Source organism: Camellia sinensis, chromosome 1 (assembly GCF_055761805.1).
Source record: "Camellia sinensis isolate YWXY chromosome 1, ASM5576180v1, whole genome shotgun sequence".
Classification (NCBI taxonomy): Eukaryota; Viridiplantae; Streptophyta; class Magnoliopsida; order Ericales; family Theaceae; genus Camellia; species Camellia sinensis.
The window spans coordinates 21,200,701-21,266,448 of record NC_138961.1 but is presented as its reverse complement, the minus strand read 5'-3'; the positions used below and the strand labels follow the sequence as shown (position 1 = coordinate 21,266,448).

Below are 65,748 nucleotides of genomic sequence, written 5' to 3'. Positions count from 1 at the left end.
TCACAGGACTTTTCACAGTTTTCAAAGGTGCAAAACAGTACAAACAGAGGCAACATGAGGCATGGCAACGGATTTCCGAGCGAAGCCGATCGAGCATGCATTTGTCCCTCTTATCGAGGCCACTTTACTATTTTTGCAGCTTAATTAATTTGTTTAATTAGTTAAGAGTTGTGTAATAATTAATTAGCTTGTTAGTCGATTAATTAGTTGGTTTGTATTATTCTTTCGGACCCTCCGTCGAGAGGGCATAATTTTGTAATAAGCGTGCGTGTGTGTGCTGCATGTTTTCCAACCCCACGTCTTTCTCCTTTTTTCTTAACCACTTACGATGGTTAGTTTTAGGGCATATTTCATTTAGCATCCTTATGCTATGCATGTTTGCATCATTCATCTGTATTGCATGCACCGGGCTCGGTGCATTATACTAACTGCATTGTATTTTAATTCCTACTTGAATACATGTATCGAATTGTTGCATCTCATATGCCATCTTAGAATATCTGAGCCAATTTCTAGTTACATTTTGCATGTGTTGCATTAGTCATTTTAAACATAGCTAGGATCATACATGATTACTAACTAACTATTGTTTTGGCTCGGAGTACTAGATAAGCTTTTATGCTTTAGCATCTTGCATGTGTGTGAGTGTTCCCATGATAGCATGCTTGCCATGAGGCTATTTGCTTATGTGATATAACTGCCTGAATGCCTGTGGGTGAAGGTTGGATTGCTTGAATTGGAACAATTCATTGAATTCTCGATTTAGCCTGCTTGCGAGTAGCACCTTCAAACTGTTTTTTTTTTAAACAACAAATATGTAATGCTTTGTTCCAAATTAGGCGATCTAGTCTATACTTGTGTGTTGTGCGCATCACATAGTAATTCCAGCTAATAATAGGAATAAGAGCGCATGTGTTTTCAAAAACAAGATATCGTGTTTAGTACAGGCCGACCTTTGATCAGGCGAGCGGGGGTGCTCATTGCATGACCTTCCCCTCTCGTACCCAAGTTCCCGAGTCGAGGCAACCTTGGTGATGACGGACACGTGGCCTTAGGCACGAGTCAGGGTTTCCTAAATTTTCCCAAAATAAATATTTAGGTGGCGACTCTGCATCTGGCAAAACAGTCCATGTTTGGCACTTCTTTACAAAAATCAGTTTTCCAAAATGATTTGCCGGATTTGGACTCTTTGGTGATTTATCAGTCTTGCATCGCACATTGTGAGATTAGATTTAGAACCGTGACATTGAGTCCGAACTGTAGTAGCTAGAGAACAAACGAGATTTCGCGCCTTCGTAAGCGCGGAGCTTCGGGAGTCCTCGGGGCACGTCTACAGACCCATGGATATCTCTATGTCCGAGTGAATGAGGTCCAGACGGAAGTATATATTCCATAAGAAAAGGGGAGCCAAAGGGATCTGACTGCGGCTGCAAAGTTTGACGACAAGAGAGAACACCAAGGGATTGATGCTCTCGGCAGGATTGCTGGGGAGAACAAAAAAAGAGATGAAGCAACTGACGAAGGCAGCCAGATACAAGTTGCCACAGTAACCCGGGCCAACTATGGAGTTACGACTGTCCTTGGTAATTGCACTCACAACTGGTTACATGTCCTTGAAAAAGTGTTTCAGCCAGGAAAGGCAGGTGGTTTTGTCTCTTTTGGACCTCTCTTGAAGGAATTCCCCAGTCCTGAGATCGTACCAAGAGTCATACTTCCGTGCCTCCCGAAAGGCACCTTGGAGAGTAGTAACGGTAATCAGTTCCGCAGCAGTTAGGGATACGGGATCAAAAGGGTAGTCCCATAGGTGCTCAGGCGAAGGAGAACAACAACATTTTCAAGAGTTGGGGTTATCTCCTCCCAAGCCAGAACGAAGGTGTGAGTGTCGCAGCTCCAGCCGGAAACAATTGTATTAGTATTGGTCTATACCTTACGCATGGACAACTCCCTGGAAATCAAAATGGTGTTGAAGATACGGACATCCCTCAAGCGCTGCTCGAAACCGTCATCTGCAATGATGTCATCAACCAAAAGGGACCAATCTGCTAAAGGGCCTGAGTAAGTGCGGTAATAGATGTATAAATGGGGAAAATCATCGCGCTCCACACGAAACCACAACACAGAGACTGGGTTCACCATGACAGCATCATCCAAAAATGCCTCACCGAAAGAGAGTAGGGGCTCTTTTAGAGAAAGGGGCATCAGGAATAAAAGAGTCAGCTGCCTTCCAAAATGGGTTAGTGAGCCCCCTAAAGTATGGGGCCCTTTTCCACTGAATGCTGGGTGGGACAGCCCTATTGGGTAAGAACCTGGTGGTGACCATGAAGAAGAAGAAAGAAAAGAAAAGAAAATTTTGGGAGGTAGGGTCAGAGAGAGAAGAAGATAAGGAAGCAAGAAAGTAAGTTTTGGTAGAAATGGGGGACCAGTGGGCCATGGGGCGCTATTTATAAAAAAAAGCAGCAAAAGGGCCCCAACATGCTTCCCTAGGCCCATTATGACCATCAGTCGAAAGACACCTTTTCAGAGTCATTATGACCCTGTAGAAAATCGACGCAACTTTTGACCCAATCGACGCAACTACTGGGTTACTTGCTGACGTCATGCACTCGTGGGAAATAAGGAGCGTATCCCTCACGTGCGTAGGGGGCAAATGTAGAGGGTTAGAAATTGAATCCCAAATTAAGTGTGGACCCAAGCACTGAGGTCGCCCCATCAAGGCGACTAGGAATGACTAAGAGAGTATGGGCTAAAGCCCAAGAGAAGTGGGCCAACAGTGAGTCGAAGCAGGTCCGACTCGCCTAGGGTTAGAACAGACTCCATAAAGGAAAATGCTTAAGTGAAGTTTTAGAGGGAACACATGCAACGGTCAAGTTGCTGAGGCAACACATGCAACGGTCAAGTTGCAAAGGCGACACATGCAACGGTTAAGTTGTTGAGGCAACACTTGCAACGGCCAAGTTACAGAGACACTTTGATTCAGCACCGCCATTCCAAGTATTGTCGGTACCGCCGCTATTCCCAGTATTGTCGATATCACAGCCATCTGGAGTTGCTGAGGGAAGGAGAAAACCAAAGCAACTAAGTTACAGATACAGTACTTGCAGCGCCTAAGTTGCAGAGGTATTTTGTTGGTGCCGCTATTTCTAATATTGTCGGTTCTGCCATTTGAACTTACTGCAGAAAATGACTGTCGCAGCAACTACAGCCGCTGCAACTAATATGCGAAGGGAAACCTCTTGCCAAGGTGATAGTAGCCTCTGGGAGAAGCTCCCTCTTTGCAAGTTAGTTGGCTAATACTTGGCGTCGATAGCAGGTCCCAAGGCATTACTAGCCTAAGGCTGATAGCAGGCCCCAAAGTTCATTAACTTGGCACTAATAGCAGACCCCAAAGTTCATTAACTTGGCACTAATAGCAAGCCCTAAGACTTACTGGTTGGAGTTAATAGTAGGCCTAGAGATATTAGTTTACTGCGGCGATCCTGCGAAGATGGGAATAGGGTAGCCAGAGTGTAAGGGACTCCCTTTCCATTACCCAGGTCATATACCTGCCGTAGTCGCATATGCAGGAGTAAGAAAGCCCCATTGGGCTTGGTACTAAGGCACAACATGGCTGATAGCAAGCTTGGTTGTGGCCTTCGTCCTAAGAAGTTGGCGAGTTTGTGGTTAGGTAACTAAGGGTAGAGATTTCGCTGAGGTGAACACAAGCATAGCCGATAGCAGGCTAATGGAGCCTTGAGAATGCATGTACTGGCTAAATAGAACTGAGAAGGCAAGTGCAGTAGCAAGGTTTATCGCTACAAATGCACTTACTGAGGTTCGCCCTGAGAAGGCAAGTGCAGCGACAAACACTCTCGCTGCAACTGCACTTGCTGAGGCTCAAAAGGGAGTTGCAGCGCCAAACACTCTCGTCGCAACTGCACTTGTTGAGACTCAAAAAAGGTAGTTGCGGAGGCAAACAGATAGTACACAGTACATGCATAGGGACACGTGACACCTTCAACCTGGTGGCTCAAGACAGAATATTCTAAGTGATATTTAGGGACACCTGTCTTCTCTTTATTTGGCTATTTGGTGTCCTCTTGGTACCAAAGAAAAACTTATAAATTGGACCCATTTCCCAAGATCTAAGGAGAGGAATTTTTGGGATTTGGGGGAGATGCTGACCATTTGTGCATTGCCATTGTCTTCTTCTTGAGCTACTTGCTTCACCCTCACCCAGCTGCTCACTCTTCAACCTCCCAGACAGTTGCTGCTGCTCATTCTCCAGTCATTCCATCATTCTTGGACTATTAACATAGTTTTGCCTCTCTAATCACCTTCCTAACCTCGACCCCCCCTACAATATGTATACAAAAAAATGTATTTTTTTAATACATGCCAAACAAGTACAAGTTAGCCAAACGAAAGCTAATTGACTAGCCTTTTCTTTAAAAAGTTTGATTGACCTACTACAAAAGAAAACACAATGAGGGAAATGCTAGTAAATATTCTAAAATAATTATTATTTAATATTAAAAAGTATATAAAAAAATATCATGAAAATATATAAAAATATTAAAAAGTGTATTACTTTTGGTAAAAATATATTAAATTTAGTAAAAAACATATCTTATGTTTTTTAATTTTTTTACCTTAAGTACATTTGTTAGCAAAACTCATAAAAGAAAATTAATAGTAAATAATACGCTTCACTATTGAAAAGTATTTGCATTTATTTTTAAGGTCTTTTGCATATATTATTTATAATAAAAAAATTAAATCAATTCTATAACCATAACTTTTTAATTTTAAAAATAAATGGTAAATATGTTTTCAAAATAGATTTTTTTTTTTAAAGTCAAGATGAAATGAAGAAGTTGCTATTATGGAATCAATTTAATTTTTTTTAATAAATAATATACATAAAAAAAAACTTACAAAATAAACTATTTAAATCATAAAAACAATACCTGTGACTCGTAAGCCCAAACAACACCTCTTGAGCTCATATCAAGATTAAAGAGAAGTCCATCTCAATAGTAAAGAGATGTTTGGTAAAATAAAAATTTTAAAAATAAAAAATGAAAAGTATTAGTGTGTTTGGTTTTAGTTTTTTGAATTCAACTTTTTAAAATTTGAGTTTTTTATTTTTTATATTTTTTATTTTTAGTGAATATTTTTTAAATTTTAAGAAATTTTTACTTTTTTATATGTACCTTACATAAATGTATCTAAATAATAAATTATTTGTGAAAAATATTTTTAAAAATTAATAAATACACAAAAATATAAAAAATATACTGAATTTTTACATTTTTAAAATATATTTTTGGTATTTAGTGAATTTTTTTTTAAAAAAAATTCAATGACAAAAAAAAATTTAACAAATAAATTCTGAAAACTAAATTGTAGACCTATGAATAGGAACTTCTGAGGTTGGATTTAAACCAGAGAAACAACAAACCATTCATCGTAGATAGATATAGATCATCAGCCGGGGGAGGGGAACATTAAGAAGCATAAATAAAAAATTCAACATCTAGTCAACATAACCATTCATCGAGGGAAAAAACATGAAAAGAAAAAGTCTCTTAAACCAAACCAAACCAAACCAAGACTTAAGTCCCATAAAATGGGATTGGCTAGAAAAAGTCTCTTAACTGTTGAAACATTAAACTATAAAAATAAAAAAAATCAGCTCAAATTCTCAATAATTTGAGAGAGAGCTGAATAGGTTCCAACGACTGCCGATACAGCACCAACAACAATAATCAATATACAAAGCAATCCCTGCCAAGATTACATGAAAAAAACACATCATGAGAAAATGTGCAAGAAAAGCAGCAAAGAAAAAATACAAGCAAATTATTTTCTATTAATCATGGTTAAGGTGGCAAACCTATAGGACTTCTAAATGAGTTAATGGTCATAATAAGAACATACAATAGATCCTATGTTTGAATCTTATAGTCTGTCAGATAATTCCAATACTCAATACTTGTTTAGTCTACTTAGCATGGGAGGGGTTCTATTGAGTTTATAAATAATGAAGTTGTCTTTCCCTAATAGCACTGTGCAAAGCTATCACAAGGAGATTGCATGCATATCTGTTATGTTTAACACACCATTGGTTCTAATATCTGATATTGTTAGAACACAATGTTCATTATACATAGATGAAATGAAGGGTATGTCATGGGTGTACCTGAAGCAGAGTTACTTTCCCCCTCAGGATGCGTAGAAAACAGGCACAAGGAAGTATCAAGGTCTGTAATAGAAAACTTAGTCAGTAAAATGCGACTGCACCAACCCAAAAATTTCTGAATTTGATTAGTTGGAAAAAGGTAAAAGCAATAGGAGAAACTAATCAGTAAAGAAAGCGCACAAAAACTTACCACTAGCATTGTAAGTAAAGATCCAATCAATGCCATAACCAGACCTGTCAAACAAGAAAGAGAGATGCTAATGCAATCATTTAAACATACTAAAAGATGAATAAATCGTACGGGACCAGATATATCTGTCTTTTTACCACTCAATACTAGAACTCACCGAAGAATGGGACAGAGAGAGCCACAACCAGGGTAGAAATCACCAGTGCTGTTCTGATGAGGATACAATACATGTAAGATTTGAGATGGCTTGATGGTATCAATTCCTCCAGACACAATGCTACTGGAGTCATGGTTAATGCATACGTGCTTGTAATTAAAGAAAACAAGGGAACATTCGTGAATATTGAAGCATATAGAAGACTATGAAAATTAACTCCATAACTTCGTTCCTGCAGCTTATGAAACCCACAAAAGAAACAAAGAAAAGAAAATATATGGCTTTCCTTGCTAATGAGAGGGCATATGTAGGGCCTTGGCTTCATAATCAGGGGCATAATATTAGGACCAGAAGGAATATAGCTGCTATAATTACATGTCCTTCAAAATTTACCGTCTCTTATTAATATTTTTTTCATAGCAGTTTCCCCCATTAACTTGTTATTCCTTTCTATCCTACATATATCAACCTAAATCATGGAAAATAATTTTAATTTTAAGTTCTGAAGATCACTATACTAAAAGCAAATTAAACTTCCTCCTCAAAAACAATTTGGGATTTTCAATTAGAAAAGGATATTTGGTAAATGGATTAACTACCTGCAAAAGAACAAACAGAAGATAGAAGTTACCATCACAATTTGCATATTAATGTCCAAAAACACTGCATTCATAAACCTGGAGAAAACCTAGCCGAATGATACTTTGAAGTGAACAAGAGAAAAAGATTTAGAGCCCAACTAGGCTGCCTAGATCTACAGGTTAAATGGGACTTTCTTCCCTAGATACTTTCTTGAACTTGAAACAACAAATTTAGCTTAGACCTGGATTGCAAATGGCAATTGAACATGAACGAAATATTATATATAAATTGGTTAATTTATATCTTAATTAAATATGTTTATATATGCAGATATGTTTAATTTGTAGGTAAAGGAATAGTATGAGCTATGAAGCACGGGTGCGGGTACGGATACTGGTACGGGTGCGATATGGGTATGCCGATACGACAAAACCTAAAAAAAATAGGATACGGATACAAATACGGTTGGGATACATTAATAAATTTTTATTTTTTATAATTTATAGTTTGAGATCCAATCTACAAATCAAAGTTCAATACCAAAACTAAAAGGAAAAATTACAAAACTAAAAGAGAAATTATAATTCAATAATACCAATACCAAAGCAAAGTCTGTAAGCTATTTTAATGCCATCAAATACGAGAAATTACAAAATAAAATTTCATTCCAAAAGCAAGCTAAGCAAAATTTAAAAATTTAAAACTTCCATCAATTTCATCATTGAATAATATATCTTTCATCTCTGGCATATCAAGTAAAGGATTTGTAATTTCAAGTAAATAAGAACTCTCTAATAAATTAAATGTATCCCCACTAATGTCTCATAGCTTAGTGTACTCCCGATGTACCCATGGAGTACTAATTGCCAAAGAATATATAAAAAGTATCCGGTATGTATTTCGAGTACCCAGTATGCATGCAGCCCTATCGGTATAAGTACAACAACATTTATCAGTACGACTACAACAACATTTTCGGAGTACCCATACTTCATAGGCTATGAGTATAATAGCGGCATAGTACACATGTCACTGCCCAGATCTTTGAAGATGTTTATGATGTTAAAGAGGGTGCAACGCCCATTTGGCAGGCTTTGCTTGTGGGAATAAAGTAGTAACGGACTGAAGACCATCTATTGGATTAGCACACAACTCACTGAGTTAGAAGTTTTGTCATGCAATTTTGATTTCCAAAACAACCACAGCAATACTAGATTTTCTGTAATACAATATTGCCTACCAGTTACTGTGAGGACTAAAAAGTAAATCAACCAATGAAAAATCAGTTGCTCACTACTCTCTCTACCCACTCTCACCCATGATCTCCAAGAGCAGTTTCAATAGGTCTTCTAGTTGTAAATATACAAACTTGAGAAAACAAAACACCAAAACTTAGACCAGCCTACCGTAGTCCAGACAGCAATTTTGGAGGCAAGCAAATCTTGGGGCATGTTAAGAGTGAATTGAGACTCTGTTAATTCTCCAAACATCATGTATCCCATCACACCAACTCCAGCATACATGAAAGTACAGATAACAAAACTGCATTCAGAAAGATTTCATAAAATCAATTAAAAGAAGAAAGATATAAAGGAATTATAACAACTGAGACACTCTTGTTCGGAATATTGCAGTCTTTGGATACTATATTCAACAGTCATTGTTTCCCCTGTGGTTGGTAGCATTTCAAAGCTACAAATGCTTCTTAATTAACCAGTGGCCTAAGGGCATTGGTTAACAAAAGTCCAAACCATGTGTAATACCAAGGCAAGGCCCACTGACCAATGAAATGCAGTTTTGGGTTATAGTTTTGACTGCGAGTTTAGATGACCTGGCATTATTGGTTTACCTAGTCAAGAGGACCGCAGGATATTGGCTTGGTTTCGCCATTGATGTATAGATATTTGGAAAGACAGCATGTCCTGAGTAGCAGAAACCATAGAGACCAATAGCAACAGGAAGGGTTGTGAGGTTCAGCGTTGTCCCTTTGCTCTGAAAGTCAACTTTATCCACCAAGCCAGCCCAGAACAAGCAAATGACTACCAATATTGAGGCAACAACTCCACCAGCTGGAAACAAACGAGGCACAAACTAAAAATTCCTCATGATGCATAGAGATATGACCCCCAAGATTGAGGGTGCAACTAAAAAACCCCAGAATTTAAAAAGGAGTTACAAAATCTACAAGCTAAATCACTGTAATTACCAGAGATGTAACTAAGGACACTGAGGTCTCGCAGCCAAACCGTAGGAAGAACAGCGAGGGTGGTCAACAATGCGAACAAATGGTGAGAATTCAATTCATATGCTCCCAAATTTAAATGTGCATTTGGAAATAGTGCTGATAAGTTATCACTTTCCAAAATAATATGTTCAACGGTACAAGCCTGCAGAGGAGACCTTCGATGTCAAATCAGTACACTACAGAAACATATATGATACCTCAACAAGTAGGAACTGTCAGCATTTGGCAAGGTGTATACTTATATAGGACCTTGTATATCCCTGTATGGAAATTTTTATCCTAAAACCTGGTGGTCCTGTTATATAGAAGCATACAGATTGTCTCCAGTCCACAGTATTCCCCACCATAGGTCCAATTTTGATGAACCGAACCATTCAATGTGTAGTTTCATCCCTATAATGATCACGTTAATCGGATATCGATAGCGCCTTGATCAGAATATATTTTTGTCAACAATTTATTTTTAAAATCATATTTACCATTGATAAAAATATGATCTGATCAAGTGGCTATCGATAGCTGATCAATGTGATTTTTTTTACTAATTATTGGCGGTTGGATCCAACAGATACTGATTTTGTAATATGTTAGTAGCAATTGATTGATCAAGTGGATTCTGTAATTGGCGGGTCCAACAGATTCTTGCCACATTGACAAGAGTAGGGATTTTACCTCAACGGTGCCCCGCCCCACTATTATAAGGCCAGTTTTCTGCCAATTTTTTGCCCCTATGGGGCCAATGGATGGCTGATATGGTGGAATTCTTGTTTCATGAGGCATTTCTCATTACATAGATATCTCAAACAAATGAGAACTATAGTGAAAAATATAGGCCCCGAAACAGCAAACCACCGAAACTTGGACCTTTAATCACTTTACTATTAGACAGATGAGTCACTGGTCACAGACACAATTACCAATAGGCATTACCTTCCAAATTGTAAGACCTATCAAGGCATGGATGGTCCCCCTATCAACCCACATTCAGAATTTTTTTCCTTTATGTCATACAACTTTAGCTGATCAATGTCAAATTGCTCTAGTAGTAGTATAGGTCCAATGATATGAATAAAAGAAACTACAAAAACACAGAAGAACCAGCTGTACTTACATATAATTCTGCATATAAAATTATCTGCATCCACAAAAAAACAAAAGAAATTACAAGGTCAACAACCAAACATGCATATTATAAACTTGTGCTTTATTTAATTCAATATTTTTTAAAAAAATTCACAAGGTGGTTTTAAATATCAGTTTTGTGTGTGTATGTGTTAATTATAGAGACCTAACTAATGAAACTGATATTTTGGTCTAAAAGGCATTTTCCTTAGCAATTTTATTAATATCTATAGGAAAAAGCAAAAAAGTTAGGAGAAGTAAAACATTTTTAGAAACCAACAAGACTTACTGATATTGCAAAACGTCCCATGTTACCAAACGCAGCCTGGCCAATGTCTGGGTAAGTCTCAAGACCAGGTTGGCTGTCCAAGCACTCTCGCAAGAGAATCCCAGTGTAGAAAGAAAGGACTGCAAAAATAAACAATATCGAGAGGCCAACCCATCCACCTTCTTTGACAGCATAAGGAGTAGAAAGGATTCCCACCCCACATAGAACATTCATGCCTGCAAGAAACCAAAATAGGATAACAATTTATCTTACTGGAACCTGGATATGTTTTTAACTTATGAATCAAAGTCTAAGGGTTGATGTATTGAAATTACCAAAATTTTGTAATTGTGACAACTCAAATGAAAATTGACATATAATAAACCACCTAATGCCGCTTAAAGTAACTTCCAGGACAAAATGCTACCCATTAAATCACAAGCATTGGTTCAATTTGATCAAAGAGCTTGCAATAGCTTTGGTAGCTTGCTATCATCCGTTAAGGAATGGCAACAGGACTCCACACTGGGAAGACAAATAATCTAATAATCTAAAAATGTTGACACAATGCACTTAGCTATTTTCTATATTATGATAGTATTGCTCTCTAATCTTTGGAAGATACAATTAAGGAGCAAACTTGGGTGCTGTAAATTAAATTCCTCCATTATGTTGACGAGACTTTTGAAGCCAGAAACCAATCTTTCATTAAAAAAAAAGTCATAATTTTTTTTTTTTTTTACAAGAATGCTCATCTGATAAGCAAGTGGCTAACAGATCTATAGACACCCTAGCTAAGATAGGAGTGGAGCAGGATGATGACTTGTTTGTGATGGAAGACCCACCCGATGCAATCAGGCCACTACTTGTAGCGGACATGGTGGGCACAGTGTATGAGATTATATAGTCTCTCCATTTGTTGTTTTTCTTTTCTTTGTTAAAAATCTGTTACTTTTCATTACCAAAAAAAAAAAAGCTAACAGATATGCAAACCTCATACTTTAATAATTACGAGAATGCTCAAATCTAACTAGCTACAACTATTTGCAGTCAAATGATTAATATCCATGCACAGTATCTAGACATTAATATTGCAGGACTGTCTATCAGATGACTTATGTAGAACCTTTCTTATATGATCCTAACGACATATAATCCAGTAGATATAGGTAATGAAAGTGAGCTCATGTAACATACCGTTTAACACAGCTTGGCCAAATGAACTCTGGCGAGGAACTGGAACTTCATGTGATACCTTGGCGAATTTCTTTGTGGAAGCCTTCCTCGACGGAATAGGAGGAAGCAGAGAATGGGAACTACGTCTTTGTTGCGGTTGTTGCTCATTATCTACTGTTGGCAAAAGAGGTTTAGCCACAGAAGGTAATATCTCAGGAGTGTGTCTCCTCGTCAATGACGAGGAAAGAAGTGAACTGCTTAATCTTGATAACGTGGGAGTGCCAAGAAATGTAAGACTCGGGGATGATACACTACTATACAGATCAATTGATTGCCTGAAATTTTAGTTTTGAGAAAAATATAAGTGTTTGGAACTAGATATAGAAGCAATGCATCATATGGAGAAAAAAAACAACTAATATTTGATGATTTCATCAAGTGGAACACATAATGCACATGTGGAAGAATTAAAACATTTTGGAACTATATTCAACTACTATAATTTTTGTTTGTGGGCACATAATTTGCAAATTAAGAAATATCCCGTGAAAATGATTGATCTACAATTATTAGAATGAGAACAATTAGAATTTAGCACTAATGTTGTAGAACTTTCCTGAGCTGATGGCCATCCGGAGAGTATTTGCTGAATTGGTGTTTTCACTCCTTAAACTCTACCACAGATGCAATATATCCCATTTGAATATTTTTAGATGCAACCATGTTAGTGATACTACAAGCATGGGATGAAGGTATTTTGGTGGTTGAAGAAAATATGAATATTATGGAATGAAAGTATTTTGGTGAATGAAGAAAATATGAATATGAAGGCTTAGCAGACAAAATGAAGAGAAAAAACATCAAGAGGAAGAATGTGCTGTTGAAGACAATTTATTTTCTGGTATTCACAATGAATTAATTTATAATTTAGCTCTCAATGGTTACGAATCAGCTCTTATCTACCACGAAGAAGAAAGAATCTAGCCTCTTCTTGCTTTACTACTACTACTACTACAACAACTACAACTGATGAGTCTGGGACAAATTATAAATTAAAACATTTCACCATTCATGTTTTTCAGAAGAAACAAAGCTTTCAGATCACATTTTAATTTTTTTTTTTTAAATACACAGAATAGACAACAAAGATCTTCATCACCAAGTAAGTTATACATAAACAGAGCAGAGCAAAACAGAGGAAAACAGAACATAGAGGGGGAGAGAGAGACCTGTAACTTTGAGGCCATGTTGTATTGAGAGAATTGGGTTTGCTCTGCTGCCGATTTTCATTCGAATGATTCGAAGATTCCGAATTGTTTCCATCATCTTCCGCCTTGTTAAATTCCTTCTCCTCATCTTCCTCTTCGCTCTCAATGTAAAAACTCTGTTCTGAAGCCGAACTCATTTTCCCAAAATCTCTCTCCTCAAAACCCTTCTCTCCTTCTGGGTATCCCAAGCCTTAAATCAAAAAAAAATAAATAGTACTACTAAAAACATATTAAATCAAAAAATTCTTTCTACATAGCAGATCAAAGATTTAAATCTTTCTCAGTCAACAATTAAGGACAAAATTAAGGGAAGCATATATATATATATATATATATATCCTTTTTATAGTTGATTAAGTCTGTTTGCTACTGCCTTACTTTTAGAAGCATTTTTTTGAAAGGAATAACCTTTCATAATCATGTAAGTAAACCATCAAAGAAACAAACAGAGAGAGAAAGCAAATTTACATACATTAATAACCACATGAAAACACAAATTTGTATCACATGCATGGAATTAGGTAGATGATTGAATCAAATTATCAACTAAGTAATGAAATGCACTGTTATCAACTAAGCAATGAATTAGTAGTGGAATTCACCAAATTATAGAAAGGAAATACGAATCGTAATCAGAAAATTTTAACTAATTCAGAAAAGACAAAAATCGAGAAAATCTTGACATCATAACAATAGAGAGTTGAGCGAGTATACACATATTGACATGAATATTATTTCAAATAAAAGCTTCAATTTAAACCATGAACAGTGACCAACCTCAAAAGAAAAATTAGCGCAAAAGGTCCCAAAAGGTCTAGACCTTTCACTCACTCACACACACACACACACACACACACACAGAGTATTGATGGTTTTCTCTCTCTAGAAGTTGAACCAACCAACCAACTCTTGGCAGAGAGAGAGAGAGAGGTTTTTTTTTTGTCTAGCTTGGTTCACAGCTTTTGCTGCTTTATATATACAGAGACTCTGTCAAGAAATGTGAAGCTCTTCTCACTTGAAATTTCTTTCTCTAATTTTTACCAGAAGGTTCAGTTGACGATTACGGAAGAACATACCGAACCGGGAAGTGTTTGGGTGTGTACATATCATATATATTCGTATGAGTTATTATAAATATACATAATTTACTATAAATTTTTACAAATATACATAAATTATAAATTTATAAATTTTTACACACATTTAAGAATTACTTATATAACTAATAAAATTATAAAAATATATCACGTCTAATATACAACGAATCTATGTAATAATTTTTTTCTTCTATTTCGCAGCCGTTGAAGTGCTAATGCCAAAAATTAATTTTAATATTTTGTTTTTCAGATCAGTGGTCAAATTTATGAATTGTAATAATTAAAATATAAAAAAATTTCATCAATCAGTAATTATTTTTAAGAAGAATAATGCTTGGGACCCCCTTTTGGGGGTCACCCCCTCACCCCCCCTTTGCCACGTGGCAGGGGGTGATTGGAGGAGTAAGGAAAAAAAGAAAAAGAAAAAGAAAAGGTAACCAATGAGAGAGAGAGGGGGTCAAAGGGGGTGGGAAAAAAAGGGGGATGAATCATTACTCCATAAATTATCAGATGTGTTCCTCTTTCTATTTTCATCTATCTATATCTATTCTTATTTCTTTTGTGAATTCCAATTTAAACCTATCTTATAGGTCCTGTAATAAATGTTATCTATATAAAAATTATGAAGACACATTGACGCTAGGGTGTTTGCTGTTCGGCTGTAGTTGAAAAGCCTTCAATCTGTCATTCGTCCGCCGATTTGACGGATTGAAAAAAATCAATCCGCATCAATCCGACGAATTGACGAATGTAGATTGGCAAATTGGAGCATGGTTGCGAATTAGTTTGGCAGTTTAAATTTTTACAAATTTTGAACATAATGCAACAACTTGTCAACATTTTTTATTTATTTATAACAATCCAACTTGACATAATCAAAATATTATTAAGTAAATTGTCAAATATCAATAATAAATATGTATATAAAAAATATATTATCAAAACTATTTCATTACTTTTTTTTATTTAAAAACTATTTAATTTGATTTTTTTTTTAAATGACAAAATTAAGCTTTATATTTTCTATACAAAAATATAGAAAAAATCAAAGAAATCTCAAATCCGACATCCATCCAAAACTAGGCGGATTAGAAAAAATCAATCTACAACCGTCCGTTCATCATCACACATCCGTCCAAAATGTGGCGGAGCAATTCAGTTCGGTCGATGTGGCCGGATCAGAATATCCGTTGTTCACTCCTAATTGACGCACCCCAAACATGCTGGAATTGTTTAATAAAATAAATGACAAATATGATTATAAACTCAAAGCATCTATTTATAAAATAAAATATAATTTATTTTTATATTTATAGTTATCTGATAAAATTATTTTCTTGTATGAATAATATTTATTGCAAGGCCAATTTAGGAGGAGAGCGTAAACAAATATGACAGGATGAAATATGGACGAAAGTTTATCCCTCAATCACACATACTGGCATAACAGTTGCCCTATACAGTGTGCAGCCCCGATAATAATGTAGGTGTTGTCATTTATTTATTTATTTTAAAATAATTTTGAATAAAATAAATTTTTGAGTAAATTATACTAATCGTCCTTTTAATTTGAAATTTGTATCACTTTAGTTTATGATCTTTCAATTGTGATATATTTAATTCTAAATTTTGAATCTCATTTTAAATAAGGACAATTAAAAACATTGTTGCTCTATTTCAAGAATAAAGTCGTCAATTTGATAAATTAGTTTGATAAAAATAATAATTAAATTTTTTTAAAAAATTTTTAAAAATTATTTTTACCCTACAAAGATAAAATTATATAAAAATAATAAATCTTTAACATTTTTATGTTTTTATTTTTCTACTAAATTAATTTTTAGTATGTGTTTAGATGATAATCATGTAATGGATGGTTGTTTTTATTGATGTTTTTGGATGATTATTCTATAATAAATAGTTGTATTTGTTATTAACAGATATTTTTGGATGGTTATCATGCAATAGAGGGTTATTAGTCTTTTAATGTGTAACCGATATGTTTATTATATGAAATATTTTTAGTTTTAGATTTTTTGATCTAATTAATTAATTTAATAATGATATCAAAATTATTGTCATGTTTGATTTTTTTTTTAAAATAGAAACTAATTTAACGAAAATAAATATAAAAAAATATTTTTAAAAAAATTATTTATACCCTCTCAAAAAATGAAATTATATAAAAATAATGTATTTTAAATTTTTTCAGTAATTTAATTTTCAATTTCTTAGAGAAAATTTCTAAAAACCAAAGCAAGCAAAACTTTATAATTAAAAAGTTCTAATCAGTTTGTTTGGTTTGAGTTTTTTGGATTAAGTTTTTTGAAAATTGACTTTTTTGGTTTTCGTATTTTTTTGTTTTTAGTGAATATTTTTTAAATTTTAAACATTTTTTTTTACTTTTTTAAATGCATCTTACTTAGATGTATCTAAAAAGTAAAAAATTTGTGAAAAAATATTTTAAAAAATTAATAAATACATAAAAATACAAAAAATGTACTGAATATTTTTTTTTTGTATTTTTGATATTTAGTGAATTTTAAAAAGTTTTTTTTTTTTACTTTTTAGGTGTATTTATGTTAGGTCTGTCTAAAAAGTAAAAAAAATTGCTTAAAATATTAAAAAAAATCAATAAAAACAAAAAAAATGGAAAATAAGAAAGTAAAATTTTTTGAAAAGTGTTTTTTGAAAAGTGGAAACAAGCAAGGTGAATATTATTCATTAAAAAAAATAACATTACATTTCAAACAACATACAAGTTAAACCAACACAAAATAAATTGTATGACAATTTTACCTTTGAAATGGACCATCTGCAAAGTAAATATTTGATTGTGCTTATTTTGAACACGATTCAAAATTTATAACCAAATATATTACAATTAAAAAAATCATGGATCAAAATAACATAAGTACCAAATTACAAAAACTATTAATGTAATTGGTTCTAAAATTTTTTATTGTATTAATTGACTTATAACCAAGCCAAATGATTAGGGTATTGTGTTAAACTATTAGAATTTTATAATTTTTTAGAGTAAATTATATGGATAGTCCCTGCATTTGTCTCTTATATTAATTTGGTCTCTATAATTTCAATTAGTTTGATTTCGTCTCTTAATTTAGATTTTGTATCAATTTGGTCCAATTGATAATGCCGATTAAGATTTTTTAAAGAAAAACAGTTATTGAGTTGATTGGGATTAACTTACTGAGTTAAACAAGTTTATAATCTTGTCTACAAAAATATAATAGATGCTACTCATGTGCGTATTTTCAATAAATAAAAAAGCGCTAGCAATTATAATAATTGGACCAAATTGCGACAAAATTATAAATTCATGGTCAAAATTGAGCAAATTAAAATTATAAGGACTACAATGACACAATAGTTAAAATATGGGGACTACCAATATAATTTATCATTTTATCTAGTATATAAGTATTTATTTTTATGTTTCATGCAAAATATTAAATAAAAATATTATTTATGTATTCCATCATGAGAAATAGAGAGTGTTTTTTGACCATGGCCAAATGTTATTTTACTAAATTGTCAAATTTCATATTAAATTTGATATATTATTTTGACAATGTTATAATTTAATTACAATTTTTATAATGTCATGACTCAATTTTTTTTTTCTTTTTAAATACTATCATGACCTTGCTGGTTGCACACTAAAACAAGGTATAATAATTTTGTATTTTAAAAAGTAAAAAAAAAATTATATAAAAATACATTGTAAAAAAATAGATTTTAAAGCTTCGTTTGGGAAAAGTGGGTTGGGTGGGCTTAGGGTTATTTTAGTTACAAAAAGACAAAATAAATTTTTTAACTCAATAAAACAAAACATTACTTCAAATCCATAATTATTACATTATTTCTTTTACAAAAAATTAAAAAAATTAAAAAAAAATTTCAAATGAAACTTTTTAACCTTAAGTTTAAATAATTAAAAAATCAAAAAAAAATTAAAAAGTGAACTTACTTTTCAAACGAATCTTAAATAAGCCGCTGCTTTTTAAGCCGCTGCTCCTTTGAAAAGGTGCAATCAATAAGTTATTTAAGTTGAGAATATCAAATTGGTCTAAATAAATTAAATAATGGTGGGTATTGCATGGAGTGAAAGTGTGATTGGATGGGTCGTGTAGTAATAGCCCAAGTTTGAGATTATACTATTGCAACTTGCAAACTATAAACAATTTGGTCTTTTTCAGTCCTACATGGCCATGGCCTACCACTCATTCACAAACTTATACTGTAGCTATTTTTGATTGAGACAGACGTATAGCTATTGGGGTTCTCATTAGATCTCAACTTTTTACCCGCGAGGGATGTTACAGCAGCCTGCTGTGAGGGTTTTGAGACTTTATTTCGGTTTTATTTTGGTGATTTAAATTATTTATATTATAATATTTGTTGAATTGATTATTTATAAAAAAAAATTAAGATTAATTAGATATATGTAGTCGTACAACAAAAACAAATTTGGTTTTTAAAAAATAAATGGTTAATCTGGTTTTAATAATTTTTTTTTTAAAAAAATTAAGACTTAATCATGGGGTTACGAATGTCTGATTAACTTAATTTTTTATAAAGATAATATACTTGACAAACCTTACAATATGAACCGTTCGGATTATCAAAATAGACTTGAGATAAACTCCACAAGCCCTCACAGTAGGGCTATTGTGCCTTTGGGCACAACAACAATCCCGTTCCCCTTCGACTGTGGGTGTCACGACCCAAACTCACCCCTATGGGTTTAGCACCGTAATCGGCCAGTAATTCGAGATTATCGAAGGCCTGCTTAACAGTAAGACAGTAATACAGAGTACATGGGTATGGCAGAAGCCAAAACAGTAAGGCCAAGTTTGGCATCTTCCAAAAAATTCAAAAAGTCAAAAAGTCACTATCCTATTTAAGTCACATCATCTCTCTAATACATCACTTCAAACCCAACCCAAATCCAACGCATATTTCATAAAAAGTCAAAAAGTGCACTTATTTAGTCTTCCCAAACTTGGCTTAAATAAACAATGTCTAATGAGTTGTGAGTCTGTATGCAAAAAGATTTTTCATACATATATACATGAACAGTACCAAACAGTATGTACAACATTTACAGTCGATCAAAACATGGACCTAATCCCTGTTAAACAGTACAGTACAGTGCTATCAGTCTATACAGTTATTACAAAACAAATAAAGAGACAGACGGGGGAAATTAAAACACCCCCTAAGCCATAGCTTGACAGGCTCAGAATCTCGCAGTGAGGCACAGTGGTTGGCTTGGCAAAAAAGGAGTCTAACCCACGCTTCTAGCTCCGGTCTGGTGCCTGTACGCCTACATATATATATAAACAGTGAGATAAAACCTAGTGAATAACACAATGCGTAAAGAGGTTAAGAATAAGTGTCCTTACAATAATGAAAACAGTTCATTGATTCAGTATATCAGTCATTCAGTCATAACAGTCATATGTGGTACATCCATCAGCATAACAGTACAGTAAACAGTAGGTCTTAAAAGACCGAACAATCAATGATGGCCATCATATTAGTAAACAGTGATGGTTCCAACATGGGAACCGACAGAGATCTCTGTAACAGTAGAAGTAACAGTAACAGTAACAGTAGTTGCTATGGATGCCACAATACAATACAGGATAAAGGACATACATTCATTCAGTTAACAGTATCAATTCAGAAACATTACAGTTTAACCATTCAGAAGGTATTCATATTTGAACATATCTTTACACAGTTGTTACTCGCAGAGTTCTGGGCTATAAGCAGCTAGAGCGCGTCTCCGGAAGCCAACCCTATATAGTGACAGGACGAACACACACTAAGTTTCACATTCGGGAATCAAAGACTTAGTCCTTACTTATACTCGGTGTGGTTCTACATCTATATCCTCATTAAGATGCCTTAAACTAGGCCTAAGAATGCCTAGGATGGAATGAGGATGCAAAGATGCACTTCAAAAGAATTTTCAGAAAACATGGGTCACGCTCGAGCATCGATTACTCCGCTCAAGCAGACATGCAGACAAAGGTTTCCACTCGAGCATATACTTACCCGCTCGAGCGTACTGCAAAACAATCAAAAGTGCTGGATAGGTGAAATTCACGCTCGATTGGGCGCTCGACACCCGCTCGAGCGTAAGACACAATTTTCCACTCGAGCGTCAATTCTTTCGCTCGAGCAGACATCAAAACAGTGTAAAGTGCTGGGAGCACGAATTTCATGCTCGAGCGCTAGTCGCCTCGCTCGAGCGTGAGTTCAAAATCTAGAATTTCCAGATTTGAACCTCAAACTCAAATTCAACTTCAAATGTATCAAATTCGATTCCTTTGGGCCCATTTCCTGGAAAACACTTCAAAACTCATAGTTTAACATGATTTAAAGCTCAATTGTAAAAATCAAAGTCCAAAGGTAGTTCAAATAAATCCAATTTCAAACCAAAACTCAAGAACATAACTCAAACATGATATGCATGAGTATAAACCAATTCAAAGCTTCAATTACTTGCTCAAATGAGCCAATTTCTTCAAAACCAAGATGAGTTCATGGTCCAATGCAAAAATATGAACATGTATGTGGCAAATTTATGAAGAACAACCTCAAAAATGCAAGAGTATGCCATGCATGCAAAGATTAAGCTTCAATTCAACAACTTAAACTAGTTCTAGACTCAATCCCCTAATTTAGACATGAATCATGCAAGAACAAGCTCAAATCATAAACAAGAGGGTAATTATACTACCTTAGGTCTTGAATTAGAGGTAAGGAGGCTCAATTATGAAATCTCTCTTCCAAATCTTTAAGTCACCAAACTAAAACTCATGAACTCAAGACTTCTCCTATTTCTCTCACTCTAGTCGGCTGTAGTTCACAAAATTGGCTGATGAAAATGTGTTGTGTCTAATGGAGTGAGCTGAAAAATGTCTAGATAGTGGGCCACTTAAGTGGCAAAATTGTGAATAAGGCCAACTTTGCAATTCAACATTATTTATCCTAATTTAATCGTATCAAATCACATTTCAGATAATTATGCCATAAAATCATATAAATTTTAATGATCATAAAACATCAATCGATTTCGGATTTGGCCGCCGATAAGGCCTTCAATTTGCAATTTAAAACATAAACATGGACAGATAAGTTTAACAGTCAACAGATAGACATACAATTAAACAGATATACTTAATCAATTCAGTTCCAGATTTCAGTCAGTCAGTTCAGTATTTCAAACAATTCAATTACCAATCATAATCAGTCTTAGTTTAGTAGTAATCAGTAATTTTTCGGTAAACAGTGGCGAGGGTTGTTACAGTGGGGTTATGTGTGTTTATTGAATTAAGTTGGATATAAAAATGACTTTATTGTTTTTATAAAGTGAGGATAAAATAGTTATTTCTGTAACTAATTACAAATATAAAATGATTATATTAAATTGAACAATGAATGTGGTGGGAGTTGAAATATGACCTCACAATTAGATTATATCAATTTCCTGAGATACTGAGAACTAAGCCGTAAAGCACGTGCAGGAATAGAGAAATCCAACACTTGCATACAGAAAAACAACAAGATCAGTAGCTTGTCCACTCAGGGACACTCCGACGATCAAGTCTCTCAAAGATATCACATAAGTAAATAACTCTCAAGTAAAAGTGTACCATAAACTCACGAGGGTGCCCTCTTTATATAAATAACAGTGTCCAACTTCCCATTTTAAGGATTTCACTTATCTTGAACTCATCTAATTTGAAATAGGATTAACTCTCTCAAGAGTCATCACCCATCCAAATAGCGAGTCTATCATCATTTAGGATTCTCAATTCTCATTTGATTATTTAAGATACAATTGCGATTTGACCACACCTCGACAAATCAGGATTACCAATGTGGCACATCGACTAACAACTTAGGTCACGTAAACAATTCAAAATTATATCACAACAAATGTAATAGGATTAATATAATGGCCTATTTTGACAATTAGAAAAAAAGTCAACTTATTGGTTTATTAACTTATGTGAGTCACATCACCTCTATGCTTTTTTATATATTTTTTCCAAAAAAATAAAAAAAAAACTAATAAACTAACTTTTTTCCAACTTTCTAAAGTAAGTCAATATCACTGAACTACATAAGTATCGACACAAGTATTATTGATCTTAACAATCGTATGCAGTAAGAATTTCTTTCAATCAGCAGGAGACTATTTATAAATATGATTGGAAAATTATATTTCTAATTGAATTATTATAATCCAACAACAACCAACACACAAGAAAGTAAAATAAAATAAAATAAAATAAACCGAGCAAAGTGTGAGAGAAAATTTACTTTGCTTGGTTCCATTTTTTCAAAAACACATTTCAAAAAATTTTACTTTCTTGTTTTCCATTTTTTTTGTTTTTACTGAATTTTTTTAATATTTTAAGCAATTTTTTTACTTTTTAGACATACGTAACATAAATATACCTAAAAAATAAAAAAAAATGTGAAAAAACCTTTTAAAAATTCACTAAATACCAAAAATATAAAAAAAATACGATAATTCAATACATTTTTTATATTTTTATGTATTTATTAAAATTTTAAAATATTTTTTCACAAATTTTTTACTTTTTAGATACATCTAAGTAAGGTGCATTTAAAAAAATAAAAAAAAAATGTTTAAAAATTTAAAAATATTCACTAAAAACAAAAAAACACAAAAATAAAAAAACTCAATTTTTAAAAAACTTAATCAAAAAAACTCAAACCAAACTAATATTCACTTAGAGAACTCCTTATTAATTCTTTATCTTTTTATTATGATTGGCAACAATGATTTTGAACCCTCATTTGTCATGCTTACATAAGTGAAATTCCTTCAAAATGATACAAAATAAAAAAATAAATAATGGGTGCAATTTGGCTTTAGCTTTTGATAATGTTGGCCTTGCAAGAACAATTATTTTCATTATATATCCATTTTTCAGTGGTGGATGCGTGTTTTTTTATTTTATTTTTATTTTTTATCAGAAAAAAAAATTTATTAATAAATTTCAAATTACAAGTTAAGAGAAAAATATCAATAAAAGAGATGAGTGTAAAAAAATATTATTATTAGATTTAACGATCCTAACTAGATTGGTACTGTAAAAAAAAAAGTCAAATTATATGCTATCACATCACCAAGTTAGTGAGAAACCAACCAATAACGTACTAACAAAACATAATAGAAAACAAAAAAGAATATAGAGCATAATCCCCAAATTATCAACACTTCATCAATCACCAAGATTCAAACCGTAAAGCAGAGCAATAGCGGAGGTGGATGCGTGCTGTGTGCACATATCTTTGAGACATAGAGGCATGTTACCCTAGTTTTGATAGGGTATATTTTAAAGCTACTTTGATTGGGAGAAGACAAATTTTTATTTATAATTAATTCTTGTTTTTGTATTATTCAGATTTGAATAAACAAATTAAGTATATCAAATTTGGATTTGATCAAAGTTATAGTTGTTGGAAAGCTCTCTATTGAATTTTTGTGTTGTATTATTGGGATTTGACTATACAAATTAAAGTTACACGTATCAATCGGATTAGCACGTTGAGCCAAACCCATCACTTAAAATTAAAAAAAAAACATTATTATATTTAATTGTCAAGTACAATAAAATTGAGTGATGAAATTAATCAGCTGTGATCTCTAATTTTTGAAGTTGCAAATAAATTTTTTTATTGAAAAAGTTTCAAATTTGGGTACAATCTTGGATGGATAGTCTTTGATATACCCAAAGACTGCTGCTATCTAATTCATAGGTCCCGTTTGGTGTAGCTGTTAAAACAGCTTATAGATTATACCTTAACAGATTATAGATTATAATTTTAATCAGAAGTTGTTAATCTGTTTGGTGTAGCTGTTGGATTATAGATTTAAGTTGCTGAGTAGTATTTGTTAAATAAGCTGTGAAATAGCTTTTTCAATTAATTTTTATTTTTTGTTTGTCTATATTTCTCATAAAAAATAATAATAATAATCTATAGTCCATTTAGGTCTTTTTCTATTTTTAAAAAAATAAAAAATAAAAAAATTTAAGAGTAGAACCAAAAATTAACATGTCCACAGCAGAAGCTGATAATCAGAAGCAAGGAGTGAGCAGCTTCTCAGAATCAACTTTTTTGAGTTAAAATAAACTATTAGAATCAGAAGCTATTTGAAGTAAGTTTAACCAAACAGTCCAAAATAACTTTTTCAAAGCTAAAAGCCATAAGTTAGCTCTGAAAAGATGAAACAAACACCCCATAGTTGATGATTGTTGCTATCCGATTAGTTTGATCTTTCACATGGATTATTTGGATCCAAGTTGGATTCATAATGCACCCAAAAATAAAATATCCAGTAAAGTATTCAATTGTTTGGTTTTGAATTTCTCAAAAATAGTTTTTGAGTTTTTAATTTGTATTTTTTTTATTTTAATAATTTTTTTTAACATTTTAATCATTGTGTATTTTTTAAATTCACTTAATCTAGGTACACTTAAAAAGTATAAAATTTATAATTTTTTTTAAAAGTTTACTAAATATAAAAATTATTTAGTGTATCTAATTTTTTTTTAAAAAATAATTACAATATTAAAAAATCACCAAAAATAATAAAACATAAAAAAATATTTTTAAAAATTCAAAATCCATGTATGTCTTGCTCTTTGAGTGCAAATGGTGTGGCTGTCTCAATCACTTATTTTATTAGGCAGCTATCATTTAATTTATGGACAAAGCCAATAACATTATTTATTGTTATTTATTATTATTATTATTATTATAATATATCAGGGTAGGATGGCTGGCTCTCCATCAGAACAATGCTATAATACACGGGTTGCTAACAGTGTTTTTCAATGATTTAAATTATTTTTTTAAAAAAGATATCGACCAAAATATATTTATAAAAATTTAAGTTAATTGGACATTAGTATTCCTTTCATCAAGATATATTTGTATTTAAAAAATTGAATGGTAAATTTAATTCTAAATATAAATTTGAATACAAATATGATTTGATGAAAGGCATACCGATATCCGATTAATTTAAATGTTTACAGACTTATTCTATTCGATGTCTTCTAAAAAGTGAATGGTTCAAATCGCCAGAATGAGATCCGAAAAATGTCCCATTGGCCATGCACCCTCATATGTAAGTTATGATATTTGTAGAGTTAATTACTACAAATATTATAATTCCATCTTATAAAAATCATGATTATATATATATATATATATATACACATAAGTTATAACTAAAAATCATATAAGGTACATTAAAAAATTTGTTTTGATTATAATTAAAATAATATTATAATCAAATCATAATTAACACACCTAATAAATTATAATAAAAGACCACTGAGTAAGGGTGCACATTGAGAAAATAGCTAAAAAGCAAAAAAAAAAACTTTACCAAAAAGTAACTTTTGTCTCTAATTGTTTTTCTCCACATTTTTAAATAAAAGAATTAAAAAATTAGCCAAAATAATCAATTCCTCATACCAACTCTAAGAACATCTCCAACGGTTGAGCAAATTTGTCACCAAATCTGAGTAAAAAAAAGTCAATTTTTTCAATCTGATATGAGCCGCTCCAATGGTTCCACTGTAGCTTTCATCAAAAGGCAAGGGGTGTCCAGCGGGACGACTGGCCGGTCGATTGGACAAGGTACAGACACCCCATTTTTTACCACCCTTAAGACTTGGGCGTCACTGATTGCTTACTTGATGGTGAAAGTTGTGCAGTGCAAATGTTCGATTTCTTCGGCAAGAGGAGCTCCGAATCCTAACCTCACACCTCCTTTTTGGACCAAAGCCTTTTGACCAAAATAATTTTTAGACCTTAAAACTCTCTCTTTTAAAATATTTTGGAAAAAAGTTCCTATAATGTTCCGAGGCTCGCATTTCCTTAAATGATGCACTTTTTGGTAAACCGAGCAAGGACAAAGTGAAAATAAATGAAAGAGATGTGAAATCTTTGAAAAAATCTTTAAAACATCTTGTTTACAGGTTTGGAGTTGAAGAAAAGAGGAGAGAAGAGAAGAAAACTAGCTGAGAAGATGTTAGGCATAAATTCGGGTGGGATCGAAACTGAGCAGTCTTCACTAAAATGAGGATATCTTCTTGGACACTTGGAATTTTGATGTGAGGCTACCACCATTGAAAAGAAGACTTCCAGGGCTTCAGTTTAGACTCAAGAATGACCTGCAAAGGAGTTCAGATGAAGGAGATATGCCCATTTGAAGTTGGGCCCAAAAAGTAAATTTTCTATCTAGCCACTGAATGAGGCTTGCCGGCCATGAATGGCCATGTGCTGGCTAGGAGTGTTGCTGCCATCCAAAAATGGACCTTTGCCATCCATCAATGATGGCTTGCCGGCCATTGGTGCAAAAATGCAGTTTTCTGCAGATATTTGTCCTCCAACTGTTCTAGCTGTCTATTTTGAGATATTTTTGACCTGAGCTCTCATTTTTCTAAATATAGAGGACTTTCTCTATTGTTTTCAAGGTTGGAAAAATCTTGGAAGCCTCTCTCTACAATCCTCTCTCTACACAATTCTCTCCCTCTAGATTTCTCTCTCTCTTGAACTTTTGTGCATACAAGTAGAGATATACTTCTCCTTCGCCTATACATCCTTGACCAAAGTTGGTTATCTTTAAGCTGAGGTTCTAGAAGGTCTTCTTGGAGCTTTTGAAAGTGATTTTTCTTGATTTTGTTGCCTAAAATTGTGTTGTGCTTCAAGAGGTATAAGACTCACATTTAAAACTTGTTTTGCATAACTTGTTTTACCACCTTTTTGTACTGTTTTTGGCTTGGTTTTCAACTACAAAAACCTTTGTTTTTGTAGCCTAATGGCATGTTTGATTGGAAGGATTAGATCATGGATTGGAATTATTAATCTGCGGGCCCAATTATCCTATGTTTGTTTTGATATTTTGTTTTAGGATTATCAATCCAATGGATAACTAATCCAATAAATTTGTAGGATTATTAGTAATGGGGTAGGGGTGGGATTGTAAATACCACACTAATTTGATTGGATTATTAATACCTCACTATTAGTCTTGTGGAATCAAACATGGCCTACAAGTGTTGGTTTGAGGCCATTTTCAGTTAAGGAGCGGTCCACCCTTCTTGTCTCTTTGTTTTTTAAACTTTTGTGCCATTTCTTATCATTTTTTAAACCAACTTTTTTTGGGCATTTTACCACTGATTTTCAGAGGTTTTCAGAGACTAAAAATATTGTTTTGAGGCCTCAAAAATAGAGGTGTCACGCCCCAAAATTCGGACAATTAAATATTAAATTAGGACTAAACCCCAATTAATATTCCATCATCCAAATCCTAGGGGTGAAACAAAAAAAAACTAAAACGCCAACCCAAACCATCCACCATAAATTCATAACTAACAAATACCTCAACATTAAGGTAGCAACAACCAGTCAAAACAACTTAAATAAAGTACGGTTACAAATCATGCCAAATTATTCTAATACTAAAGTCATAAAATAATAATAATAATAATAATAATAAATACATAAACTACTAACAAGCCTAAGATAAAAAAAAAACAAAAAGAAATCCAAGAGATATGCCCAAAAACTTTAGTTACTTCTCGTCACCACCGTAGCCTCAACTAATCCTGCAAAAGAAGCTCAGCTGCGTTCAAACAGAACGCACTCGAGTTGCCAAGAGACAAAACGGGTCAGTATACAGGTATACTGGTATGAGTACAAGATTCAACACCCACGTGTCCACCAGACACAAACAAAAATTCGTTAAATTCTTATTACAGGACAAGACAAGTAGTTCCAACCGCACTGAGACGAATGGGTAGTTTCTCGAGATACGGTGGCATTTAGTTTCTTGTCCGTACACAACAAAATATAAATTGATTATAAAATAAACAAAATTAAAAAAAAATATGGTGGGTCAGCCCTGCATAAAAAGTTAGTAAGACCCACCATCCTGCAAAACAAATAAAGTTAGTATAATTTAATCATAAGTAACTTGTTGAAAAAAATATAAAATTACACCGTTTCATAATTCGAATTGATCAAAACTCAAAGAACGAAAGTTGTACAGAATCAAATTTCCTAAAAGACAACGTGAACGAATTTAACAGAAACTAAACAGGTTAAGAGAAAGGCTTGATCTAAAAATCTAGACGGAATTCAATCGAAAAATATGAAGCTGAAAACGAACAAAAACTGCCATAAGATGATTTTTTTCCGAAAAAGTTCAAAACATGAAAAGTGTGCAGAATAATATTTTACTTCAGTTTACGCGAAACCAATAAAAATGAACTCGTTTCGTGGTTAAAACAGCCTATAAAAATCTGCATTACCAGAGTGAATCAAACCGACAATAGCCAAGGTCATCCGATTATAAGTTCTAATCGATCTTTTTAATAAAAAGCTACAACACAAAAGTTGTCCAAAATCACGAATACATGCTTCTGCTCAAATTTCATAATTTATCAAGATCGTTTACTATTTTTTTATCATGTACATAACAATACCATACACACTATACTAATAACTTCATAATTAAATTCTTTGTTCCTTAACTCCACCACTTCGGCTCTCTCCTTCCGGCCTACACATATATCCCATGTGCCTCCCGTATACCTAACACCGCTCCGAAGCCAAACTTGCACGGGGATATCGTCCCGAGTTTGACTCACACTCCCCGGATGGTTAGCATATACGTACGCGCGCAAATCAAAGCACTCGTCTACTCATGAGAACGAGGCAACAATATATATATACACAACATCTCACACATGAGAATAAACATAACAATGCCGAGCCTAAGGCATTCAAATAAATCTCATAATTCTCACTTTTTTTTTATACACTCTTTCTCCCCATCACTCAAATAAAACAACAATCTATGGAGTCATGGTGGAGTATAAGGAATTTATCTATAGGTTCATAATTAATTTTAATTTCATATGACCATGAGTGTAATTACAACCATGAAATAAATCTATATAAAAATCATAAACATGACATACACAACTAATCCAAGTAAGTAAAATCAATCCTTAATTTACATGCAAATACAAAATCAATCCAACATCAAATAAAAATAAATAAATAAAAACAACGAATCAATCCATCCTCTAACCAATATCAATGGATTCTAAGTTTATTTTAATTTTATATAATCATGAGTGTGATTACAATCATAAAATCAATCCATATAAAAAAAAAACCTAAACCTTGCATGCAACTAATCAAAATAATTAAAATCAAACAATCATCTAAAAACCCTAAACCTTACATAACAACCAATCAAAATAATTAAAATCAATCAATCATCTATAAACCCTAAACCTCACTTACACAACTAAACAAAATAATTAAAATTAATCAATCATCCAAAAACCCTAAACTTTATCTACACAACTAATCAAAGTAATTAAAATCAATCAATTATCTAAAAATCCTAAACCTTACATATACATCTAATCAACATAATTAAAATTAATCAATCATCTAAAAAAAATCCCAAACCTTACCTACCCAACTAATTAAAATTATTATAATCAATTAATCATCTAAAAATCATAAATCTTACATATACGTCTAATCAACATAATTAAAATTAATCAATCATCTAAAAAAAAATCCCAAACCTTACCTACCCAACTAATTAAAATTATTACAATCAATTAATCATTTAAAAATCCTAAACCTTACATATACGTCTAATCAACATAATTAAAATTAATCAATCATCTAAAAAAAAATCCCAAATCTTACATACCCAACTAATTAAAATTGTTACAATCAATTAATCATCTAAAAATCCTAAACCTTACATATACGTCTAATCAACATAATTAAAATTAATCAATCATCTAAAAAAATCCCAAACCTTACATACCCAACTAATTAAAATTATTACAATCAATTAATCATCTAAAAATCTTAAACCTTACATATACATCTAATCAACATAATTAAAATTAATCAATCATCTAAAAATCCTAAACTTTACATATACATCTAATTAATATAATTAAAATTAATCAATCATCTAAAAAATCATAAACCTTACATACCCAATTAATCAAACAATTAAAATCAAACTGTCATCTTCATATCAATACACAAATCAAATCAATATTAAATAAATACAAATAAATAAATATAATGAATCAAATATAAACAAAGAAAAGTGGATTTTGTACTCACAATATTTTATTGAAGATTAAAGAATATTTGAAAACTAATAGAGCCACCAAAACAAAACCCTAATATTTCTTTTTCTTTCCTCTCCTCTTTCTTCCTCTCTTTCCCGTCAATCCCCTCTCTCTCGGCAGCATCTCTATTGTAACGCCCTCAAAATAATAACATTAAACTCATCAAATAAAACATTCATTGACATATGAAATATCCACAATCTTCTATTCATCAGAGTTTCATTACAAAAGTATTACATGTTAACAACAAAAGCAAAATGCCCTACGGGCTTACAGCTTTCCAAGTTAACACTTGGTTACAACAAAAGAGTATTAACTCATCTACACATTAAGCCCTCGGCTTGAGTATACATGTAATACATCAAAAAAGAACTTAAACAACAAAAATCTGTCCGCCTCTAGCCTCCCAAGCTATGACCTTGGAGGTGGCATGCTACCTGTACCTGAAAATGATATTCCCATAAAGGGTGAGCCACAGCGTAGTAGAAACACACTAAACCAAATATGAACAATGACTAAAAGATTAGCAGCTGATAGATGGCCAATACAGATATTTTTCCTTATCACGTTCTACGGTTTCATGACATACAAGTCCATATTACAGTCCATTTTCCAATTCCTTTCAATTCTCAATTTACAATCATGGCTTAGAACCTGGCCAAACAACTCATATGAGACAGTAACTCATATCAAACACTTCCCATTTCATAATAGATAAGCATACTAGCTATATCACACAACAACAGATAAGCATACAAGCTATATCATTACTTCCACAGACATGCATATGAGCACTATCACACTTCCAATGACAAGCATATGAGTTCTGTCAACACAGTACTAGATAAGCATATGAGCTCTATCTACGGAGTCCATTCCCTATCTCCTCCCAACAACATCCGGTTTAGAGGTCCATCCTCTATCTTCTCCTAAACTGTGGAGTACATCCCCTATCTCCTCCAACACAACACAATGCATATAAACAATAATTATACACATCATCACGCAACGCATAAATTTAACGTGTCCTTTCAATCAATCATAATCAATGACTCATTCCAGTGATTAGTTTCCGTTTGCCTAATCGTCATGCATTGTCTACAACAAGCACGACTATCCTCCACCGATAGCCTAAAACAGTTATTTCTATACAGTAAATAAATGCAACAAATAGATATAAAATCGACATTTCCAACTAGGTGAGTGGCATGAGATCCAACTACACCCTTTAATCCCATGTATTCCCAATCTCAACATTTCTATTTCATAACCTCATTTCTCACGATTAATTAACCCAATTAATCAAACAATGTAATTAGGGTATTCTCCATAATTAACATTACAACCCTTAAGGTCCCATTTTCATCAATGATTCAACATTTATTCCATTTCTCTATGCCAAACATGCATCTAGGTTTATTATAAATAAAACCCCAACTTTTGTAAAATCACACAAAAGTCCCAAATTTTCACAAAACTACCAAACCAACCCCAACATCTCAAAATACTAAAATCTAAAGACAAAATCCATAGAGAGGAGTAGGATATCCCTACCTCAAATCCGGAGCCCCAAGGGAGAAGATGACAAAACCCAACGTGCTCCAAATCCCGAAATTTTCAAATTAAAATGTAGCCCTCGACGATCAACAACCTTTTTGTAAAAGCCAAAGATGAGCAAATTACTCCTACTAGATCAAAACCTAGAGAGAAGGTAGAGTTCTAGAGTGAGAGGCTCAACAATGGTGTTTTTGGAAAAGTAGGAGAGAGAAGAGAAAGTGAAAAAGTGATTTGAAAAGTCAAAACACGGAGCTTTAACCCAGTCACCCCGCTCGAGCGTCCAACGCCCCGCTCGAGTGTCACTCACAGACTCCCGCTCGAGCGGTCAATCCCCCGCTCGAGCTCCGGATACACACTCCCAGAACTTTTGCAGACAGGTCTCCCACTCGAGCTTCCAACTCCCCGCTCGAGCGTCACTCACACAAACCCGCTCGAGCGGCCAATCCCACGCTCGAGCGTCAAACACTGCACAGGAAATACTGGATGGGTGAAACCCCCGCTCGAGCGCCAAAACCCCCGCTCGAGCGGACAGGTCAAAAATCTGGGCAACTAGTTTTAGTTTCTAATCTCAACCAACCTGTAACAAACCTGCCCTACACATCCTATAACTCAAATACAAGGTAAGAAAGGATGTACACAAGGTAATGATCAACTACTAACATTCACGGACACATGTCCGGATCACTGTACAACAAGGGTAAACCCGGGATCGCTATAACCTCTCCCCCTTAAAGAATTTCGTCCCCGAAATTAAGCACAAGTTTCAAAAACAGGTTTTCCTCCATTTTTAACAATGTTACATTTTAACATTCAAAAACTCGACCCATTACCGGTCATCCCATTCCTTTAACAAGAGGCATTTCACAATATGTAAACAACATATGTACTTTCAACATGCATCAACATTACGCATTTCCTTTCCAATTTCAACAATATATTCAACATATATAATGTTACATTCAACTTCCATATGAGGCAAGTTCCAAAACATACTTCCAATAAACCAAAACATTTTCAATGTTTCACAACTTAAGATATATACAAAAGCTCTTAAGTTCAACAATAGTTCAAAATCTAAATACAAGATTACATATCAACAAACAGGTCCGGGTATTTTTCGCGGACTTCCAACTCGCGTTCCCAAGTGGCTTCCTCCACTCCGTGATGTTTCCACAAGACTTTCACCAAAGGAATGGTCTTGCCACGCAGGACCTGATCCCGCCTATCCAAGACCCGAATCGGTCTCTCCTCATACGAGGCCTCCTCATCTACTTCTAAATCAGTCCAATCCAACACATGTGATGGATCTGGCTCATACTTCCTAAGCATACTCACGTGAAACACGTCATGAACTTCGGACAACTGCGGCGGTAAAGCCAACCGATAAGCAACCTCGCCAATCCTCTCAAGGATCTCGAAAGGACCAATAAACCGAGGGGATAACTTTCCACTCTTCCCAAATCTCATCAAACCTCGCCTAGGTGATATCTTTAGAAAGACATGATCACCTACCTCGAACGCCAAAGGCCTCCTCCTACGGTCGGCATAACTCTTTTGACGACTCTGGGCTGTAACAAGCCTCCTACGGATAAGCTCGACCTTCTCCGTCGTCTCCCTAACCAACTCTGGACCCAACAAAGGTGCATCACCCACCTCAGCCCAACAAACTGGAGACTTACACGGTCGGCCATACAAGGCCTCAAATGGTGCCATACCGATGCTAGACTGAAAACTGTTATTGTAGGCAAACTCTACCAAGGGTAAGTGCCTCTCCCACGTCCCACTGAAGTCCAGGACACAACCCCGAAGCATATCCTCGAGGATCTGAATAGTACACTCGGACTGCCCGTCAGTCTGAGGATGATAAGCCGTACTAAAGGTCAACTTAGTGCCCAAGGCACTCTGCAAACTCTGCCACAACCTGGAGGTAAAACGAGGATCTCTATCTGAGACGATCGTCACTGGGACCCCGTGCAATCTCACTATGTCCCGAATATACAAGTCGGCAAGATGATCTACAGAATCTCTCACGCGCATGGGAATGAGATGCGCCGACTTAATCAACCGGTCTACAACCACCCAAATAGCATCACTACCCCGTTGAGTCCTCGGAAGACCTACAACGAAGTCCATAGTGACATGCTCCCACTTCCACTCGGCAATAGGCAAGGGTTACAATAAACCCGTTGGCCTCTGATGCTCGGCCTTCACTTGCTGGCAAGTAAGGTACTTCAATACGAAAACAGCCACATCTCTCTTCATACCCCGCCACCAAAACTAGCGACCCAAATCCCGATACATCTTAGTACCCCCCGGATGCACCGCAAGACGTGAATGGTGAAACTCTCGAAGTACTTCCTCTCGGCAAGACTCCGGCACAAACAAACGGTCTCGGTATCTCACACTCAGGTCGGGATACACCGTCAAACCCTTCTCAACTTTCCCACTAGAGATCTTCTCTCGGAGGGATTCCACCCCAAGGTCACCTCTCTGTGCCTCTAACACTCTAGTCACAAGTGTAGGCTACACAACAACGGAAAACAAGGCCGCAGCCTCAACGGATTCGCCCAGTAGCAAATCAAACTCGCCAAGTGCTCCCAACATCTCCCATTCTCGGATGGCAATACAAGCTACATCACTAATGGATTTCCTACTAAGGGCATCGGCCACAACATTGGCCTTTCCTGGGTGATAATGCAACTCAAAATCATAGTCCTCGATGAACTCCATCCACCTCCTCTACCTCAAATTCAAGTCTCTCTGTGTAAACAGATACTTTAAACTCTTGTGGTCCGAGAACACCTCGAACCTCTCACCATAAAGGTAGTGTCTCCAAATCTTCAAGGCAAAGATCACAGCCGCTAATTCTAGGTCGTGTGTAGGGTAATTCTTCTCATGTATTTTCAACTGACGTGAGCCATAAGCTACCACTTTCCCCTCTTGCATCAACACACAACCCAAACCCTCTCGCGAGGCATCACAATAAACTGTGTAACCCAACCCTCTCTCCGGAATAATCAAAACCGGGGCGGTGGTCAATCTAACCTTCAGTTCTTGGAATGACTTTTCACAAGTCTCACTCCACACAAACTTGACTCCCTTCCGAGTCAGCCTAGTCAACGGTGACGCTAACCTGGAGAAATCTTTCACAAACAGGCGATAATACCCAGCTAATCCCAGAAAACTACAGATCTCAAACACACTCTTAGGCTGTGCCCAATCTTGCACTGCCTCAATCTTGGATGTATCTACAGACACCCCTTCCCCGGAAACCACATGGCCTAAGAACTTGACTTCTCCTAGCCAGAACTCACACTTCCCAAACCTGGCATGCAGCCTATGGGCTCTAAGCAACTCAAGCACCACTCTCAAGTGTTCCTCGTGCTCCTCCTCTGAAGGCGAATAGATAAGGATGTCATCCACGAAAACGACTACAAATCGATCTAAGAATTCCCGAAAGATCTGGTTCATCAAGTCCATAAAGACTGCCGGTGCGTTGGTGAGCCCAAATGGCATCACCAGGAACTCATAATGGCCATACCGTGTACGGAAAGCCGTCTTAGGAATATCTTCCTCCCTGACCCTCAACTGGTGGTAACCCGATCTCAAGTCTATCTTAGAGAAACAACGGGAACCCTTCAACTGGTCAAACAAATCATCTATACGGGGCATAGGGTACTTATTCTTGATCGTAGCCCGATTCAACTTCCGGTAGTCTATACACAATCTCAAGGCACCATATTTCTTCTTAGCAAAGAGGGCCGGTGCTCCCCACGGCGAAACACTAGGGCGGACAAATCCCTTATCTAGCAATTCCTAGAGCTGAACTTTCAACTCAACCAACTCTGCTGGAGCAAAATGGTAAGGTGCCATAGAAATCGGCGCCGTGCCGGGCACTAGATCAATAGAGAACTCTATCTCCCGGTGAGGTGGCAAACTAACAAGGTCTTCGGGAAAGATATCCGAATACTCACAAACCACCCTCGGCAATACAAGCTGGGTCTCACCACTCTCACCACTCTCCAAGCTAGCAAGTAGACCACTAAGCTCACTTCGCCCTCGCGAATCATACCCCGGTGGCAAAACATTATCAACCCGGTCTCCCAAGAAATGGAACCACTCCCCGCTCAAGGTACATAACGTGACCTTCTGGCGGTAGCAATCGATAACAGCCCGGTATGACGATAGCTAGTCCATACCCAAAATAACATCAAAGCCCTTCATAGGCATGACAACAAATGGAAAAGGAAGCCTGTGGTCGGCGACTTCTATATCACAACCTCTAACACCCTGTTTCAAGATCAACTCACCACCCAAAGGCGATACCACACAAATAGGAGATGCTAACTGTGCCAACTCAAATTCTAAAACAGATGCAAATGCAGCAGATACAAAAGAATGAGATGCACCCATGTCAATCAACACACTAGCAACCGAGTTGCAAAACAGAAAAGTACCTCTCACCACCGGTGGAGCCGGTACTAAATCCTGCGCGGTAACAACATACACGCGCCCTGTAGGCCCCTGATCTACCTGCTCACCTCTAGGAGCATACGATTGCTGCACTGACTGGGACGACGAAGCCCCCGGATTGGCTCTCGAGGCCTGCACAGACTGAGCTGGCTGAAAACTCTGCGTCTGCCTAGAACCAGACGCTCCCGATGTGGCACTCAACTGCGGGCAATACCTCTTCAGGTGCCCAGGCTGACCACACTGATAACAAGACAACGGCTGGCCTCTGCCCTAACTCTGGCCCTGATGTCTAGCTGATGAAGAAGTCCCTCGCTGACCCCTTCCTTTCTGCGGGCAGACTGAAGACTTGTGACCCAGCTGGCCACACGCAAAACAAGTCAGGCCTCCCTGACTACCTCTCCCCAAGCCTGCACTCGGCACCGGAAAGGTCGATCTAGTAACTCCTCCCTGAGACTGCTGAGGGTTAGAACCCCTCTGTCTCCTGCCATCACCCTGACCATCTTGGCTCCTCTTGGAGCCTCTCTGCCCCTCATCCTCCTCCTACATCATGAGCTCCATATGAGCTGTAGCATCCACTAAATGTCTATACTCTCGGATGTAAGACCCACCAACTCTCAGCTTGAGGCCCCGCCTCAACTTCCGCTCAAACTCATAGCAACGGCGTTCTTTAGACGTCACCAACTCAGGTGCAAACCTGGATAAACTAGTGAAAGTGGCCTCAAACTCTGCCACAGACATACCCTGTTGATTAAGCTGGCTAAACTGATCCCTCAACTTCTCCCTAGCTGCTGCAGACAAAAACCTCTCCTGAAAAACATTCACAAACACCTCCCATGCACCACCAACACGAGCCTTCTCGTACTTCCACCATTGACCCGCATCTCCCTTCAGCTGGAAGGATGCCAAGGTCACTTTCAGTGCTCCGTCCTCGATGCCAAGCATCTCGAACGTCTTACTCATTTGCTCTAGCCACTCATCAGCCTTTAGCGGCTCCTTCGGGTCCCCGATAAACTCATCCGGATTAGACCGGAAAACTCCCTCTTCAAGAAAGAAGGTCCTGCCTCAGCTGCCTGATTCCCAGCCCTAAGAATACCCAAAGCTCCTGCTATCTCTCGTGCCAAGGCACTCATAGCCTGTTGACCCACTGGTTCGGCCACATTGGCCTGGCCAACTCCCTCCTGCACTGCCGGAATGTCATCCGGTAAAGGTACTTCCTGCCTCGCAGGCCTACCACGCCTAGCACCTCTTCGTCGTCCTGACATCCTAATAAAGGTAATACAGAACATTAGCACATTCACAATGTGCCAAAACTAAACACTCACGTCCTAATGCATGGACAACTGTAATTCACTCCACGTAAGCACATAAACACATAAGCACTTACGAATTTCATTTCCGGATAATGATAGTCCCGAGGCGTTACTAGAGTTCCAGTTAGAAACGGCATTGATCAAGTGCCTTTCCAACAAGACTCACAGAAATCCAAGGATCCAATCAACATCCTAGAAACTAAATCCCATACCCACATAGTCACAAAAGCATGTTATCAATTAAGCATGCAGCATATAACACTACGTCTAAGTCTCTATCAAGCGAGACAAACCCATTGTGATCCTAATCACTTCCCACGTACAAAAAGTATTCGAACCCGGTACGCTCTGATACCAAGTTGTAACGCCCTCAAAATAATAACATTAAACCCATCAAATAAAACATTCATTGACATATGAAATATCCACAATCTTCTATTCATCAGAGTTTCATTACAAAAGTATTACATGTTAACAACAAAAGCAAAATGCCCTATGGGCTTACAACTTTCTAAGTTAACACTTGGTTACAACAAAAGAGTGCTAACTCATCTACACATTAAGCCCTCAGCTTGAGTATACAAGTAATACATCAAAAAGGAACTTAAACAACAAAAATCTGTCCGCCTCTAGCCTCCCAAGCTATGACCTTGGAGGTGGCATGCTACCTGTACCTGAAAATGATATTCCCATATAGGGTGAGCCACAGCCCAGTAGAAATACACTAAATAAAATATGAACAATGACTAAAAGATTAGCAGTTGATAGATAGCCAATACAGATATTTTCCCTTATCACATTCTACGGTTTCATGACATACAAGTTCATATTACAGTCCATTTTCCAATTCCTTTCAATTCTCAATTTACAATCATGGCTCAGAACCTGGCCAAACAACTCATATGAGACAGTAACTCATATCAAACACTTCCCATTTCATAATAGATAAGCATACTAGCTATATCACACAACAACAGATAAGCATACAAGCTATATCATTACTTCCACAGACATGCATATGAGCACTATCATACTTCCAATGACAAGCATATGAGCTCTGTCAACACAGTACTAGATAAGCATATGAGCTCTATCTACGGAGTCCATCCCCTATTTCCTCCCAACAACATCCGGTTTAGAGGTCCATCCCCTATCTTCCCCTAAATCGTGGAATACATCCCCTATCTCTTCCAACACAACACAATGTATATAAACAATAATTATACACATCATCACGCAACGCATAAATTTAACGTGTCCTTTCAATCAATCATAATCAATGACTCATTCCAGTGATTATTTTCCGTTTGCCTAATCATCATGCATTGTCTACAACAATCACGACTATCCTCCACCGATAGCCCAAAGCAGTTATTTCTATACAGTAAATAAATGCAACAAATGGATATAAAATCGACATTTCCAACTAGGTGAGTGGCATGAGATCCAACTACACCCTTTAATCCCATGTATTCCCAATCTCAACATTTCTATTTCATAACCTCATTTCTCACGATTAATTAACCCAATTAATCAAACAATGTAATTAGGGCATTTTCTATAATTAACATTACAACCCTTAAGGTCCCATTTTCATCAATGATTCAACATTTATTCCATTTTTCTATGCCAAACATGCATCTAGGTTTATTATAAATAAAACCCCAACTTTTGTAAAATCACACAAAAGCCCCAAATTTTCACAAAACTACCAAACCAACCCCAACATCTCAAAATACTAAAATCTAAAGACAAAATCCATAGAGAGGAGTAGGATATCCCTACCTCAAATCGGGAGCCCCAAGGGAGAAGATGACAAAACCCAACGTGCTCCAAATCCCGAAATTTTCAGATTAAAATGTAGCCCTCGACGATCAACAACCTTTTTGTAAAGGCCAAAGATGAGCAAATCACTTATACTAGATCAAAACCTAGAGAGAAGGTAGAGTTCTAGAGTGAGAGGCTCAACAATGGTGTTTTTGAAAAAGTAGGAGAGAGAAGAGAAAGTGAAAAAGTGATTTGAAAAGTCAAAACACGGAGCTTTAACCCAGTCACCCCGCTCAAGCGTCTAACGCCCCGCTCGAGCGTCACTCACAGACTCCCGCTCGAGCGGCCAATCCCCCGCTCGAGCTCCGGATACACACTCCCAGAACTTTTGCAGACAGGTCTCCCGCTCGAGCTTCCAACTCCCCGCTCGAGCGTCACTCACATAAACCCGCTCGAGCGGCCAATCCCACGCTCGAGCGTCGAACACTGCACAGGAAATACTAGATGGGTGAAACCCCCGCTCGAGCGCCAAAACCCCCGCTCGAGCGGACAGGTCAAAAATCTGGGCAACTAGTTTTAGTTTCTAATCTAAACCAACCTGTAACAAACCTGCCCTACACATCCTATAACTCAAATACAAGGTAAGAAAGGATGTACACAAGGTAATGATCAACTACTAACATCCACGGACACATGTCCGGATCACTGTACAACAAGGGTAAACCCGGGATCGCTATAACCTCCCCCACATAAAGAATTTCGTCCTCGAAATTAAGCACAAGTTTCAAAAATAGGTTTTCCTCCATTTTTAACAATGTTACATTTTAACATTCAAAAACTCGACCCATTACCGGTCATCCCATCCCTTTAACAAGAGGCATTTCACAATATGTAAACAACATATGTAAACAACATATCTATTTTGTGATTAATCTTTCTCTCTCTCTCTCTCTCTCTCACTCACGCGGCTGCTCTCCTATGCGGCTGCCTCTGTTTTTCTTTTTTTTTTTTGTTTTGATTCTAACCTAATAGAAACTAATGCTATTATATTATATAGAACAAATACCATATAAATATAATACAAATAATATGATATATATATATATATATATTTTTTTTTTTATTAACTAACTACAAAATATATAAATATACTTTATAACATCAATACATGTCACACCCTTTTTTTTTTATATATATATATATAAATATAGATATTTGAATTAATTATATATAATTAACTATCACATTAAATGAATTGAACAACACATTAAATTAACTAAATATCATATTAAACTAATTAAATATCACATTAAATTAACAGAATAACACATTAAATTTTCATGTAACCACTCCATTAATAAAACCAATAATAAAATAAAATCATAATAATAATAAATAAATAAATAAAGACTTACAAAAAATTAGGGTCGTTACAAGAGGGGTTGGCCACCCCTCTTCATGCTTGTTTACTAGTTCAAAAGCTCCATGTTTTAGCTTATTGTCTTAGCTTTTTTTAGCATGTTCTCCAATTCATTTTGGGCTATAAAAACTCTATGTTTTTTTGCTGAAGCTTGGGTCCTAAGGCCATTAAAGGTTGAGAGGTTGATAACCCTTCTTTGTACCTTGTTTTGGAGGCCTTTTCCCTTGTGTTTCCCATCCTTGCATCATCTTTTTTAGAGCTTTTAACCACTGAATTTCAAATGTTTTTCAGTGGCAAAAACCTTTTTTTGAAGTCCAAAATTGGAGGGGTTAGCCTCCCCTCCTTGTATCTTGCTTGCTAGTCTAGGTAGCTCTATGTGTTAGCCTATTTTTCTAGCATTTTGTAGCTTAATCTCAGCATATTTTTGCCTTTGTTTTGACCTATTTTGGCTCTATTTTGGGCTGGTTAATTCAGTTGAGGCTTGTATTGCATAGTTGTAGGATTAATTCCTTCACTAGCTTATTGTTTAGGCCTTTAAACATGAGTTGGTTGCATGTTGTAGTGTCATTTTGCATGTAATTTTAACATATATAGCTCTGTCATATTCTCATTTGTTTCACTCTTTCAATTTCTTTTGAGAGTTGTTTCAAGTTTAGGATTCTTTAAGCTTGAGATAGAGTTTATGCTTAATGGTTTAATACCCTTTGAGGGTTCATTATCAACGACATGAACTCTTTTTTGCCTTACATCATCCCTTGGTTGACATTTCTTTCTCTTTAGAGGACTCTCACCAATGGACTCAACCAATTAAAGAATGGATTGGTAATCTAAAATGAGTAAACAAAAGTGATAAGTAAAACTTGAGCAAGATAAGCATATTGTGTTGCATTGCATGTGTTCAATCGGACGTTATATTGAACACAAGGAAGATTGGAGCATTTCATACTCAAAGTGATGAAATGAGCCAATCTCTCTGGTCTCCATTGCCCTTGACCACACATGATAGGGTGATGGTCTTGAGTCTTGTTTTTGCATACAATGAAATTGTATTGCATGGTTCTTTGGCCATCATGCATTGAAAATGCTTAGTTGGTGGTTTTGGAGCCAAGAATACCACTCATTGGAGATGTTTTGATGATAAGGAGTGGTACACAGTACATACAACCTGTGAAATTACTTCTTTCCTTCTCTGTGTTGTGCTCTGATAGCAGCAGAATGAAGTTGTTCATCAGTGGCCGGCAGGCCACACACTGATGGCCGGCAGCCTTTCACTAGTGGCCGGCAGTGCCCTTTTGTAGCAGGCACATGGTCGGCAGCCTCCATCAGTGGCTGGTCAGCCACTGATGTACTCTCAAAACAGTGCCCTTTCAATATACCAGAATTCAACTGTGCAAACAGAGGCAATCAGAAGCAAAGCAGTGGCATTCTGAGTGGAAAACAAGTGCGCGCATGTGCATTTGATGCGTCTCAAGTTTAACTAGCTAGAACAGCATGCCTATTGTTATTTTTGAGCTGGTTTTGTACTTAATTAATTTAGTTTAATTAATTAGCGGAATACGTATTTGATTAGCTTAGATTAGTTAATTGATTGTTGTAATAATTAAATAGCTTAACTTAGCTATTTCTTTATTTTGTTTTGTATTAATTAACTTAGCTTAGTTAGCTAATTATTCATTCGGACCCTCCTTCGCGAGGGCATAATATTGTAATAAATGTGCGTGCATGTGTGCATGTCTTCCAACCTTACGTCTTTCTCCCTTTTATTTAATCGCTTTCAATGGTTAGATTAGGGATATTTTCAATTAGCATACCTTATACTTACATGTTTGCATTCATTCATTTGTCTTGCATGCACCGGGGCTCGGCGCATCATTCAAACTGCATTGCAATTTCAATACTTCTTTGAATACGTGTTACAAAGCATGCTATCAAAGTATTGCAAATACTATGATTAAGTAGCCGAGCCTCTTTAGTTACATCATTGCATGTGTTGCATTAGGCATCTTGTATAGTTAGGATTATGCAACTTTCTAAGTAGTTTTTGTTTTGGCTTGGAGTACTCGGTGAGTTTTATGCTTTAGCATACTTGGATGAGTGTGATTGCCATATTGCCATGTTTCGCATGATTGCCATGAGACTATGTGCTTAAATGCTAAACTGCATGAATGCCTGTGGATGAAGGCTTTGTTGTTTGAATTGGAACGATTCAATGAATGTAAGTTTTAAGTCCACTTTGTTGTAGCAAATCATGTTTTAAGCCCACTATGTTTGGTGGCAAATCCGCACCTTTAAGCCCACTTGAGGGTGGCAAATTCAAACCATTTTCGCAAAACAAACATGACTTGAAATGTTCCAATTCTTGTGACCTAGTCTATACTTGCTTGTGTGCGTCACATAGTAGTGTTAGCTAATAACCGGAATAAGAACACATAATGTTTATAAAAGAACATACCATGATTACTAGAGGCCGATCTTTGATTGGGCGAGCGGGGGTGCTCATTTCAGGACTTTCCCCTCTCATACCTAAGTTCCCGAGCCGAGGCAACTTTGGTGATGACAGACACGTGGCCTTTGGCACGAGTCAGGGTTTCCTAAATTTTTTCAAAATAAAATATTTAGGTAGCGACTCTGTATCTGGCAAAGCAGTCCAATTTTGGCATTATTTGATTTAAAATCGATTTTTCAAAATGATTTGCCGGATTTGGACTCTTTGGTGATTATCAGTTTCACATTACACTTGTGAGGCTAGATTCAGAATCACGAGAGTCCGAACTGTGAGGCATTCTTTTCAAACCCTTTCCAAAAGGCGGTGTACAGAAAAAGGCGAGTCCACACAAGGCAACTGAATTTTTTTTTCCTTCATTTTTGTTTCCCAATTTGTGTTGGTCCTTTATTCTACTCTTGGCTGCTTTGCTTCCAACAATAAGGGTGGAAGAAGAGCACTTGATGATGTGGGTTGGTTGACCATCCATCCATCAACTAATAAAGACAACAATCATCATCCCTATTCTCTGCTCTTCTGTCATCAAAAATTCTAATGCACACGGTGTTCGGTTTTCTTCCTCTTTTTGTTACTCAAGAATTAGCCGACCAACTAATATATCCAGGGCCATGTGATTGGTTTGGTTTTTCTAAACACACACATATACACGCGCGCGCGCGCACACACACACACACACACACACACACATAGAGAGATGTACATATAAAAGGTGAATTGTTGTTGATATACCTTGGAAACAGTGGTTGAAGAAAGGGGTTGGATGGCAGAAACAGAGATCCCTAGGTCTAATTTGTCATTTGTGTTGCTAAAATCATCTTCTTGTTCTACCCGAAGCTGTTTGAATTGTTGTATCTGTAACGCACAGGAGGAGAGGAGATAACAGCCGCTCAACAGAGGCAGCTGTGCATTTTTGTAAGTAAATCGGGCGACCGGTGGGTCAACTGGCCGGACGTCCGGCCGGTTGACCGGTAGGACCCACCTCCAACGTAAATGCACAGTGAAATAGTGAAATCTCACGCTGTTCTTAGTTTGGTGAAATTTTTGCTTAATTCTCAATTTGATATTAGTTTGGTGAAACCATTGGACAGAGAAAATGTGGCTTTTTCATCAAATTTCAAATCTGATGCACAATATGATGCAACGCTGAAGATGGTCTAATAGGCTACGTTTGTGTGGTGGATTAGATTGGATGGAATTATTAATGAAAGGATGGTCAGTGATGAGATTATTAATGTGGGGATTATTAGTGAGAGAATTAAGTAAAAGTGTGTTTGTTATAATGATAGTATAAGAGATGATTAGTGATGGGATTAATAAATTATTTTTATATAAAATAAATAAAAAAATATTTCTATATTAAAAAAACTAAAACAAATATTAAAACAAACATGTGCATTTGATAAAAAAAATATATATATATATATTTTTTTATATAAAATAGGCTCAATTTGTTTATTATTTTTTTAATCCTATCCAACATCTAGCCAAACTAATCCCTTACTGAGGAGGATTACTAAGTCCGTCAGACTATTACCCTCCCTTCCAAAATACCACCAAACAAGTTGTAAATGAAACCCATAGTCATAACACTCCAATCCCCCTCCACACCGATAAACAAACATGGCCATAATGTATTACATACAAAAACACAAGAGAGCTTATCCCCGCTTCATAGGTCATGATCTAGATAGCCTATCAAATTTAGGGCATCTTGGAACATTATAAAATAAATAAATAAAAAAAAAGTCCAAAGTCAACTTTTTAACCCATTTTGGATGACATTACTTTTCACATAAAAAAGTCAAAAAAATCAAAATAGTCAAAAAAATCAATTTTTAACCATCTTTTCAAAATCTCCTACAAATTATGTATCAGTAGAATTATCCTCCGCAATATGCCCTCCAAACAATTCCATAACATACAATAACACATGAGAAGTTATTGGGTGGTCTTGGGGGCACGACAATATCGTGTCCTAGGTGAGTTGTGATTAGTGTAGAGAATAAAATCTATAATTTTATTTTAAATGATTAGAGAACATAAAAGAATATGATAAGTTATAATTGGTTTAGGGCAAAGGCAATGAATCACGATATAATTTTGGACAAATTACACTAGCGATCCCTATAGCTAGGGACTTATGTCATGTCTCTTTACTCTATGACTTTTCAATTATGACACATTTGATCTTGAATTTTGAAACTTATTCCAAATAAGGACAATTGAAAATACCATTACTTAATTTCAAAGGCAAAGTTGTTAATTTGATAAAATATAAATTAATTTGACAAAAATAAATGTCAAAAAAATATTTTTGAATTTTAAAAAATTATTTCTACTCACTAAAGGTAAAACTATGTAAAATTGATAAATCTTTTACACATTTATTTATTTATTTTATCAAATTAATTTTTATTATATGTTTGGATAATGATTATATAATGGATGGTTGTTTTTATTTTCATTAAATTAGTTTCTATTTTTCCAAAACTCAAATATGGCGACAATTTTGATATTATTATTAAATCAATCCATTAAATCAAAAAATTTAAAACTAAAAACATTTCATATATTAAATATATTGATTACACATTAAAAACCTAATAATCACACATTATATGATCATCATCTAAACACATAATAAAAATTAATTAGGTAAAATAAATAAATAAATAAATTTATAAAAGATTTATCAATTTTACATAATTTTATCCTTGGTGAGTATAAATAATTTTTAAGAATTCAAAAATATTTTTTTGACATTTATTTTTTGTCAAATTAGTTTATATTGTATCAAATTGATGACTTTACCTTTAAAATTAAGCAATGATATCTTTAATTATTTTTATTTAAAACTAAATTTAAAATTTAAGATATAATATATTATAATTAAAATGTTAAAGATTATAATGACATAAGGGCTGATTTGGCAACTCTTATATAATCCAAAAAGTCAAAAAGTTACACAAAAGTAAAAAAGATGTTACTATTCACAAATAAAAAATATTAAAAAAATATTTTATATATGTTTTTATAATACAAATCAGAGAGTGGACATGACAGTCGTCCTTGTGATTGAAACCAGGCCATTATACACTTTTTGGGGGGGGGGAATTCCATAGGTCAAGTTACAAAGTTTGATGGTAATATTGGGCCCTTAGGGGCCACTAAGGATTCCGTTTTGATAATCTTAACCGTTAATATGTAGAACTCGTCGAGTAATATATGCTTATAAAAAATCACATTGATCGGATATCGTTAACTATATGATCAAATCAATTTTATATAAACAAAACGGATTGTGTGATAGTAAATTATTGAAAAAAACTAATCCGATCATATAGATATCGATATCCAATCAACGTGATTTTTTACAAACATATAATACTCGACTAGTTGTACATATTGAACAGTTCGAATTATCAAAACAGAACCCTTAGTTGCCCCGACGGAGCGACCATCACTGCCCAAACACTTTGCCCCGAAAGAGGCAATTATTTTCTGTGCAGACATGCTGGGGCAGCTGCAAGACAACCGTACGACCAATCAAATTTCTTCCACTATGCACTTTGTTTATATAATTTTTTATTACATATTTTTTCATAAAAATATAAAAAGTTAACCCAAACATTTTTTTTTTTAACTTTTTAATTCAAAAAGATAAAAAATATACTTATTTAAGTCATCACAAACAACCCAAATTTCAAACGATAAAAGCTATTAGTGTAATTCGCTCTCTAATTTTTTATTATAATTTCGTTCCACACCGATTCCCACCTGCGAATCACAAGTTTGTTTTTAAAATCTGACGTATCATGATCAAAGATTCTTACCTTAATCTTTCTGTCTACATCACAAGATATCGTATTTTCTCGAGTAATGGGTGGTATGAACATATTTTTTTAGTTAAAATATAAAATTAATAAATTAGTAAATTTAGAAAGAATTTTTTTAATTTTTTGTAAAGAGATGTACAAAATATAGAGTAAATGGAAAGAAATATTTTTTTTTATAATGTTTGCTAATTTTTTGATTTTTTTTTTATAATATATATATATGACTTTTATACTATAATTAGGAGTACTCAAACGACTCCTAAAAGAAATTGTTTTGTAGTTTATGAGTAATGTTTCACACCATTAAATCTTGAGCCCCCTCCTTAATTCCCTCTTTGCAGGGGCCTTCGGGTCCACTTTGAGGCCCAGTTTTGATAATCCGAACCGTTAATATTTTTAGATTTATTCAGTATATCATACCTGTAAAAAATCAAATTGATCGAATATCATAAAGTATGTATTCGGAAAATTGTTTATTAAAAAATAGTTTGTAGTCCCAATTTTCTGAACGCATACTTTTTGATATCCGATCAACTTGATTTTTTACAGGTATAATATACTGAATAAATCTAAAAATATGAACGGTTCGGATTATCAAAACTGGGCCTCAAAGTGGACCCGAAGGCCCCTGCAAGGAGGGAATTAAGGAGGGGCTCAAGGAGGGGATCTGGACTCATTAAATACTTGTCAAATTATCTCAACCATTTGACAAAAATTACTTGAGGCACCATATGACAATGTTACCAAGACCACCGCATAATTTGTTTCCTTCATACTTTACATTTGATTTATTTAGTTAGAAAATATTTTTTTTATCGCATTTTTATGAAATAAATTTTAAAAAATATTTTTCAAGAAAATATTTTTCATATGTGGAGGTGGAGGTAGAGTGATATGACAGTGGCGATGATGACGTGATGTGGTGGTAGATGTGATAATACTAGTGATGGTAGTACGGTAATATTAGTAAAATTTTAGTTCAAAAAATGTTTATTCTATTTAAAAATTAAAAATATTTTATATCTAAATAAATTTATTTTTCGTTGATTTTCGTTTTATATTATGTCAAATGTTAAAAAATATGAAAAACATTTTCCAAACAAATGGAGCTTTAGTTTAGTTTATCATGGGATGAGTAAAATGCCGTTTGACAAGTGGGTTGGGATTAAAGAGATGCGAAAAGATAAAATATGTTAAATAAGTTAATATGGTAAAATGTCACATGTAAATTATAATCATTTTATTTTTTTTTTCACAAAAAAACAAAAAAAATCAAAAAGTTATTTCTAAACGAAGCTAATTTAACAGGGCTAAATTAGTCAAAAAGCCAGACTAAAAAAGTTTTCAAATGAACCGTAATGATTTGGGAAGGGAACAAAAAAAAATTTACTTCTATTTTATACATTTTTTTCATCTTTTTTTCATTTGACTTCACAAATTATTCTCTAAATGATTGATTTAAACACATGCTTAGCATATCTTCAAACTTTCACTTTAATTCTATTAAGAGTATTCACACCAACCTCGTCAAACTCATTTCTACAGCAAAATATAGAACAAAATCAGCAAAATCAACTTATAGGAGCCTCCATCAACCTCGCTACATATTTAAAAAATTTGTGATTGCTATAATACATCACTTTATGTAGCGATGTACTATTCATAAGTTATACATTATTTTATTATTTTTTCACCAAGTGGTCAATCACCCAAAGGAAAAATTGCAAATTTTCACCAAGTGATTAACCACCCGATCGTTCACCTGATCGACCAAGTGTCTGCTTTTTAACAATATAAAATGAATATTTTATAAAATTTAATTTTAAAATAGAGAGTATAATATAGTGTGTACATATAAAAAAAATTATAACTAAAATAGAAAAGTAACTTTTTAATTCTAATTTGACTAAAAACTTATCGAGGATGATGCGGATGATCTACCATTCTAACATAAAGGAAAAAGATACTGCATGACAGCATATACATATGCAATATATGGTTACATGCCAATAAAATATAAGTGACTCTTAAACAACTCCTTATAAGTTAATTGTCTTAATATTCCCCATCATGCCACTTGTTACAAATATTTAATTACTATTAGAAAATAGATTACACATAAAATTTTACAATGACAACCATTTCTATACTTTCTTAAAATATTAAACATCTACATACATTATGAATTTAATTTTCTGTCAGATTTTTGTATTCATAATAGAATTGCTATTTAATCATGATTTGTAAAATAAACTTGACTCTTGCTTTTCATCATCCACCATGCTTATCAACAACAGCATTCCAACAATTTGCTCGACTTGAATATGTATAATAGTCGTCTTCATAGAACACTGTAGAACAAGATAAAAACGTAAATAAAAGTCAAAAGTCATGATTCATGATCAGATTCCAATTTTTATTATTTTTTCCTCTTTGATTCTATCCCTAACTCACTGGCAAAAGTTTGACATATCATTGTTGAAACGTAATACAACGTGCCAATCATAAAATCTCTTTAAATAGTGACCTTACTTTTCAAGTATAATATAATTAGTAGTTCAACAACTATCTCATTTATATAACGAGATATAATTTGTCTATACAATAAAATTACATTAATTTTTTCTCTACTAACTCTAGCAATAATGAAGCGACGCATTAGCTAGTGAGACGACATAGTCATTGCACTATTTACTTAAAATATGTTTTTATGCATTCCACGTGCACATCATGTTCAATAGTTCAAAGATTAATCTATTATTGTAGTGAATAAAGCTTCAGACCCCAGTGGGGGTGCTGGGGTCTGCTGTGATTGGTGAAAATACTGTTTTTTTTTTTTTTTTTAGCCAATAACAGGTTGACACGTCACTGAGGGTCTGACGGGGGTCGGAAGCATTTCTGTTATTGTAGTACTGTAAGTAAATTAAATTTATCATATTTAACACATAGATCAAAATTCCATATTGTCTCCATGTTAAAAGTTTCTATCAATTCATCAACTTGTACCACCCAAAACTTGAGCTTCAAACTGATTTTAATGGATGCTCCAAAATTAGTTTGGACATTTTAGCTCTTGTACCTTTCATGTATCCTGTCATTTTTTTTTTTTTTTAAATTCAACCAACCTAATGATTCATGGCCTCATTGAAGTCACTCCAATAATGTCCATGGGTAAGACATAGACAAAAAAAGTTTATAACTAGCAAAAGTATTCTTTGGTGCAATTTATAGGCCTCTGAAAAATTTTGTGATATTCTGATTGATAGAAAATTCTCATGATTTTGAACTAAATTCCAACAATTTATGTACAAGAAATTAATCCATTTGTGAATAACATTGCTCCTTACAAATTGTAGGACATAAACAAGAAATGAATGAATAAAATGAGACAAATACATGTTCTTGAATAGTTTAAGAGTAATGCTATGTATAAGTTCTTTCTTTTTTTTTTTTATCAACAAAAAAATTTATCCACCAAATATAAGGCAATGTGATCCATATTAATAAACACAACGTATATGTAACATTTTTCATAAACATAGAGATTCGACATTCTACGCTGGATATTACTTTGTTTAGAACTTTATTTGGTTGCAGAAAAAGGATAAGGATAAGGAAAAGGGAATTGTTTTTCATCATATTTTCCCTCCAAATAAAACTTACTAATTTATTATTTAAAAAAAATAAAATGATAATAAATCATGAAAAAAAAGAAAAGAAATGGCATTTCGAACTAAAAATTTCTCATACAATTTAAATTTAATTTCTTTATCTCATTTATTTCATCATAAACAAAGAAGGAAGGATAATTTTTTATTGTAGAAGGAACCAAACAACTTTCAACTTGTCATATATGTTTTACAGAAATATTATATAAAATGACGAGGCAGATCGTGGTCTTTTAATTTAAAAATATAATATTTATCATCACTTTGATCATAATTTACAAAAATGCTAGTGTTACATCATTGTTGTCATAAATTCTGTTAAAAATTCTTATAATTTAATATTTTTCAATTGAAAAAAAATACTTTATTCATTTGTGGTATGACTATTTATGTTCTCTCTCTTCAACTTTTCTCTTCAACTTGCAGAGAGAGACAAATAAACTAATTGAGGAGGGGGAGGGGGGGACAAGAAAAATTTGAACAAGGAATCTTTTTCCACTCACATTGGGCCACATTACATTTGTTTTTCCATAACGGAAGAAGAAGTGGGATGCATATCCAATTCAGTCCTTCCAAAGACAAAGGAAGTAATCAATACCCAATTGCAAAATATTGTTGGATTGATGACACCAAATACACTTACCAACATATATAATTAGCACCACGGGAGTGGTGGCTTAGTGGAGAAGGTATTTTTCTCTATAGGTGTGACTTAGGTTTGATTTTTAGATGGACAAATTCTGCTGCTGCACAGCTGGCTCTCTTCGAAGACTTCGCCTGTGCTTCTCTTGAAACGTAAGCTCGTCTGTGGCATATGGTAGAACCCCATTAGTGCCTCGGTAATGGGTCATTTCTTTTGAATTGGGTTAAATGGCGTGTCATTGAGCTCCGTTAGTGTTTCAATGGTGGGTCTTTTCCTTTGGGATAGGTTAAATTTGTTAGAAATGGTTTTGAAGTTTTGGAAAAATCTGATTTTTCCTTAATTTTGATCTATTTTTTAGGTGGGACCCATTCACCAAATTTGGCGGGTCTAAGTGGTAACGCATTTTATGTTGCGTTGTGATTCACGTGGTATATTTGGTTACTCAAAACCATTATCAAGTGAATGGGAAATTGAAGCCAAAGAAAGCTCCATGGAAATGGTGTTTTTGGTGAAATTTCCTAAAGGTTTGGTTTAAGACTTGTCCCACATTGATTTGGTGGACAAGTTTTGAGTGGGTTTATTAGGCATAGAATTGTAACTTGGGGAGGGCCCCAAGGGGCACCCCAAATTTGTAGAAGGAAGAGGTTATGGGCAAATTGGGCTAGACCTGTTGGACCCAAAAATAAACACACGCGCGCATGCCGCCGCCGCCGTCGTCCTGTTGGTCGCACGGGTGTGAGGTTGGGTTGGGCTTGTGTAGCGTTTTGGAAAACTGATTTTTATAAAGAAGTGTCAAACATGGGCTGCTTTGCCAGATACAGAGTCGCCACCTAAATATTTTATTTTGGGAGAATTTAGAAAACTCTGACTCGTGCCTAAGGCCATGTGTCCATCATCACCAAAGTTGCCTCGGATCGGGAACTTGGGTACGAAAGGGAAAGGTCATGTAATGAGCACCCCCGCTCGCCCGATCAAAGATTGGCCTGTACTAAACATGATATTTTGTTTTTGAAAACACATGTGTTTTTATTCCGGTTAATTAGCTAGAATTACTATGTGATGCGCACATCATACAAGTATAGACTAGATCGCCTAATTTGGAACAAAACATTGCATATCCGTTTGTTTGGAAATGGTTTGAAGTTTGCTACTCGCAAGTAGGCTAAATCGAGGATTTCAATGAATTATTCCAAATCAAGTAATCCAACCTTCACATACAAGCATTCAAGCAGTTATAGCAAATAAGCAATTAGCCTCATGGCAAGCATGCTTTCATGGTAATCGATAACACACATGCAGTATGATAAAGCGTGAACACTCACAGTGTACTCCGGGCCAAAACAAGGAACTAGTTAGAAATCATGCATGATCCTAGTTCATTTTAAAATGGCTAATGCAACACATGCAACAATGCAACTAAAATAGGCTTGGCTATCTAGAATATCATGTGAAATGCAACATGGTACATGTATTCAAATAAATGTATTGAAAATACAATGCAGTTAATATGATGCGCCGAGCCCGGTGCATGCAATACAGATGAATGGATGCACGCATGCAAGCATAAGGTACGCTAAATGAAATATGCCCTAAAACTAACCATTGTAAGCGGTTAAGTAAAAGGGAGAAAGAAATGGGGGTTGGAAGACATGCATCACACACACGCACACTTATTATAACATTACGCCCTCTCGAGGGAGAGACCGTATAAGAAGCTAACTAGCTATCTAAGTTGATTAAACTTATTATTACACAACACAACTAATTAACTAATCTTAGTTAGCTAATTATTACAAAACAAATTGAAATAGCTAAACGCATTAACTATTAAAGTACAAACCAAAGCAAATGCTAGCTATCTAAGCATGACAGCTACGGAAAGCAATAAAAGCAGGAGGTCCTCAGAGGGAGAAGACTGGATGCATGCTCGGTCGCTTTGTTCGGAAATCCAATGCAATGCCCCGATTTGCCTCTGCTTGCAATTGTCCTCAGAACCTTGCACAAAGCTCCAGAAAGCTGAAACTCCACTTTGGGGACCTGTGGGAGGGTGGCCAACTAGTTGTTGGTGTCTGTAGCCATGGCCGACCACCTATCTTTGTTAAAAGCTAGAAAAAGTGGTCGGCCAGCTAGTTTTTTTGGCTGGCCGACCAATTGTTGCTACTAAACTACAATTTGCTGCAACAGAGAGCAAGAAAGGGCATGACAATGTATTTGCAAGATATGTGTGCACAACCACCCTCCCTATCATGTCATGAACTCAATGGAGTGTAGTTCTCGACCCTCGGGCCATCAATTGCACATTTCAATGCGTGATGGCCGAGAGGCGAAGTTGCACAATTCAATATAAAAAATGAATGCACAAGTAAACACATAAAGCCTAGAACTCTATCATGTATGATCAAGAGCGTCTGCGACCGGGAATTAAGGCATGTTTCATCACTTCAAGTATGAAACGTCTCTCTTTTCCCGTGTTTGGACTAACACCTATTCCAAACACAATGCAACATAAACATGGCATGCACAATGCGACTCAACCGTGCAACTCAATGCAATGCAACTTAAGCATGCAAACATGCAAGGGACAAATGTGCAGACATGCAATTAGTATACTAGCATACACAATGCTATGAACTACATGGCATACACAATGCTCATGACAACTAGCATACGCAATGCAAATGGTAACTAGCATACACAATGCAATGAGCATGGCATACACGATGCTAAATTAATCATGCGAACAACATGGCATACTCAATGCTATGAACTACATGGCATACACAATGCACAATGGACTTAAACCAAAATGGATGGGCCTCAACCATGCCGAAATTAGTGGTCATTGGTAATGAAATTAAGGTATAAAAGGCAAGGTATGCATGCATAATGCATTGGCCATTCAACTAGGCCCAAGAGCACAACCCTCAAGAAGGCTCGAAGAGTGACAAATGTGCAAGTGTGACAACACTAAGTGCACTGAAATTAGACAAGAAATGATGCCAAATCACTTAAACAATGCAAGTAAAGCATGCTAGGGTCCTAAAGCATGAAAGCTAATAAAGAGGACTACAAAGGAGGTATGCAATCATGGCAAATAAGCATGAACTAAGCATGGACAGAGCTCAAGTAGGTCAAAACAAAGACCTAAACATGCTGAGATGAGAACTCAAAGACTTAGGCATGCAAGCATACAAGCTAAGCCATAAACTAGGTAACAATGCACAACACTCAAAGACACTTAAAGAGTGAATGAAGTGGGAACATGACAATGCTAAAAGCTCTGAAATGTCATGTTAGATGATGCCAAATCATGTACACAACACAAATGAAGCATGCAATGGTGCTCAAAGCTTGAAGCAAACAAGAGCACTTGTACTACAAGTATACAAAACATGAAGCATGTGATCAAGGCAACCCAAAACAGTCCTAGAACATGTTAAAATAAGTCTAAAACATGCATGGAAGGAAGCCAAAATAAGCTAGCATGAAGGGCATAAGGCATAATGCATACAAGGCAAATAAGGTGGATTACACTACACCTATTAAGACCAAGCATGGGATGACTTAATCAACAAAAATCAGAGTTATATCATGGCATAATAACCCAAAAAACACATTGAAATGATGGCTCGCAAGCTAAGGCATGAAGGCATATACAATGACTTATGTTAAGGCATAAATGGGGGAACCCTCCAACGCATTGAATGAGTGATGAATGCAAGTGCATGACCATGAAACATTGACTGAAATCACATAATAAATGATGTCAAATCATTCGAATAGTCCAAGTAATGGATTCTAGTGGACTTGATGCACAAAGCTAACAAGCTAGAATGAACCAAAGATATACAAAGCAAGGCATGCATGGTCAAAACAACCTAAATCAAAGCTAAGGCATGTTAAAACATGGACAAAAGCTTTATGAAGTTAAGCCAAAAGAAAGCTATAATGACATGTTAAAGCATGGGACACACTAGGCTATTTCATGGAAATACACTACAAGTGCATGGAGCATGCAAAGGCTAACCAAACCAAACCCTAACAAAGGTATGACGTGGAAAAACATCACCAAAAACATGCTGAAATGGACTCAACATAAGCCAAAATGACATGCTATTTCATGAAGCATACAAAGCTAGTGTGTGTGATTTACACTACAAGTGTTGTCACGACCCGAACCCGCCCCCATGGGTTAAGGACGTAACCGGCCAGTAATCCTCGGATTACCTACGGCCTCAAATCAAAACAGACTTAACACATCAGAGTAAAGGGGCCAAAAGGGAAGCAAAATTTAAAACTTTGTCCATAGAGCTGTGCTTACATGGCACATTAAAACAAACCATACATATGTACGTTAATAACTCACAACAGAAACATAGCGACATAGGTTCTGTACAGACAGGATCATCCAAAACTAAGTCAACCCATGAAAACTATGAGCAGACATATACAAAACTTCGCCAACCTGACAAAATGTAAATACATAACAAAAGGGCGAAGACAGGTCTCGTGCGTGAGACACAAGGGCTGACTCTCTCAAAACCTTAGTTGTTCCATGCAGACTTCACTGAGACTGGGTCTGGACTTCTCTTGGCTCACCTACAAACACATGAATGAGCGTGAGTGATAGCCCAGTGAATAATATCAAATCAAATACAGAAGTTACATAACAATGTAGAACAACATGTTCCAAACGGCCTTAGGCCCAATTCTTTATGTCAAAACGGCCTTTGGCTCATTCGTTTATGTCAAAACGGCCTTTGGCCCATTCGTTTATGTCAAAACGGCCTTTGGCCCATTCGTTTATGTCAAAACGGCCTTTGGCCCATTCATTTATGTCAAAACGGCCTTTGGCCCATTCGTTTATGTCAAAACGGCCTTTGGCCCATTCATTTATGTCAAAACGGCCTTTGGCCCATTCATTTATGTCAAAACGGCCTTTGGCCCATTCGTTTATGTCAAAACGGCCTTTGGCCCATTCATTTATGCATTCATATCGGACTTACGTCCACAATCCCTATTAGCAGTTCATAAAGCTTAAAAATGGGGTAAACAATTGGGCATTCACAAGCATTCAAATATCGATATTACTCACAGTGATCGGCTTGTTGATTTGCCCTGGAGCTTGACCCTACACGTTTCATGAACACAAAAGGGGTCATTAACAGTTTAATCCGTTCTTTAATTCACATATTCCTCTTTAGGCTTTATTATTATCTCGTTAACTCATTTACAATGCTTAACATATGCCTAAGGGCGCTTGCAAGTGAAAGAGAACGGAAAACAGAACACAAAGTGCAAAAACAGGATTTCAGAAAATAGGGTCCCCGCTCGAGCTTAGACTTCCCCGCTCGAGCGGACCCTTAGGTCTGCAAAAGTACTGGTTGCCTTCAATTCCAGCTCGAGCGTGAGCTCGGCCGCTCGAGCGTAATGCCTGCCTATATAGCTCCCCGCTCGAGCGTCAAATCCCCCGCTCGAGTGGGAATCATGTCTGCAAAAAGATGCTGGGAGCTCGTTTTCTACGCTCGAGCGTGGACTTACCCGCTCGAGCGGAAGCAGAAATTCTGGAAATTCCAGATTGTGTTCTTGAGCTTCAACTCGATTTCCCAGCTACCTTTCTTGCATGCAAGGGCTCAAATCTCAAATATAATCATACTAACATGGTTCCCTTGCAAGATCATAACATTATGAAGTTCAATTTCTTGATTTATCTACATGCATGTCCCAAAATCTCTCAAACCCATCATTAACATGCTCAATTTCAAACATTCAAGACTTATACTCCCACGATTTGTACATGCATGTGGGAGATGCTCATCATTCTCAACTTAGATGGTACAGGTGGTGATCAAAATATGAGTTTCAACCAAAACTCTACATGAATCATGTGTTTCAAGCTCAAACATGCAAATTCAAAGCAATTTCTTACATGCATGAGTTCTAAGACTCCAAACTCAACAAAATCAACTTATTACATGCTCTTGATCACAACAACCCTTGAGCTTACAAGATCACAATTTCAAACTTATGAATTCAAGACCAAATGCTTACCTAGAGGCTCAATCTTCCAAACTATAGTAATTCCTTGAGTTTAATCCTCCGATTCTTCACAAATTTGAGCCAAACACCAAACTCTCCTCTTCTCCCTCTCTCTAGCCGACTCCCCTCTCTCTCTCTCTTACGTTAAGTCAGCCAAGAGGAATAACAAAGAGGGATTTGAGTGTATAGAGCCTCACTAAGTCACAATATAATAATAATATAGAGTAATTGGGCACTCATTTTACCAGCTTAATCAATTTAATTTGGCCCAAATAAATTTGTAATTAAACTTCATCGCAGGCTCTAAAAATTATGCCAACCACAATGGCGTAATCAATTTCGGGTTCTGTGGCCGATAAAGCCCTCAATTTAGTTTCCAAAGCAGGTTATTCAAACAGATATTCCTACGATGGACAGATACGAATTCAAAATTACATAATGGCACACAAAATCATGCTAAACACATGACCATAAACAGATTTAGGACCAATTTAGCATAATACAGAACAGGGATGTCACAAGTGTATAAGGCATGCAAGAGATGACCAAACCAAACAAAAACAGTGGTAAGCCTCAGCAAAATAACCACAAATACATGCTAAGAACAAGCCAACACAAGCCTAAAACACATGCTCAAACATGAGGCATATATGGCAAGTATTCAAAATACAAGGAGAGGGGATGACCCTCTCCTATTTGGGACCTCAAATACAAAGAGAATGCCAAAACAAGGTAATCCCAAAGCTCACAAAGAAGGTCCAAAAGTAAGGCCAAACAAGGCCTAAGAGGGGGTAAACAACCCCAAACACAAAAGTGACCTTAAACAAAGATCTTAAGCATCAAAATACAAAACTTTTTTCAGTAGGAAGTTATGCTCAAAACAGCATGCAAAAGGGCTCAAAAGCTTAAGAAAAAATGGAGATTTTAAGGGTTAAAGACTCACCCTTGATGAACTTCTTCAAAGCTGCAACTCCAGCAGGTTTTTCAAGCTCAAACCAACCCAAGAATACCAAAACCAGCTCCTAAGAACCTCAGTAGCAAAAAGATGGTGTTTGAGTGTGTGTTTGTGTGTTAAAGTAAGACAAAATGACACTTTTGAACAAAAAACAAGAGCAAAATGAAGAAGTATAGATATAGATTATATGCATCACTCAAGGAACTTTTTTCTGAACCTAGAGGAGGGAGGAGATGGTTCTCTCTTATAGAGAACCAAAAGCAAAGCTTCTTGGAGAAGCTAAGGTTCAAGGCAATCCCTCCATACACGTGTATGGAGGATAGGTCCAGTGCCCTCCAGCTGTGTCAGCTGGAGGAAAATATCTCCAAAAAGTTGGCAAAAAGTAGTCGACCACTTGAAGTGGTCGGCCAGCTACTTCAAGTGGTCTCTCAAGACAACAAGTGGTCAGCCATGGTGGGAGATGATCAGCACACTAAAAACAAGCCAAATGTGGGGTGGTCAACCAGAAAAGATGGCTCAAAGACCTAGGAGACCAGTTGTCAAATCAGAAAATTGGCTGGCGGAAAGAAAAGTGGTCTCCAAGGAAAAAAAATGGTCTCCCACCCTTGTACCACCTTCCAAATAAGAAAAATAAGGTTTGTACCAAAAACAAACCAAAACGGATGCAAGATGAAAGTTCGGGAGGCAAAGCGCGCAGCCGGGAGCCTCGAAAACTAGCTGACAAACACCAAAAGTGGTTTACGACTACAAAAGTGGTCTCCCAAACCACAGTGGCCCTCTAGGCCAACGAAACAAGGTGTGGTTCAAAAACTACGCCAAACGGAGAACGTTAAGTGGTCCCAAGACAAGGCACGTTGCCGAAGGCTTCGAAAATCGGAAACTAGTCTCCAAACGGGAAAAAGTGGTCTACGACCACAAAGAGATGGTCTACAAGACCTCTCCCTCCCTCAGGGAAGAGAAACAAGGCCTAGTCCACAAACCGAGCCGAAGCACAAAGAGTTAAGAGGCCCGGGGGCAAGGCACTCGACCAAAACTCCGGAAACTCGAAACGAGCATAACATGCACTATCACGGAGTGCTCAATCGATGACGTCTGAGTCTTAAGGTCGGTCAAAAATGAGGTGTCTACAGCTTATCCGGCCCAATATTTGAATTTTATTTTATTTTTTGGTAAAATAAAATCTGTCCAGAATTCAAACTTTTGGAATTTGAAATTCAAAATTTAATTCCAAAATAACTTGTCCATTCTTGTAACCTGAACATATTTAAATTTAAATGAAACAAGTTCATATCTGTTTAATTATAAACCGAACAGATTTAAATTTAAATTAAACAGGTTCATATCTGTTTAAACTGTAAACCGAACAGATTCACATCTGTTTCATTCAAATTGAACAGGTACCATACCAGTTGGATTCAAACCAAACAGCCACTATTTTTCTATATAAGTAGACAGTTCCTCACTTGGTTTTTTCGCCAATTTTCGTTATTCTCCTTTACAATAAATCTCTGCATTTTTCTGTATTAAGTTTATGTGAGAAAGAGTGTAAACACTTACTGTGTTCGTTGTGCAAACAATTTGTAGTGCTGCTATTGTTTGTTGTTGATCATTTTATCCAGGGAGACAAACGTCCACTTTCTGAAAGCACCGTGGAGAGGACTGTAGACACCCCATTTTTGACCGATCTTAAGACTCAGACGTCACCGATTGAGCGCTCGGTGATATTGCATATTGTGCTCGTTCTGAGGTTTCAGAGTCTTGGCTACGAGCCTTGCCTCCGGACTTCCGAACTCTTTTTTACTTTGCCTCGGTTTGCGAACCAGGTCCTGTTTTTTCCGTTTTCTCTTCCCGAAGGGAGGGAGAGGTCTCGTAGACCATCTCTCAGTGGCCGTAGGCTACGTTTCGTGGTCGTAGGCCCTTTTTGCGGTTTGGAGCCCGGTTTCTGATTTTTCGGAGCCGTCGGCCATGCGCCTCAGTTCGGGACCGTTTAACCACCTCCGTTTGCTCTGGTTTTTGGCACACACCTTGTTTCCTCCCTTTTGAGGGACACTGTGGCCCAGGAGACCACCTTCGTGGTCGCATGCCATTTCCGATGGTTTACATGGTGGAGAAAGGTGTGCAGGGCAAAGGTTCAATTTCTTCGGCAAGGAGAGAGTCAAATCTCAACTTTATACCCCTGTTGTAGACCAAAACAATCTTGATCAAAATATTTTAGTCTTAAAACCCTCTCTTTCAAAGAGTTTTGAAAATAAAGTTCCTACGATGTTCCGAGGCTCGCATTTTGTCGAGTGTTGCACTTTTCAGTAAACCGAGCAAAGACAAAGTAGAAATGAATGAAAGAGAGATGAAATATTTGAAAAATCTTTCAAAACACCTTGTCTAGGGGTTTGGAGTTGAAGAAAACAGGAGAAAAGAGAGGAAAACTAGTTTGGGAGAAGTTCGGCATGAATCCGGGTAGGACCGAAACTGCGCCACTTCACCGAAACGGGCATAACTCTTTGCATAGGAGGAATTTAGATGTGAGGCCATTACCATTGGAAATGAGACTTCCGGGGCTTCATTTCACACTCAAGAATCTCCTAAAACCAAGTCCGAGTGGGGGAGATATGGTTTGTTGAAGTCCGGTTGGACCGAATCTGCGCGGCTTCACCAAAACAGGCATAACTTTTTGTACAGGAGGAATTTTAATGCAAGGTTTGTGGCATTGAAAAGCTAACTTCAAGGGCTTTATGGCCGACCAGCTTTAGACCTTGAACCTTTTGACCCCTGGTCAGCCGACCAGGGGGAGTGACCGGCCTGTTTTTTGCTTTTTGCCCTCTCTGAATGCTTTACAGCTGTGCCAGCTGGGGGGCATTTGGTGCATCCTCCATACACGTGTATGGTGGATCTTTGAAGCTTCCAAGAGAAGCTTTGGCCTCTCTTCTCTATAAGAGAGGCCCTCCTCTTCATATCTAGAGGTTGAAAAAAATTGCTTAAGGCTCATAACCTCCCTCCTCCATTTTCACTACTCAAAGCTCCAAAACCCTAACTTTCTTGGTCCATTTGCACCACAACCCTTAGCACCACACCTCCATCATCCATTCCAGCACCTTGGAAGTCATTTTCAGAGGTTGAAAGCTCACCAACTTGGTCCAAAAGCTGCTGGAGGTCGGCTCTTCAAGGGTAAGTGCCTATTTCCCCTAAATTCACATTTTTTTGCATGATTGGTTAGTCTTATTTGCAAGCATTTCTAGACTTCGACCCAAACTGTAAAGTGTCTTATTTTGATCCCCTATTCAACTTTGTTTAAGGACACTTTACTGTTTGAGGTCATTTACTTCCCCTTATCCTCTATCTCTCTTTTAGGGCTATTTTTGCATCATACTTTAGCCTTACTTGTAAACATTTTAGAGATTTGTTATAAACTAGAAAAAGCCTTGTTTTGACCTCCTCTTTAAGTTTTCTTGAGGTCACTTTTCTGTTTGGAGTCATCTTCTTCCTTGCATGCTTCATTCCTTCATATTTAGGGCTATGCATTAGAGCATTCGCATTGGACTTGTTTTGGCCTCTTAGCCACTGAAATCCAGGGGATTTTCAGTGGCTTTGATGAGGTTTTGAGCTTTGAAATCATAGAGAGGTGACCCTCTCACCCCTCATTTTCTTTACTAGCATCATTGGCTTTCCAAATGGGCTCTATTTTGCATGCATTGAAGTCTTATTTCAGGTCCAATTTTGTGGGTTTTAAGGTCTGCCTTAGGTCTGTCCAGGCCCCTTTTGATCATATTTTATGTCTACAATGCATGTGTAGAACAATTCCATTCAAGGCCTTTTGAGGGGGCCTTTCTTTGCATGTTTCCTAGACTGATTTCAGGGCCAATTTTGTGAGTTTTAGGGCTGTCATAACTCATTTCCAGAGTTGGTTTGGTCATGCTAAGTGTCTATCTTGTATGTGCTTAACAACTTCTTGCAAGGCCCTCCAAAGAAGCCCCTCATTTTTGCATGCATTGGCTGCATTTCAGTGATTATTTGGGCATATTTTAGCATATTTTATTCACTGTTTTTGGCTGGTTTGATGAGTTCTCATTTGCTTCATATACATGCCATGCAAACCATGCTTGTTAGCCAATGTTGCATGCTATTTTAGTCTATCATGTTAGCATCTTTTGGCCTTACTCTAATCTAGAAATGTGCATGTTTTGGGACTTCCTTGGCTTTTTCTTTTGACTCCATGATCAAATAATGCTTGCTTTGTATACTCGTGGCTCAATGCATTGGACTAGTTTTGAGTTTCGGGGCTTATTCCATGCATCGAGTACCATATTTTCATGTTTTGGGACCATTTAGCATTATGTTTCAGTGCTGAAAATTACATGTTTGAATGTCATGCTTCATCCTTGCCATGCTTTGGTAGAGTGGCATTTAATGCCTTAGGTTTGGTCCTCAGTATGCGTACATATGTGCACGCATTTCGGTTGTCTCATTTTCATCTTATGCCACTGATGTGAGTGTAGCTGAGGTCCACTCATGTTGGTGTAAGTCCATTATGCATTGTGTATGCCTTTTCAATTCATAGCATTGCGTATGCTAGGTTGCATGTTAGTGCATTGTGTATGCCATGTTACATCAAGCATTGTGTATGCCATCTCATAGCATTGCGTATGCTAGGTTGTATGTTAGTCGCATTGTGTATGCCATCTCATTTGCATTGTGTTTGGGATATGAGTTAGCCCAAGCACGGGAAACGAGGGACGTTTCGTACTCCGAGTGACGGAACGTGTCTCAATTCCCCGTCGCCGACACTCCGGATTACCCATGATGGAGTTTAGGTCTTAGTGTGTTTTCATGTGCATTCATTTCATATTGAGTCGTGCAATTCGACTCCTCGGCCATCATGCATCGATATGCGTGATTGGTGGCACGAGGATCGAGGACTACACTCCTTGAAGAGTAGTCATGCATACATATGTGAAATACTTTGCCATGCCCCTTTCTTGCTCTCTGTTATAGCAAATCAGAAATCAACAGTTTTCTAAAGCCTTGCACAGCATTTCGGCATTAATGGCAAACAGAGGCGAATCGGGGCATCGCAATAGATTTCCGCGCCAGGCAACTCAAGCATGCATCTCTCATCATTTGAAACAGAGCTGAGACAGTCCATAGGCTTACATGCTAGTTTATCGCTTTTCTAGTTAATTTATTAATTAATTAGGGTTTTGTAATATTTAATTATTCATTCCAGACTGTAATTATTTATTCGGACTGTATTATTCTTTCGGACCCTCCGAGCGAGGGCAATGTTGTAATAAGTGTGCGTGCGTGTGATGTATGTCTTCCAACCCCACGTCTTTCTCCCTTTTATTTGCCAGCTTATGATGGTTAGATTAAGGCATGTTTCAATAAGCATACAGTATGATAGCATGTTTGCATCATTTATTTGTCTTACATGCACCGGGCTCGACGCACCATACTAACTGCATTTGTATTTCAATTCCAAGTTGAATACTTATTAGTTGTAGCATTTCATATGCCATCTTTAGAATAGCCGAGCTTGTCTTAGTTGTATTTTGCATGTGTTGCATTAGGCATTTCTGTATAGTTAGGATCATGCATGGATTTCTAACATAGCTTTTGTTTTGGCTTGGAGTACTCGGTAAGTGTTTATGCTTTAGCATCCTTGCATGTGTGTGAGTGACTGCCATGATAGCATGCTTACCATGAGGCTATGTGCTTATATGATATAACTGCCTGAATGCCTGTGGGTGAAGGTTGGGTTATTTGAATTGGAACAATTCATTAATTGTGAGTTTTAAGCCCACTAGATAGTGGCAAAATCATGTTTTTCTAAGCCCACCCGATGGTGGCAAATCCACGTCTTAGCCTCCTTGCGGGTAGCACCATCAAACCATTTTCAAATAAACAAACATGAAATGTTTTGTTCCAATTCAGATGACCCAGTCTATACTTGTATGCTGTGTGCATCACATAGTAAATCTAGGCTAATAACCGGAATAAGAACACATAATATTTTCAAAACTCGATATCATGGTTAGTAGAGGCCGATCTTTGATCGGGCAAGTGGGGGTGCTCACGAAGTGACCTTCCCCAATCGTACCCAAGTTCCCGAGCCGAGGCAACTTTGGTGATGATGGACACGTAGCCTTAGGTAACAAGTCAGGGTTTCCTAAATTCCCCCAAAATAAAATATTTAGGTGGCGACTCTGTATCTGGCAAAGCAGTCCATGTTTGGCACTTCTTTAAAAAAAAATCTGTTTTCAAAAACGATTTGTCGGATTTGGACTCTTTGATGATTCATCGGTCTTGCATTGCACTCTGTGAGATTAGATACAGGACTGTGACTTTGAGTCCTGAACTATAGTGAGCCTCAAATGAACAAAACAGGGGGGGATTCTCTCCCGGGACGTTCGGGGACGTCTACAAGGACGAATCTATCTTAAGAACACAGTGTTAAACACTGGACTTGATCAGAAAATTTGTTCAAGAAATTAATTTGGTAAATAATTAATTTATTTTCTGTTTCAGATTTTCATTTTATTTTTGTAACAAAATAAAAAAAATCTTTTTTATTTAATTTATTTTATTTTCTGGTTTGATTTTTGTAATCGAACAAACTCTCTCTTTTCCTTTATTTCTTTTGTATTCCGTTTGTTGTTAAGTACCAAAACTTAATTTTTTTTTATAAATACAATGAAGATTGTCCATTAATCTTAAGACATATTATTTTTTGGTATCTTCATTGTATTTAATTTTCTGTGATTTCACAAAGTGATATTTTGGTTGAAAAATACAAATAGTAGTAATATACTGTTTGACAAATAGTAGTAATATACTGTTTATTTTCTTTGACAACTAGTAGTAATATATTGGTGTCATTAACAATTGCAGAATATTAATTTGTGTTACAGAAAATTATTGTGGTATTTTATTTTTCTAGTTTTAGTAACAAGGAAAATAAAATTATTTTATATTATAATTTATTTTCTAACTTTAGTTACTAGAAAATTAATTTGTGTTTTATTT

General features: G+C 35.9%; 1 protein-coding gene across 2 annotated transcripts; it reads right to left on the bottom strand.

Annotated features, from left to right (window-relative positions):
- Positions 1-5,475: 5,475 nt before the first annotated feature.
- On the bottom strand, positions 5,476-14,294 carry LOC114287017 (amino acid transporter AVT1C). 2 transcript variants are annotated; one of them, XM_028230270.2, is made up of 13 exons: positions 13,967-14,294; positions 13,151-13,379; positions 11,943-12,256; positions 10,767-10,981; positions 10,467-10,490; positions 9,317-9,497; positions 8,960-9,179; positions 8,517-8,652; positions 7,108-7,127; positions 6,529-6,674; positions 6,372-6,415; positions 6,182-6,244; positions 5,476-5,766 (listed from the first exon to the last, which is right to left on the bottom strand). In XM_028230270.2, the coding sequence occupies exons 2-13, from the start codon at positions 13,324-13,326 to the stop codon at positions 5,671-5,673; spliced, it is 1,635 nt and encodes a 544-aa protein (XP_028086071.1). In that variant the 5' UTR covers positions 13,327-13,379; positions 13,967-14,294; the 3' UTR covers positions 5,476-5,670. The 2 variants fall into 2 exon arrangements, with proteins under 2 accessions (XP_028086071.1, XP_028086072.1); XM_028230271.2 differs by having other exon boundaries at positions 13,151-13,364.
- Between the last annotated feature and the right edge of the window lie 51,454 nt (positions 14,295-65,748).

Coding starts and splice junctions, on each gene's coding strand:
- LOC114287017 (XM_028230270.2), bottom strand. CDS start 13,326: ATGAGTTCGGCTTCAGAACAGAGTTTTTACATTGAGAGCGAAGAGGAA. Junction 10,982..11,942: donor TGGCCAAGCTGTGTTAAACG/GTATGTTACATG, acceptor GGTTTCTTGCAG/GCATGAATGTTCTATGTGGG. Junction 8,653..8,959: donor CCTGCGGTCCTCTTGACTAG/GTAAACCAATAA, acceptor TTCTGAATGCAG/TTTTGTTATCTGTACTTTCA.